At 39.4% G+C, this 72089-nt stretch overlaps 1 protein-coding gene and 1 non-coding gene across 6 annotated transcripts; both read right to left on the bottom strand.

The window, feature by feature from the left end:
• Positions 1-20306: 20306 nt before the first annotated feature.
• On the bottom strand, positions 20307-68496 carry NFKBIZ (NFKB inhibitor zeta). 5 transcript variants are annotated; one of them, XM_020999910.2, is made up of 12 exons: positions 30426-30821; positions 27631-27770; positions 26943-26973; positions 26728-26837; positions 25842-26629; positions 25219-25324; positions 24653-24799; positions 24341-24404; positions 23286-23455; positions 22560-22670; positions 22259-22426; positions 20307-21703 (listed from the first exon to the last, which is right to left on the bottom strand). In XM_020999910.2, exons 1-12 carry the CDS (start codon positions 30727-30729, stop codon positions 21650-21652), a joined length of 2193 nt encoding a protein of 730 aa, XP_020855569.1. In that variant the 5' UTR covers positions 30730-30821; the 3' UTR covers positions 20307-21649. The 5 variants fall into 5 exon arrangements, with proteins under 5 accessions (XP_020855569.1, XP_020855570.1, XP_078002794.1 ...); XM_020999911.2 differs by having other exon boundaries at positions 26728-26834; XM_078146668.1 differs by lacking the exons at positions 20307-21703; positions 30426-30821 and adding an exon at positions 68360-68496 and having other exon boundaries at positions 21710-22426.
• On the bottom strand, positions 27940-28075 carry LOC144454669 (small nucleolar RNA SNORA2/SNORA34 family). Its single transcript, XR_013483179.1, has one exon. It is a non-coding gene; the product is annotated as a small nucleolar RNA SNORA2/SNORA34 family (small nucleolar RNA).
• Positions 68497-72089: the final 3593 nt, after the last annotated feature.

Raw genomic sequence — 72089 nt, 5'->3', positions numbered from 1 at the left:
ACCCTGGGCAAGTCACTTAACTTCTGTCTCAGTTCAGATTAAATGAGATAATAATTATAAGGCACTTAGCAAGGTGCCTGTCACATAGTAGGTACTATATAAGTACTTCTTCCCTTTCCCTTTCCTCTTTAGGTTTCCTCAGCTGTAAAATTGGAATAATAATAGCACCTAACTCACAGGTTTGTTGGGAGGATCAAATGAAATAATATTTGTAAAAGTGCTTAGCATAATAGATCCTTAGCAAAAGTTTATTTCCTTGTTCTCTTGTCTGAACCAAAAAGGGGAAAAAAAGGTTCTACTCCTTAAAGTGAGCCAATAGAGACATGAAAGCACTAAGCACCTATTTAGTGATATCTCTTTGGAATTCTAATATTTTGTAGTTCTCTTGTGGAGTTACCGTGATCTTTTCGGCCCTTATTTTTCTTGAGATTATTATAGTGATCTATGTACTAGAAAGGATAAGCAAAAGTAGCTAATGAGGACTTTAAACTAAAGATAAATGAGTAGATGATAAGAGTGCACAGCACTGTTTTAAGACTTCAAATCAGGAACACTAGAAGATCCAAAGTCAATGGAATAATATGCAGTTGAGCTGGCTTACCTTGGACAGAACCTGAAGAACACAGAATCAAAAAGTCTCAGAATGGAAAGGGACTGCAGAGACAGGCCAACTTATAACTAAACAACAAGAGTCTATATGTCATACCTAATGAGTGGTCAAACAGTCCATTAACAAGCAAGCATTCCTTATATGCTTGCTACATACCATGGAGAAGCAAGGTGGTGCAGTAGATGGAGTACTGGGCCTAGAGTCAGGAAGACTCCTCTTCGTGAGTTCAAATCTGACTTCAGACACTTACTAGCTATGTGATCATAGGCAAGTCACTTAACCCTGTTTGCCTTAGTTCCTCAATCTGTAAAATGAGCTGGAGAAGGAAATGGCAAACCACTCCAGTGTCTTTGCCAAGAAAACCCCAAATGGAATCACGAAGAGTTGGACATGACTGAAAAACGACTGAACAACAACATATCAGGCCCTGCCTTGAGTCTACCTCATGTGAGGATTGATGAAGGATCTGAGAATGTGTAACCTAGAGCAAAGAAGGATGACGATGGACATAATAATTGTTTTCAAGTATCTGAGGTGCTCTGACACAGAAGAGAGATTGGGGCCTAGAGGACAGAGCTAGAAGCAAGGGGTAGAAGCTGGCAAGAAGCAAACATAGGCTTGATATCAGGAAAACCTTCCTAACAATTAGAGCCATCTGAAAGTGGAATGGACTGCCTCAGCAGGTGTGAAGCTCCCCATCCTTGGAGGTCATCAAGCAGAGCCAGATAATCCAGTTGTTGGATATGTTATAGTGGAGATTGAGTTGGACTCAGTGGCTCTTGAGGTCTCTTCCAGCTCTCAAATTCTGTGATCCTAGGAGTAATGAAGTGGCAAATGGTGAGACTAACTAACCTGTATCACATTATCAATGATGACTTAAGCATAAGGACTGGTTAAAAGATATTATCCAGATGATGGTGGATAAGGAAAAAGAGACAAGAAGATCATAGCATGAGATAAAGGGATGACAGGATAGTTTAAAACTAATACCTCTCATGGAACGTTAGAAGACCTAGTGAAAAGGTCTCCAGCACTTTGGGTGGACCCCCAATACAGAATATATGAAAGGACATGGACAAGACTTGCAAAGAATGAAAAGAAGGCATAGAAGAAAATATCCACATTGAGGAAATTATGAAGTACTGAAGTCTCTAGGAAGTAGACAAGAAGAGTTCTCTAAACAGAGTAAAAACTTAAATGTCAGCAAAGCATTTAACAAAGACTCTCATTCTCCTCTTTCAGAAAAGTTAGCTGGGTAAAGTTTAAGTGGATTCCAAACTGGTTGAATGACTGTACCCAAACTATGTTGATTATCATTAGTGTGTTGATGTCAAAATGAAAGAAGGTCTCCAGTGAAGTGTCCCAGGGGACTCTTTTTTTTTTTGCCTTCTTCTGTTCAACACTTTTATCAACAAATCAGATGAAATCATAGAAGATTTACTTTTCAAAATTGCAGATGATAGGAAAGTAAGAGGAGAGGCAACACACAGAATGACAATCCACATCCACAAAGATTTTGGCAGGCTGGAATGAAGAGCAGAATTGAATGAGTAAATTTAATAGGATAAATATAAAGTTTTCTATTTGAATTTTTATTTTATTTTTAATTTATGGAATAAAACAAGCATTTCTATAACATAGTACAATAAAAAGATGATTATACATGAAACTGCAAATCTACTATGCATGACTTGCTATTCCTTTCAAATAATCAATATAATCGTCACAATATTTTTCTTTTTTTCTTCTCTCCCCAACCCTCCCTCTAGAAATAGTCACCATTAGACATAAATAAGCGTATATATGTAAAATTATCCTATACATACATCTGTTTATCAGTTCTTTCTCTGAATGCAGATATTGTCTTTCTTCATTTGTCCTTTGTAGTTAATTTGGATATTTATGCTAGACAAAATAACTTATTCACTCAACGTTGTTTTAAAACAACATTGCTGTTAATGCATATGATACTCTCTTGGTTCTGGTCATTTTGCTCTTCATTATTTCATGCAAGTCTTTCCATATTTTTCTAAAGTCATTGAGCTTATCATTTCTTACAGTGCAATAGTATTCCATCACAATCATATACCACAACTTTTTTAGCCATCCCCCAATTGATGAGCATCCCTGCAACTTCCAGTTCTTTGCCACCACAAATATTTTAGAACATACAGGTTCTTTTCCTTTTCCCCTAATCATACTTGGAAATAGATCAAGTAGTGGTATTGCTGGGTCAAAGGGTGTAGGTAGTTTAATAACCCTTTGGGCATAATTCCAGATTGCTCTCCATTTTAATCTTTAAAAACCACACACCTTGCAGTCTACTGTATTTGAATTTTTTTAAATTAACTTCACAAGTACAGGATCAAATATAAAATCTTCCATTTGGCTTTTAAAGCACTTCACAGTCTGGCCACTTCCTACCTTTCACTTTATTCCCCTCTCTGCCCTCTATAGTCAAGCAACGCTAGCCTTGCTGCCTTTTCCTGGACACGAGGCTCTATCTCCTGACACTCTCTCCAAACTCTCTGCCTTTTCCCTGGCTTTCTCCCTCTCTCCCTCTTCACCTCTGCCTTCTGGCTTCCTTCTAGACTCATCACTTTCTTCAAGAAGCCTCTCATGGTCCTTCCCTCTCCACCCAGCCACTTCTAGTGCCTGGCTTCTGAAATTACCTCCTCTTTACACTGCAAATATCTTGTATAAATATCATTGCTTAAATTTTGTCTCCCCCTGATAAAATGAGCTCCCTGAGGACAGGAACTGTAATTTGGTTTTTCTTTTTAATCCTTGACTCTCAGTATGGCTCCTGATACATAATAGGAATATAGTAAATACTTGTTGGCTAACTGAGGATGAGTGCAATTCTTGTTGGAAAAAAAAGGAGGGGAAGTCTGGGTGGGGGGGAAGGGGTGATAAGAGTCAATTGGAAAACAAATTCAAAACTACTAGCTTCAAGTCCAGCTGGCTCCCCATACCCTATGCTGCCTCTTTGGCAAATGTAGCATTAAGGCTTCGGTTATGTCATAAACTATTAAGAAATCATATTATGACCCTTTCCTAGTCCAAAATCCTTGGACTCACTTGCATCAAAGACCTAATCATTCTTCCTTGAAGAGATGACTTAATTCCAAGAAGGCAGCCTAAGAGACATGGAATTACTTATGTAAATAAATTGAGAGTGGAAATGTCATTGATTAATTCAATCATGAAAAAGTGTCTCTTCATTTACCTTTGTCCAGATTGAAATTCTAGAATAGTTAAAGAGGGAGAGATTGGTTTCCAGGAAGCTATTTTCTCCAGAGGTGAGAGCATGTGATAGTATTGTTACAATTCTACTTGGTAAATTTAAAAAAAAATTTCTAACTAAATTTAAACTGTGTGCTTTTGTTTCACTTTGCAGTGGGATTTTGTCTTTTATTTTAAGGATTGCTATAAAATGTAAGAAGAACTTGCTTGAGGGAGAGAGAATTCCAGTTATCCGGGAAACTTTGCCCATTCAGATCTCTGAGGAAATGCTTGTATAATAAATTGTCTCAGACTGTCTTTGGTTGAAACACCAAGTGCAGAATTTTTCTTCCACATTAACAATGAGAGTGAATGGGCTGCCTCAGGAACTAATGGGCTCCCTTTTCTGTTTATCTTCAGCAAAATATAAGTTAAAACATAGAGCTTAAGGAAACCTCACACATCAAATCTACTCCTCACTTTACAGATAAGACTGAAGGCCAGAAAATTAAATACCTCAGCCAAGATCAGGCAACTAATAAATGTCTTAAATGGGATTTGAACCCAAGTCTTCCTGACTCTAAGTCCAGAGCTCAATCCACATCACCAGAGGCCTCAAACTTTTTGGCCTTAGGATCCCTTTAAACTCTTAAAAATTATTGAAGAACCTTCCAAAGAGGTTTTGTTAGCATGCATTATTTCCATCGATACTTACCATAATGGAAATGAATGCATCTTAGTATTATTATAAAAATAGTTTGACCTCAAGAAAGCACTGAAAGAGTCTCCAGGACCCCCAGGAGTCCTCGGACCACACTTTGAGAATGCCTCCATTGCACTGTACTTCTTAGTTGTCAGCAGTATTGTAGAGGGAATTCATATTCAGAGAGATTTGAACTAGATAACCCCCAGTGTCCTATCCTACTTTAAAGTCCGTGATTCTATGCATAATTTCCCTAATAAGTGACAAGACACTTAAAGGCAATATTTGAGTCTTTTAAAAACTCAGAGAAATTATATGATTTAGAATAATTGATTTAGAATTAGAAGATACCTCAGAAGTCATGTCCTGGGGCAGCTAGGTGGTGCAGTGGATAAAGCACCAGCCCTGGAGTCAAGAGGACCTGAGTTGAAATCTGTCCTCAGACACTTGCTAGCTGTGTGATTCTGGGTAAGTCGCTTAACCCCAATTGCCACAAAAAAAAAAAGTCATGTCCTAAAATCTTATGAACTGATGCAAAATGAAGTGAGCAGAACCAGGAGAACATTGGACACAAAAACAGCAATATCACATGATGATCAACTATGAAGGATTTGGCTATTCTCAGCAATACAATGATCCAAGATGGTTCCAAGGGACTCTTGATGAAAAATGCTATCCATATCCAGAGAAAGAATTGTTGGTGTCTGAATGCAGATTGAAGCATACTAATTTTTTGTGGTTTGTTGTTTTGTTTTTGTTTGTGTTGTTTTGTTTTTTCTTTTTTCTTTTTCTTTTTTTTTTTTGCTAAGCAATGGGATTAAGTGACTTGCCCAGGGTCACACAGCTAGTAAGCATCAAGTGTCTGAGGCTAGATTTGAACTCAGGTCCTCCTGACTCCAGGATCAGTGCTCTATCCAGTGCACCACCTAGTTGCCCCTGGTTTGTTTGTTTGTTTGTTTTTAATTTTTGCTTTCTTTCACAACACAACTAATATGGAAATGTTTTGCACAATTGCACATGTTTAATTATATCAAATTGCTTGACTTCTTAGGGAGGGGAGAAGGGTGGAAGGGAGAGAGAGAATTTGGAACTCAAAAAAATGTTAAAAATTGTTCTTACATGTAATTGTGAAAAAATAATTTTTTAAAAACCCTCATTTTACATATGAGGAAACTGAGATCCAGGGAATTAAGCGACTTGCCCAAGGTCACTTGCCTAAAAAGTAGCAGAGCCAAGTTTTGAAATCAAACCATAGGATCATTCATCTAGAGCTAGAAGGGACCTCAGAGGTCATCTAGTCTAACCTTTTTTTTATATATGAGGAAACTGAGTCCCAGAGAGACTGTGACTTGCCTCCAGGTCACACAGGGTGACCAGCCTGTTGCCCTGCTATACAGCCAACATTTCAACACAAGTCTTTGACTCCGGAGCCAAAGCTCTTTCCTCTGTCTGCCTTCTTGTTTAGTGTCCAATCCAAAACTAGAACCCACATTTCCTGATTCCTGATCCTGCACTTTATCATGGTATCACACTGCCTCCTATAAGCAAGTCCACTGAATAACCAGAAAAAAGCAGAAACAAATGGAAAGTCCATTGTACTAGCAAAAACTTCATTGAATTTTCTAAGGTTTCTAGTGCAGGTACAGAAATCGTCATGGTCATGGTCATTAGAAATGGCCTTTAGAGGAAAAACAGAAGATTTGGGAATCCTATATGCTAAATCCATTCCTAGTTACCCAATTCAGTCCCTTGTAAATATTTCTACATGAAAAAAGTCATTTTTGGGGCAGCTAGGTGGCACAGTGAATAGACCTCTGGCCTTGGAGTCAAGAGGACCTGAGTTCAGATCCAGCCTCAGACACTTAACACTTACTAGCTGTGTGACCCTGGGCAAGTCACTTAACTCCAATTGCCTCACCAAAAAAAGGAAAGGAAAGGGAAGGGAAGGGAAGGAAGGGAAGGAAGGGAAGGGAAGGAAGGGAAGGGAAGGGAAGGGAAGGGAAGGGAAGGGAAGGGAAGGGAAGGGAAGGGAAGGGAAGGGAAGGGAAGGGAAGGGAAGGAAGGAAGGAAGGGAAGGGAAGGGAAGGGAAGGGAAGGGAGGAGGGAAGGAAGGGAAGGGAAGGGAAGGAAGGAAGGGAAGGGAAGGGAAGGGAAGGGAAAGGGAAGGGAAGGGAAGGGAAGGGAAGGGAAGGGAAGGAAGGGAAGGGAAGGAAGGGAAGGGGAAGGAAGGGAAGGAAGGAAGGGAAGGGAAGGAAGGGAAGGGAAGGGAAGGAAGGAAGGGGAAGGGAAGGAAGGAAGGGAAGGGAAGGGAAGGGAAGGGAAGGAAAGGAAAGGAAAGGTCACTTTTCACCCCCATCTTACAAAGAGGCATTTAGTCTTTTTAAAGTGAGTGTTCTCTATGAACACAGGCTTATCCACTGGCATATACCTAATGATTAAAAAATTTTATAAGTAGGTTTGGTCAAAAAATTTAAAACATGCCCATTAAACTAGTAAAGACTTGGCCCAACCTCTTCATTTTTTTGCCCAATCTTGCATTGGGGGTTTTAGTTCCAGTCTCTAAGCATGATGCTCTAACCCATGTAGACACTCAATTAACATTTAAAGAGTAACTCCTGAAATAGGGATGAGTCTATATTTTGCCACAAAAATAAGGTATCTGAAATCTTGTCTCTGTTGCGGATCCCAAATATTAGCTCCTAAATATGTATTTAAATGTTGAATACCATGCTACTTAATATATAAATATTTTGATAAAATAATAAATAAAATATCAAATGTCTAAAATGTGTAATGCCATAGCATGTAATAATAATTACATAAAATAATATCTAATATCTAAAATGTTTAATATCATAGTACCTAATATCTAAAATATTTATATAAATATTTTCAACAAAATAATATTTAATATCTAAAATCTCTAATACTATAATATTTAATAATATCAAAATAAATTTTTAGATAAATGACATCTAAAATGTTTGATAACATGGTATCTAATAATATCTAAATAAATATTTAGATAAAATAATACTATATTATAAAATCCTTTTGGCAGAGTTGACATTGACTTGCCAAAAGATCACATAGCATATGTGTTTCAGGGCAGCTAGACGGTTGTATGGATAGAATCCCATGCCTGAAGTCAGGAAGACTCATCTTCATCAGTTCAATTCTGGCCTCAAATACTTACTAACTGTGTGACCCTGGTCAAGCCACTTAACCCTGTTTGCCTCAATTTCCTCATCTGCAAAACAAGCTGAAGAAGGAAATGGCAAACCACTATATTTGCCAAGAAAATCCCAAATCAACTCAGCACCCCTGAATTCCAGGCATCAGTGTCCCAAGGAGCAAGGAATAGTTTTCTGTATCCATACCACGGAAAGCTAAGATGAGAATTTATCCAGAAGAAATGTAGTCTTTGGACGTGAATTTGGTGGAACACATGCTATATGCTAACTGAGCTAAGACGTGAGCTTATTCCATTCTCCCAGAGACCAAGGTGTTGTAGGGGAGAGTGTGCTCCGAAAGTGCTGGGGAGAAATGTGTGCATTTCTGTTCTTTCTATATCTTTGAAATACACATTACTTCATGAAAGCTCATCAATGTTAAGTGGGTAAGTGGAATTGGGGGGTTTCGGTCCCTAACAACAAGGTAATGACAGGGGCTCAAGCTGATGCCAGTGGAAAAGAGACGTTCTAATCCCCATAGGGTTATCCCCTGGAACCAAGAGGGACAGATATGCACTGTCCTGGCCCTGAGAGAGTGGGGCTAGGGTATCATGTTGCAAAACTGAAGACTCTAATCACAATACTCTCTTCTTCAATCCCACCCTTTAAGACTCTGTTTCCATATACAATAGGTGGCCCATCCTTTACACACTCAACAAATATGGTGTAAGCCCTCCACTATTTTTCCCCAACCTATCTTTCCAGCTTTCTCTCACTGTTCACCTTCAGATCATCCATACCATGGACTCCCCAAAGATAAGTGAGGTAAGCCATAATATCTGCTGGTATCTGTGGCTAACACTGTCCTTGCCTCTTTCTTATAGTCCATCTCGTGTGATAGCTATTTGTATGCCTTGTCTCCCTTGCTATACTATCCATTTGAAGGCAAGGATTAGCTCTTATTTATTTTTTCTCATGCTCAGCATTTAGCTCAGTGTCTGACACTTGGTAAATGTTTAATAAATGTTTGCTGAAGGCTGAGTGTTATATTCCAGATACGCCTTTCTAAAGACGCTGCAGAAGATCAATATCTATATCCCCTTGAGTGAATCATAGAATCTCACAGATGGAAGAGGCTTCAGAGGTCATGCAATCTACTTTGAACCTGAACAGAAACCCCTTCTGTGACATCCCCAACAACTGATCATGTAACTTCTATGTGGAAAATCCCAGTGCTGGAACAACTCAATACCTTGGACAAATTCACTGGGGTTATTTCCACATATTGTTAGTTAGGCTTGTCACCTCACTGCTTCCCATTGGTTAGTATAGCATCCACTCTGGGGGTACTCTGCAGATTCCCACTAGCACTGGTGAGTCACATCTCCAGAGGGTGGCTGACTACTTCTCCCCCCAGGGGTTTAGGATAATTGGGGCCAGTCATCTTGGCCTTTGTCATGCCGCTGGACTCGATGACTCTGGAGGAGAGAGTGAGACTGATGACTTTGCCCAGCCCTATCTCATTGAAATCCAATTCACGCATATGTCAAGACATCACCCTCATGACACCACTGGTCCTCTTGAGAACTGAAAGGTGAACAACAAAAACAACAATCTAGGATAATTATGAAGAGCTGGAGGAAGAAAGAGGATTTCCGGTACTGTTGCTCATGAGCCCCATTTTCTGTGCTCCCAACTGATTATCAGTTAGCCAGTCAGAGTTCATTAGCTTTTAATTAGAGTTATTTATTAAACTATTACACTCCCCCCCAATTTTCCCACAATTACACACAGGGTCTGTTGGGGAAAGTGGGCTCAACCTGAGAGGAAACATATGACAAAGGGGTAAGTCACATCACTAGCTATCCTTTTCTCCCTTTTGTGAAGCCCTCATGAAGTAACCCTCAGGTATAACTCTTTGCTGGGTTCTGGGAATCAATGCTTTTGTATTATTCACAGCTGTACTTTTCTCCACCCTAAAAAAAGGCATGATGATGTTAAGTTCTCTGAAACCATCTTTCCTCAGTATATCGAGTTTGTCTAACTCCCAGATGGATGCATTATTTATTGCTGGCTCAGTCACTCTAATGGCATGTCCAAAGGTGGAAGGGGCACTCTGACACTCATTCTTCCATTGGAATGGAAGCTCTTCCAGGATAGACTTTTTTTTTGGGGGGGGTGAAGCAATTGAGGTTAAGTGACTTACCCAGAGTCACACAGCTAATGAGTGTTATATATCTGAGGTCGGATTTAAACTCAGGTCCTCCAGACTCCACGGCCGGTGCACTATCCAGTGCACCAACATGCTGCCCCAGACATTAACCTTTTTTTTGCATTAATTCAAATTCCCATGCTCACAGAGTGTCTAGTATATAATCAGTGTTTAAAAAATAATTTACCACTCTACTTTCAGAATACAGAGCATATTGTTAGTTATAATACTTGGGCTTGAGAGGTATGGAATACCCCTCTTTAGCAATTGCACTTAATATATAGGAGAGTTAAAAATATCTGAGTCTCTTAAGTATACAGAGGAAACAATTGTTTGCTGAATGTCAATTATACATTTAAGCTTAAGACTTAAAGATACAGAGCCAGTAAGTAAAGCACTGTCCAGAGAAGATAACCAACAAACTAAACAGAACTTTATCAATCACTTGGAATACTTGTAAAGAACAGATAACTTTTGTCCTTAAGGAGTCTGTCCTTTCCAATTGTGAGAACCTTTGATATATAATAGAGTAGAGGAAATGTATGAACTCAAGAAATATAAAATCACTTTGTCTATCATTATAGTATCAGAAGACAGACTTTTAAGTCTATGATTACACCGAGTAAAAGGCATGCTGTGACTTGTAGAATGGGTTGCATTCGTTATGGACACCTTCTTGGAGGAGTAGGAAATTCAACTGTGGTTTTTTTATAATGTTTTATTAAAAGATTAACATCAAATATAAATACAGCCAACCAAACTTGCTTAGTAACTTTACATTTGTATTAATTGATTTCAAGGCAGAAAGTGTCTTAATCACTGTTCAATCACTTCCTCCAGCTCCTTACCCAGCTTCTTTGTCCATTTCAGGCTTGTTCACTTCTATTCTTGTTGTGGAGAACAGTATGAATCCCATTCTTCTGATGCTGAATTTTCTGCTTGGCTTAATTTCATTCAGTTCTTTCTTTGGAAACCTTTTTCCTGTCCACTTTATTTATACTAAAGTTTCATTGTATGTATGTTTTACAGTTTATTTAACCACTGCCTCCCACCTCCATTGGACACTTATTTTTTTGCAATTACATATGATGCTATAAAAATCTTTTTTATGGCTTGCTCTTCTTTTTGTCATCTGTTAATTCAAAATAACGAATTTGGGGATCAAAGGGTATGATTCTGTTCATAACATTTGTTGTGTCCTGTCATATTTAAGCTATGATATGTAGTCAAAGAGGAGGGTCAGGGAAGTTCTACATCCAAAGTAGGTGTTTAACAAATAATTGTGATTCAATGAATGTTAAAGAAAGGTGAGGAAATAGGGCCATATTGTTGTCATCCTCCCTTCTCTTTAGTAGAGAGTAACACTTTTCTCACACGGGAGTATTATATGCATTAATACACAAAGAATCTATGACTTCATCAGCAAAGGGAAATCCCTCCACCAACACACATTTCAACCTACCTACGACTTAACAGATAAGCCCTTGGCAGTTTTCTGAGGCACACAGAGGTTAAGGGACTTGTGCAGGGTCATATTGCTAGTAAGCCTCAGAGGCAGAATTTAAACCCCACTCCTACCCTGTTTGTCTCAGTTCCTCATCTATAAAATGAGCTAAAGAAGAATGGCAAAACACTCCAGTACCTTTGCCAAGAAAACCCTAAGTAGGATCACAAAGAGTTGTACATGACTAAAACAACCCAACAACAAAAAAATCTTCCTCCTTTCTAGCCCTACATTTTAATTATATGCTCACTGACCTTACCATAAATGGTATTACCTCTATTTTACAGATGAGGTAACTAAGGCTTAGAGAGGCTAAGAGAAAAAAAATTAGTAAGCATAGGATCCAAGATCCAAACCCAGGCTTCCTACCTCCAGTGAGGCTTTTCCTCCTACACCATTATGCCCCTGACCTACATAAAACAAAAAGATAATTAAGTTTCCACTCGCAAGAGTACCTCAGTTCAGAAAAGATAGAAAACAACGTGATTTAGACTTCGAAAAGGTTTCATGAAGAGGTGAGACTTGAGCTGGACTCTGAAAGACGTTGCCAGGAGAAGAAAGAGAACACGAGTAAAAGAATCACTTGTCTGGAGGCAAGTGAGGAGGTCTGCCTGAGGACAATGGAGAATATATGTTGGGAGATAGTGGAAGATATTAAGTTGGATGAGATCATAGAGGACCTTGAAAGTCATGCAGGTAAATTATTTATTTTAAGAAATGGATTTCTGGGAGGAGAAGGGAGAGGAAGGGAAGGAAATACAATGTGAATTTTAGGCTATTTAAAAACAGAAAGTAGTATTTTAAATTTTTTAAAGAAAGTCAAGGAGGGACAATAAAGTTGATTTGGTGGGAAATAAAAAGCTTCAGGGGAGTGACACAATGACAGTTGTATTTTAGGAAGATTAGCCAGGGAGTAACATAAATTGGAGGGGGTGGGCTTGGACCAAGGAGACCAGCTAGAAAAGAATTATAGTCATCTAATTCTCCTGGATGAAAGTAGTAACCATGGGATCTGGAGAGAAAAGAGTGAATTCAACAAATATTTTAATGGAAGAAACTAGAGGACTTGGCAACAGATTGATTATAATGGATGAATAAAAGAGAAGAGTTGATCAAAGATGGCTCCAAGACTTCTAGACTAAAAGATTAACAATGGGAGAGTTGGGGAAAGAAGCCATGTTTGGAGGGGAAATTATTATTTCTACTTTGAACATGTTAGGTTTGAGGTAAGATGTCCTGTAGGCTATTGGAAATATAGGACTGAAGCACTGATAAAAGGCCTAGACGTTGAGATTTGAGTCATCAGCATAGAATTGATCATTGGAGCCTCAGATATAGATGAAATCACTGAGAGAAGGAATATGCAAAGAAGGAAACAGAGAGCCAAGGAGAAACTGGTAGGCCACAAGAAAACTAAGAAAATGAAATGTCATGAAAGTCAAAGCAGGAAAGTTTCAAAAAGGAGGGACTTTTTTTCTGACAATCTATTTAAATGCTGTAAGCACCGTACTTGGGCTTTTAAAGGGGGACCATTGAGGAAAAAATCCAGAGGCAACTAGTTCTCTTCGTTTCTCTCCAACTCCGTTATCTTACTACACACAAGTACCACAGTAACAACAAATCTCAAAGTTGGACAAGCACCAACGGGTTTAATCTATCCCCTATTGTTGGATAAGATACCTGACAAGTGGTCATTCCAGATCAATTGAAGACCAATATTGACAGGAAACCCACTGCCTTCCCTTGAACACTTTTAGTATTCCATCTTGGGATCATGAATTGGCCTATCAATCACTTCACCTTCAGATATTTTGTGAGGTAGAAAGGTAAAGCCACTACACAAAAATACTGACTTTTTCATATATATAAATACCTAGACTTGCCAGGAATTCAGACACCATGTTAGGAAACATACATATTAAACTAGAGGAACTCTGAAGTCATTCATAAAAATCAAGTCAAATCACCTAATAATATTGCTTATATGTATTTGGAATTTCAGTGTCTCAGAAGAGGAAAAAAAAAGAACCTCAGAGTGTATCATTATGAGAAGCTTTATAAAAGATTGTACCTCTCATATTTTATAGGAACAAGGCTATACATGACATTATTTAACAAACTCAGTGCTAATTGCAAAGATGTCTATCAAAGGATGCTTCTAGACATTGACAATATGCTCTAAAAATGTGCAGGACAAAGCAACCTCTCAATGGCTTTGCAAGTGGTATCATGGTAGCTATAGCTGACAGAAAAGCATAAAATCTCCTTTTCTAAGAAATGCTTCTTCAGAAGTGGTGGCTTGCCTGCTATTAAATCAATAGATGTAGAGAAAGCCTTTGACAAAGTATATCACTTTTTTATGCTAAAAGCCCTGGAAAGCACAGAAGGATCTTTTTTAATATGATAAAAAAAAATTATCTAAAACCAAGAAACTATCATGAGGAAACACTAGCATATTTCCCCACAGTGCATTCAAGATATGCAATGGGAAAACACTAGAAACTTTCCCAATGAAAGAAGTAAAGCTAGAGTGCCTCCTCTCCACATTATTATTTGATATAGCTCTAGAAATGCTAGCAATAGCAAAAAGAGAAAGAAATTAAAAGCATAAATACAGGCAGAGGGAAAAACTGTCCGTATTTGCTGGTGACATAATGGTTTACTTAGAAAATCCTTAGGAATCATCAAAGAAACAATAGCTTCAATAAAGTAGTGAGTTACAAAACAAATCCACAAAAATCAGTAGCATCAGGGAAGCTAGGTGGCTCAATGGATAGAGCACCGGCCTAGGAGTCACGAGGACCTGAGTTCAAATCCGATCTCAGACCAAACACTTGATGTTGACACTTGTTAGCTGTGTGACCATGGGCAAGTCACCTAACTCCAACTGCCTCACCAAAAAAAAAAAATCAGCAGCATTTATATAAAGCAATATCAAAATCCAGAAAGGGATAATAGCAAGGGAAATCCCATTCAAACTATTACAAAAATGCATAAAGCATCTGAGAGTCCATCTACTGAAGTATACTAAATACTTGCAGAGATAGAATTACAAAATACTTAAAGTATAAATAAAAACAAATAATTGGTGACATAGTCAATGTTCCTGACTGGATCATGTTAATATGATAAAAATAATAATGCAAGCAAAATTAATTTATAGATTTTGTTATAGCAATCAAATTATCAAAGGAAAGAGAGCTAAAACCTGCCCTCCAAAAAAGTAATTAAATTAATTTGAAAGAACAACAATCTAGAACATCAAAGGAATAATGAAAAAAAAAGATAGGAATTGATGGGGTGGGGGCAGTTTATAAAACAACTGATACTATAAAGCAGGAATCATCAGGAATATTGGGACTGGTTTTTAAAAAAGCAGGAAGGTAGCAGGAAGGTAGAGCAATGGAATAGCCTAGATAAGGAAGAATAAAAAAGTAATTGAACTTAATAATCCATTGTTTGATAAACCTGGAAATATAAAGTACAGGAGAAAAACTCCATATTTAATGAGATTTCTTGGGAAAACTAGAAAGTAGCCCGGAAACAATTATGCCTTTACTAACATTTTATACCATATGCCACAGTAAACTCAGAAGAGCACCATAATGACATCACTATGTTGGGGTCAAGGTACAGTGTGTCCAACTGTGGCTGATCAGATCAATATGAACTCAGAAGACTCTACCACAGGTTGGGCACAAATAGTTCATATGAACATTTGAGAAGATGGCTCAAATTTACACATCTCACGTTTCTTTTGAGTCACTGCAATTCTGCTTTGCTCATAAAGTGCAGTGCCTTCCTTGATGCAGGCATGCCATACTAGGTGGTCCTGTGCTAATGTCTCCCATGTCTCACAATTAATTCCAAAGTTCTTCAGGGAGACCTTGAAAATGTCCTTGTACTGCTTCTTTTGATCTCCATGTAAGTGTTTGCCTTGGGTGAGTTCTAGATAAAATAGCCTTTTGGGCAAACATATTTCTGGCATTCAAACAATGTGACCAGCCAGTCCAAGTTTCACTCTCTACAGTAGGATTTGAATGCTTGGCAGTTTAGCTGGAGAAAGAACCTCAGGGGGCAGCTAGATGGCACAGTGGATAGAGCTCTAGAGTCAGGAGGACTTGAGTTCAAATCTGGTCTCAGATTAGACACTTGACACTAACTATGTGACCCTAGCAAAGTCACTTAACTTCAATCACCTTACCAAAAGAGAAAAAAAAAAAGAGAAAGAACCTTGGTGACCAGTACCTTATCTTGCCAGGTGATCTTCAGAATTTTCCTAAGACAATTCAAATGAAAGCGATTCAGCTTCCTGGCATGGTTCTGGTATACTGTCCAGGTTTCACAGGCCTAAAACAATGAGGTCAGTATAATGGCTTTTTAGACCTTCAGTTTGGTAAGCAGCCTAATACGTCTTCTCTCCCACATTTTTCTTCAGAGCCTCCCAAACACTGAGCTGTGGCAATGCATGTGCCAACCTCATCATCTGTGTGTATATACCTGGAAAGTATACTGTCAGGGTAGGCGAACTTATCCACAGCTTTTGAACAAATAGTATATTGAATACTCAAAATGGACATGAAATTTGAATGTTAAAGATCATACCAAAAAAATTAGAAGAGAACTAGATAAGGTACCTTTTACAGCTATGGGCATGAGTGAATTGTTAAAGCAAACAAGGGGTAGAAGCAATTACAAAAGATAAAATAAATAATTTTGAATTGGAATTGAAAAACTTTTGTATGTGTAACAGCACTAATGAGAGTTGTGGGTTTCTGTCAAAAGAGGAGAATTAGCTACTCCTTCTATCCCACTCCTGCCACAAACCCAGAAATTCCTTTCTTTAGGCCTGATTCTCTCTAGCTGGGCCCTTGACTCACCCTGGGGGGAGGGGTTTCCGTGACCTCCACAGAATGGAAAGAAAAATTGCCTGAGGCTACCGTGGAGCTTCTTTGGGGAAAAAAAAAAAGGCATCCTTAACTTACCAAGTGTCCTTCCTCCAACCCCATTGCTAGCTAGTTTGTACTCTAGGGAACCCAAGACAGTCCAGATTCACCTTATTTTTTTTTGTCTGATTTGGGGGAGTTAGAATAAAATTTAACAATAAAATCATTTTTGGTTTATTTCAAGCCCCAGTCTGGGGAAATTCCAGGGCTTTAGAGTTTCCTTCTGTGTGTGTGTGTGTGTGTGTGTGTGTGTGTGTGTGTGTGCGCGCGTGTGTGTCACACTCAACTGCCTTTTAACAAACAAAATACCTACAGGTTTATAACGCATTGCCTACATTGCCCACTGCAAAATTTTAGCTTTCCCCCTTCCTTCTAAAATAGAGAGAAGAGAGAGTCACAGTAACACAGTTCTTAGGGGATCTAATAGCCTAGTGATGGGAACTTTATCCATTGACAAAGTCCTGCTGATGAGGTAGATACAGTACTCCAGGCAGATGGAGCCAGCAGGATGCAGGATGTGAGATATGAGATAAGATGCAGGATGTGACCAGCCAGAAAAGTGGTCAAAGACTATGCATTGAAGCTCCCCCCACCATGGACTTACCTATGTGCTTTCAGAAAGTACTCCCTTACCTGACATTCCAGAACAACTCTTCCCCTCCCCCTTTCCTGTTCCCTTTGCTTGTCTGTACAGACCAAGTGACATCCAGGAGCAGTCCTCCCCTTCCCCCTGTCCTATTCTCTTTACGTATTTGTATGACAAAGGCACCTCGGGATTACCTGATATCCCAGGCTTTCCAAAGCAGTGCCTGCCCCTCCTCCCATTCCCCCATTCCATCTTGCTGTGTATAGACCAATAACCCCAATAATTTCTCTGCCTCTTAGGAGAAGTTGAGCCGGTCTGCCTCCCATTGTGGAGCAGGGCCCACTCTGCCTCCCTAAGAGGAGCAGGCCCCCCACCATGCTGTGCTTCCCTTAAGGAAAGCAGGGCTCACCACCTATGCTCTCTCCCATGTGGGAACGGGCCCTGTTGGGTGCATCACCCTAATAAATGCCTTTCTTTAACTTGGAGAACAGTCTGAGTGAATTTCTTTCAGGACAGTAGGATCCACACATCTATATTCCATCATTTCAGGTGCACCCTGCACTCATCACTGCTACACAAGAACACAATTAAGCAATTAAGAAAAGGTAGCAGCTGACTGGGAAAAACAGAACAACACAACTTCATATTAAATATTTCTAAATAAAGTCAGATATACGAGTAACAGAACTATGTAAGACCATAATCCATTTGCCAGTAAATAAGTTGTCAAAGGATATGGACAAAGTTTTCAAAAGAATTGCAAAAGATAAACAGTAGTATGGAAAAAGCATTGGTAGGTGTCATTGTTCAGTCATGTCCAACTCTTTGTGGCACCATTTGGGGTTTTCTTGACAAAGACATTGGAGTGGTTTGATATTTACTTCTACTTCTCTAGCTCATTTTTACAGATGAGGCAAACAGGGTTAAGTGACCTGCCCAGGGTCACACAGCTAGTAAACATCTGAGGCTAGATTTGAATTCAGGTCCTCCTTACTCCACACACTGCACTCTAACCACTGCACCACCGAGCTGCCCTAAATCATTACCAAGATAATGGCAAACCAAAACAACTCCAAAGTTTCACTTCACACTTAGCAAGTTGGAAAAGATGACAAAAGATGCCAATAGTTAATGTTAGGGAAATTAGCATTGTCTCCAGTCTACTCACCATCATGGTCACTCTCCACCAGACCCTCTGCAGCTCAGCAATGCTCTTCTGAAAATGCAAACTGCACCCTCAATATACCAGGGAAGTCCTGACAGCACAGAGGCCAGAAGAACTATCACCTCCCTCATTCCGAGCTGTTTGCAAGAGATACATTTTGCCTCTCTGGGTATGAAGACTTTGGGTTCTTGAATTAAATGAATTGATTCAACACTTACTAAAGGCCTGCTTTTCATTGGGACCTCTGCTTAGTACTAGAGATATATACAGATAAAAGATAGCACAGTCTCTGCCTCCAAGAAGCTTTTAATCTAATGGGAGAGTGAAATATGTTCATACCAAAAATATGTTTGAGGATAGTGTCCAGGGGGGATCCAAGTGGCCTGAGAGATCAGAGATATCTCTTCTAGCTTGAAGGATTGAGGGATCTTCCACACGCTAGAGGTCTCACTTGAGCTAAACTTTGAAAAAAAAGGAAAGGATTGAAACATGTAGACAATGTGGTAGTGCGTTCCAGGCTTGGGGCAATAACCTAAGCAAATATACAGAGGTGGGAGAGGACAGGATAGGACTGGGGAGAAGAACATGAACTAAGGAGGTGGGATAGTGAGTCACCCCCATCACCATGAAGCACACAATGCTGGATGTTGCCAAAGTACTGATTAGATTAAAAGTAGGATTAGCAGTAGTGACTCCACCTACCCTAAGGGCAGTTCATTTCTTCTGAAATAGAAATTGTACACCATTTGATTCAGCCTCTTTCCAGTTGTTTTGCCAAAATTCTGCGATGATTGTGTAGGTTGTATGGGTCAAGTCCAATTGTGTTTCTATTCATTAGCTCATTGTCAGGTCGTAGCATGAGATAAGAAAAGACTAGTGACTTGGCCACTTCCCCTGAATAACAGCACATATTCATGTAATTTATGGTTTGCAAAGACCTTTCCACAAACCAAGTTCTTGAGGTAGAGAACAAAAGTATTTTCATAGTATCCCCATTTTACAGACAAAGAAAGTAAAGTTGTCCAGGCTCACATTGAACTTAGACCTTTGACTCTTAAAGCCAATGTTCTTCCCATTATCCCAGGCTTCCTGCTTCCCCACCATTTTCCAGCCACAGCAGTGATACAAGTATGTTTATAAAGCATCTGCATGCCTTTGACCCATTATACACAAGACTTCAGTGGCTTTAATACATAACAGTAATGGATTTCCAAGTGAAAGTAAGAGAAATTAACAATGGCAGTTGTTGTTCCATTGTTTTCAATCATATCTGACTCTTTTGTGACCACATTTGGGATTTTCTTGGCAAAGATACTTTGCCATTTCCATCTCCAGCTCATTTTACAGGTAAGGAAACTGAGATAAACAGGGTCCTACAGCTAGTGCATCTGAGGCCAGATTTGAACTTAGGAAGATAAGTCTTCTTGACTCCAGTTCCAGCACTCTATCCACTGTACCATCTAGCCACCCTGAACATTGACAATACTATAATAGAGTCTCACTAATTTGCGGTAATGATTAGTATGGGAGTAGAAACAATCTATTACTGCCTTAATAAAGAATAGGGCCTGACCTGTGTGATTTCATTATTATAAGGATCTCATGAGTAAGAAAACTCCCACTGTCAATGCAGGTCAACACTTCTGTACTTCAGTCTTCTAGAGATGCCTTGCTAGGCAAAGTTTCGTCTTCTAGGTTGTGACTTGGTCAAGGCCAATTGGTATGTCAGAGGCAGGACTTCCATGCCAGTCCTCCTGGCTTCAAAACCAGCTCTCTAGCCACTACACCATGCTGCCTGTCATTGGCTCAATTACATATCCTTTCACCCTAGTGTATTGTCTCTCCATCCTATTTTTCCCTATTCTTTATCCCAACCCCCAAACCCAACAAAAATATCATGGGAACCAAAAACCTAAAAAGGTCCAAGGTCCCTCAAGATCTGATCTTGCTGTATTTAAGATGCTTTAATATATAAACTTCTAAAGGATGACTATCTGCCACAGATGATATTTAGCATCTGACAGTTCTGAAGAGGTGGATATAAGTGACAATTTACAATTTAATGTTTCATCTTCTCCAACGTCAATGATCTATGTTTAAATAAATCAAGTAGCAAGTTTTGCTATCGCTCCAAGATTTATTCAAGACAAGGGAAGAAGAAAACACTTTAAAGACAGTGGAATAACTGAATTAATAACTTTATTTAAAACCATACAAAGTTATTCAAAGTATACTTAACTGTACACATCACAACTACATTCGTTGACACCAAATGTTTACAACTAATTTTTGTCCACAAGACATACTTACTCAAACAATGTGATCAAACCAAAAGCTGTCTTTTTTAAAGGGATTTAAGTTAGTCACAAAGATCAGTCACATGTGATACTTTCCATCATTTAAGAAAATTTTTGTTTTGTTTTTTTAAAGGAATCAAATCCAGCAGAAGGAATTAGTGTGCAATCATAGCTGTACTAGTTAAATTGGGCACCCTGGAGATCGGGCAGTGTTAATAGAGTATATCAACAATTAGTTGAGAACTAAAAAATAAAGTAGGACATTTTTCACTATACAATAAATACAAAACACAACTATACATTATCATTAGTACACTTATTAAGGAGAGAACAAAATCTAGGTGATTGCTTTGATGGTGACTTTTTGCTATTCCTATGAGATAAGACAAAAAAACCCTGGAGGAAAGAAATGTTCTCCTCAAGAATACGTAATTCTTACAAACAGAATTATCAGAAGCTCACTGAATGAGAAGAAAATATCATCATATTCTAAATGAAGCTTTGTCTTTCACCAAAGTGCCCCAATTGCTCCATTCAGTTTCTCTACAGAAACTTTCTGGGTGGTTCAAAAACAGAAGCTTCTTTAGATATGTATCAGTAATAATAAATCATTACTTTTAAAAATCATTATTCACTTAAAATTTAGGATAGCCACTTGTCTAGCAGTGTATGTACATTGGAACTAGTTTTAAAACAGAAAAAGAGCAAATATATACACTCTGAAAATTTCAACCATCTTTGTGTTTGATCATTCATAAGGCTAAACACCTGTATAAACGTCACATGCTCAACTGCATGGTACCACATTAGGCAAAATGCAGCCACAATATTTTCAGATTCATTTTTTTTTCTAAATGCTTTGATTCCTCCCAAAAAAAAATTTTTTTGTGAATTGTCCACTCTTAAACTGGCACCAACAAACTGATAAATGCCTTATATAACAAATCAAAAAAATCTTCTCCTACCTAGTCAATTGAACCACTAAAAAATATAAGTGTTTAGATCCCAGCCACCTGGGAATGTAAAATTCCAATATATTAAGAGGAATTAAATGTTTAAAAATGTTTCTCTTTTAACATAACCCACTATATAATAGTGAACTAAATGCTTTTGTTTCACAGAAACAACTTACATTTGCCATTTACAAGGCAAATGGTCTATTTACAGATACATCAGGACTGCCTAACTGACAGTGAGTGTTGACTATAGACTTTCAGATCACATGGAGCTAATATGGTGGAGCTCTCTGCTGAACAGACTTCCCCTTCAGGATCCGTCTTATCTGAAAATAAATAAATAAATAAATAAATAAATAAGTGAATGAATGAATGAATGAATGAATGAATGAATAAGCTTCATCAGATCTCTTTGAGGAGACAATGCAACTAAATAACTGGCATTCCTTCCTCATATACCCTGTCTGAGACATGAAGAAGTTAATCTGTAAATTATAAGGGTCCTAGACAGACCTCTGTCCATCCTTTGTATAATAGGGCATTTTTTCTGGCTGTCCCCCATGCCTCAAATTCTCCCCCTAATCCACTCCAACTACTGACCTCCCTGGCTTCCTTTAAGTACCAACTAAAATCCCACCTTCTACAGGAAGCCTTTCCCAACCCCTCTTAATTCCAGTACTCTTTTTATTAATTCCCTCTTTTAATTATTTCCTATTTATCCCACATATAGCTTGCTTTGTATATGTGCAAGGACTGTCTTTTGCTTTTTTTTTTTTATCCCCAGCATTTAGCACAGTGCCTGGCATACAGCAGATACTTAATAAATGTTTATTAGATGAGTGAATGAAGGGTCTAAACCTATTCCCTCCCCATTTTGTTACCTGTTCTCCAACAGGGCCATCTGGAACCAAATGAACCGGCTGTTCATTCTCTAGGTTCCTAGTACTTGGATCAGCTCCCTTCCTCATCAGCAGACGGACTGCATCTAACTGGGTCACTCGATACTGCAGGCTGGCAGCCACATGGAGGGCAGTGTTACCATTATAAGCCTGGAGAAGGAGAAATGAAGTAATCCCTGTCCATCAGCGAGAGGGACTTTTCCCCAGTGCCAACAGCCTTAAGACTTTGACATCAGGCTTGTTCCTACTTGCCAGCTATGCTGAGGAAGCTTTAACAAGTTACCTTAGCGTTCACAAAAGACAGGCAACTGGGCAGCTCCAAAAAGAGGCGTATCAGTTCTAGGTTGGCTTCTTCAGCAGCCAAATGAAGAGCAGTGCGGCCACTTTTACGATCCTAGTCAAAGGGAAGAATGGAAAATCACCAACACATTCACACTGTGAGCCAATTAACAAAAAACCCAACAAACAAAAAAACAGCAACCCACTACTAATCATTCAGAGGAATCCCTTCCATGAAAAACACAACCTTCCCTAGTGGATGACAAAGAAAGACTAAATTTCCATCTCAATTTCAAGAGAAAGTGGGATTTTTGTCTTCCTTTCGATTAAGAATAATCTAATTCAGCACTAAGCAAGTTGGGAGGGAAAGGGAATAGAGAAGTAATGTAAGGTTAAGAGCTAATAAAAAATTTCATAAGGTATTTGTCTACAATTAAAGATACTTTACTGTTTCCCCAATTATTACACTCCTATTAAAAGGAACATTTCATAAGGCTTTGGAAAAATTCATGAAGTTTCGAGTGTTGTAACTAACCGCCTTCTTTTTTCTCTGTCGGAGGCCAAAGGATCATAGACGTTACAGTGGAAACAGAACATAATGAGGCCATAGAATCAAACTTCACACTTCTAACTGAAAAAGGAGGCAACTGAAGCACAACCAACTTGCCCAATCCCCATCCACTTCACCAGGCTGCCTGCCTCTAATCCTAGGCACCTTCCATAAATTTACCTTCGCTTCCACAGTGGCTCCCATCTGGATTAGGCATTTGATTGTGTCAACCAGACTCTTGTTCTTCAGGAGAAGGTCTTGGACTTCAGGTGAGTGATGCTGCTGGTTCCTCTGGAGCTCGTGAACCACAGCATTGTGAGCCACCACTGCACAGTGGAGAGCAGTGAGACCTAGAGAAAGAAATCACAAAATCATGAAGCAGCTATTCATCTGACTTGATATCCAAAATGAACATGGCTATTGGGAAAACATTTCTGGTGCCCAGATACCACGCAAGAGTCTGAAATCTCTCTAAGTACTCATGGTTTGGGGTTTTTTTTTGTCTCACTACAGTAATTAATGATATAAGCCTGGGTTTTAAGGGAATACAAAGTATAACTAGACTCATAGAACGATAAGAGTTGAAACTACAAGTGACCTTAAGCGTCACACAGTCCAGCCCTGTCCTTTTCCAGACTTAGAATTGAGATGTTCTATAAATTATTTGTAAAACTCAATTTCCACATCTGGAAAATAAGAAAGTTCAACTAGATGGCCTATGAATTCCCTTCTAGCTCTACTGTCTATGATGCCTCCTAATAAGTCTCTGGTTTAAAATAAAAAAGGCAACCATTCTGTTGTGGCGGTTCAGTTGTGTTCAACTCTCTGTGACCCCATTTTGGAGGCTTTTTTTGACAAAGATACTGGAGTGATTTGTCATTTCCTTCTCCAGCTAATTTTACCGATAAGGAACTAAGGCAAACAGGGTTAAGCGACTTTGCCAGTCACACAGCTAATAAGTGTCTGAAGCTGGATTTCAACCCTTGAAGATAAGTCTTACTGACTCCAAGCTCAGAATGCTATCACTGTGCCATCTAGTTGCCTCAACCATTCTGCTTAAACCCTAACAAACTGCAGTTGTGGTTACTGTACCTGGCATGCCTTGAAAAAAGGATTATCTGGCTTTCCACTTTCCATATCCTCAGTTATATAATATTTAATAAGCTTAAGGCTTGCCTAAGACTAGCTCCATAAGCCCTGGTCAGCTTTTAACAAGTTTGCAATCACTCACTCACCGTCATAGTTGGTAGCTTCCAGATCTATAAACTGATTGCTACAGATGGCCCCCTTCTGAATTGCCTGCAAAAAAGTTTAAAGAATAGAAGCAAACATTTAATAATGGGCTTTGAAGGGGGGAGGGAGAGTACAAATAAGTGTGTGCTGAACAGCTCAAGTTAACTCTCCAGGTCAACCAAATGACAGGGTCTGGACAGAGTCTGGTCAGGTCAAAAGGAGGGTCCCCAGCTGGGAGAGACGGTGCTAACACAAGTGCTTACACTTCTACCAATCAGGGAACCGTGCCTAGTCCAGACAGAGAGTTTCCTCACCTGAAGGACTTGTGAGTGGCCCTTTTCAGCACAGACATGGAGTGGTGTTCTTCCCCAGCAGTCCGTGGTGTTCACCTGGGCCCCCAGGTTCACCAGGTCTTGCACAATGAGATGCTGATTGGCAGCCACTGCTACCTGAAAGGCACTCTGTGGTCATTCAGAGAGGGAAAAAAAAAGTCAATGTTTGCTTTTCTCATGCAACTACTTTAACAGGAAATATGACTTGAAATAAGAAGCCTCTCCCCATTCCCCAGCCCCAGAAAGTTCTACTAACAGTTCCTGGAGGCAGGAGGGATTGCATTAAACACAGTAGGTGTTTAGTAGATGTTTGTTGATTAATGTATTTAAAGACTAGGAAGTGCTAGTTTTACTGCTCCACAGCTACTCTTTGGCCCAATTAACTTCAAGATAATTCTTATTACTCAAAACCTCAGCTAATGTCCTTGATTGATTTAGGGCTCGTAATGGTAACTGCTCAGAGACCATGTTCTGCATTTAAACCCTCCTTGCCCACCTAGAAGCCTAAGGTTTTCAATGTCTAATTCTAGACCTGACAAGAATCTCACCTGACCATTGTGTTCTTTAACATCCAACATCTGAAGAGCGCTCATCTTCCTTGCAAGAACATAAGACAGGGCCCTTCGTCCCTGGGCAACTGCAATGTGTAGTAACCTGGAGAACAGGAAGAGAAAAAAGATGGAGAATAAATTACTTTAGGTTTCTCAAATTTCTGCCCCTCTATTTTGTAACTGACAGACCTACTCAACTCATCTAAAGCACAACATAAATGGATGGTCCCTTCAGATCTTTTATTAATACCTCCATTAAAATAATGGGCTGGGACACCTAGACAGACTAAGGTAAAGCAAACAACACATGGGCTTTCACACACACACACACAACACACACACACACACTCTACTTAGCTTTTTGCTCTTTAGATGAAGCCTGCACTGGCCTTCCAAATACACATCTATTCAAAGAACACACCTATATTTTAACTATTTTAAAGTAGGCCATGTGATCTGCAGGGACAGCCATCTCTATGGTGGCAGTTTTCCTTTAAAGTAAGCATATTGGGGTAGTTAGCTAACTACTGAAGCAAGGGCATTGAAAGGAGCCCTGAGCTGCCTATTACAAACAATACCATTGCCCAAACTATATGTGTAAAATAAAAAGCTATACTTACGTGTCACCATCCGCATCTTTGGACACAAAGTGGTCCTGGGACAGGTTGGCAAGCTTGTTTTCTTCCTGTTCTACCTGCCACTGAAAGAAGGACTTTCCTAACTGTGTGGTGTTCATCGAATTTCCAGCCACATTCTGGAGTGGCAGGGAAACATTTAAAGGGGTTAAGCCTAGATCCTGCCTACTCACAACATCACAGGCATTGTTTGACCCCAGGTTAAAGTTCTGGATGTTGATCTCACTTGACTGCTGCTGCTGCTGCTGCTGCTGGGCACTGGGTGAAGTCTGAATGGGGACAGCAATATTCTCTGGTTCTCCAGGACCACTTAGGAGAGATGCAAAGCTTTGGGTTGGGCAGAACAGCAGGTCTTGCCCCTCAAATAAGTTTGGTTCATAGGTAGGAGAATGAGGTTTTCCAGAATATGGACTACATTCTGGGACTGAAATGTGACTAAAGGGCTGCTGCAGATCCTGGCTCTGTGGAGAAGAAAACTGATATATATGAGATTGATCCATCACTTGTGGTGAACTGCTGACTTGGAATGGCTGGTGCTTCTGTGGCGGAGTGAGAATCTGCCCTCCATGGAAATCCTGATACTGTTCCCTCGGAGAGCTCTGATTGATAACCCCCGGGCTCATCCAGCTAAACTGAACTGTATTCAGGGAAACGGGATTGGATTCATTTTTAATATTCATAATATTCTGAAGCAGATCAGAATTGTTCTGTTTGGGTTCATTAATATGAACATCTTCCATGCTATCCACAGGAGTTGGAGTTTGGGGTGGTGTCTGGAAAAAAAAAATTACCATATCTGAAATTGGCTCCCTTATCAAAGTATACAGCTAATGGGTAACTTGTCTTACAGGTGAAGATGTGAAATACTTACCAAAAACTGGCTGTGCAATGCTGTAGCTGGCCTTTTGCAAGATGGTCCATCAGAGACAGGATCAGCCCCCTTCCTTTTCCCACTATGTGCCAATATGTTCTTCAACTCTGCTGAGAAAAAGAATTCTAAATGAATTGTTTTAAAACTTTGCTGTGATATAGTCAAAGTCTTTTACTCTTAAGACCCTTCTAGACCATACTACAAAAATCTCTTACCTGTAAACTGCTCTGTAGTCACACTTCGTGCCTACAAGGGGAAATGAAAACACATTCAACTTCCTATCTCTTAAGTTTTAAAGAAATATTAGTGCAAACATTTTTCTCCACCAATGCAAATAACAGCCCCATTTAGGACTTGGTCTTTTTAAAGTTTCTATGACTAAAACATACAATCACATTAGGGCCAACCTGGTAACAAGCCTCTCTAAAACTTAGCTCAGACCAGCTGCTGGAGGACAGAAGATGTGGCAGGACGTGCTTGCTTTTCACTAGCGTGGCCTATAACAAGCCAGGGTCATCTCCACAACACAAGGGGGACTCTATGATGGAAGAGCTTTCAAGTACACTCAGGCACTTCTCAGTACAAATTACTAACCCAGTGCTATAGCATGTAAACATCAGTTCCATTAACACTCACTCTCTACTGCTTTCTCTCCCTTCAAAATAACCTTCTCCATCCCTCACCTTCATCTTAGCCTCAATTCAAGTTTAAAATGAATATGGTTCAATAGCATTTATTTCCAATTTCAAATTTTGCTAACTCACCACAATCCCATTCATCTCAGTACTAGTCTCTCCTCTTCCATGAAAATTCTCTCTAACATGCCACTGGGTGAATCCAGTTAGGAACACAATACGAGCCCAGAATCTATGTCAAAAGCAACAACAACAACCCAGGCATCACCTTGAAATCATCCACAGCTGCAGCAGAAGACTTCTGCTTACTATTTCTTATATGCAACAAGAGTTCCTTCACTGAATTTCTCACACGAACACCTTGAAAGGGTCCTCTCTGTTGCCTTCCACCAGCCATATGGTGTTCACCTGCTCATGAAAAAAAAAGAAACCATATTTGAGTTTATCCAACTTAAAAAACACAAATCTAAATAACTTCTAAGGTTATTAATAAATAACATCTAAGGGGGTACCTAACCAATAGATCAAGACCTACTGGTGTCCCATTTTTTTCTTTTTCTTTTTTTTTGGGGGGGGTAATTGTCTCTTCCAACTGAATTGGCCATTCCCCACTAGGGATTCAGAAAAGCCAACAGACCATGGGGAGACATTCTTCTGGGCTCCTGTGTGAAACCAATAGCTACGGCAAACCACTGGTCTTGATTCAGGGCCTGCCTACTGATTTATCTTGAAGCCATTGCCTGCCATTAAGCCCCCTGACTTCCCAAGGACGCCACAGACAACAAATATTTACTAGCTATGTGACCCTTGGCAAATCTACTGAACTTCTAGTAAGCCTCAGTACCCTCATCTATAAAATGGGAACAATAACAGTTGTCTATTTCACAAGTTTCTTTTGATTTAAAAATCAAATGAGCATTTATTTATATACACACACACACATATAGTATATGTACATGTATGTGTATATGTGTGTATATGTATGTATATGTGTACTATGTATATATACACATACACTTTAAGGCTTGCAAAGTATACACACACACATATACACATCCATATACGTGTGATGTGTATAAATGTTAGCTATTATTATTGTTGTTAGCTCCTGACTCCATACCATCACCATCACACACCACTTCCAAACACACACACACATAATCTCAAAGCTTTGAGGAATAAAAAAATTGCTTTTCTCTCACAAAAATGGGGGGTGATAACCCCAGACCTAAGTTATCTGAGAAACAGCACATCGTGGGTCTCTGCCTCTCAAATCCTAACTCTCTGTAAAACAGGAACAATAAAGTTGGTAAGGATTAAAGCTATTTTATTAGTTAACACTTTGTGGGTTCTTCAAACAAAGGCTATATGTTCTAAAGATTAAAAAGTCTGGCATTTCCACCCTACAAGTCAGGCAAAATAGACATTTTCCAGGGATCTCAATTTACAAAAACCTTAGATTTGTGTCCTAATAATTTTTTTAAAAACACTCTTGAGGATTTCCCCTCCTAAAAATTTTTTTCAGAATCATCTGTTGGTCTTCCTAGTAAAAAGGAAATAAGTTGTTGTTTTGGAACTTGAGCCAAAATGTTAGAAACAGAAGATGAGTTCAGTGTTCCACTTATGACCACTTGTGTCATAACCTCTTAGATCTGTTGTTCATTAAATAAACAAGCAAAAAAGACAGGAAGTGGAACATTTTAGGCACTTGATTTGAAGAAGGGAGAGGGAAAGGGAAAAAAAGAACAGAGGACTGGAAGTGGGTAAATGGAGTTCATGAGATTACTTTGTTAAGCTTTGAAATGCCACAGGAGGTTACACACAAAATCTGATATGAAAAGTTTTAGGGACTAAGGCACACCAAGGCATGGCAGCAGCCAAAATCGGAATAAGAAATAACCGAAAAAGGAAACTATGAAAATGGCTTGACCCAGACATAGTAATGAAAAAGACTCTAAATTCCATAATCCAAAGATTCTTACTCCTCCTATCAGTATTACACTAGCTGAGTAATAGAACTGTATTTGAAGATATCCCAATTTGGATACTGCTGGCCTTTCCACATTCTATTATGGGCCTCAGTTTTCTCATCTGTAAAATGAGGGCACTGAACTAGTTAATCTCCAAGATTCTGTCCTGATATAAATACTATGATCCTACTAGTTAACATAACCATAGTTTATTACAACAAAAATCAACTGAGTGGTTTTAAAGACAAGACTCTCAAACGAAAAATATGCCACATTCAAAAAAATGATAAAGCCAACCAAAAATTTCAATAGACCCAGTGGGGGAGGGAGAGATTGGGGGGGAGGGTAGAATGCCAAAACAAGTTTGTAAGAAACTGACCAGAAATTGTTTTTAAAAGGTTACAAACACTAAGACTGATATGACATCTTTAATTCTCCTAGAAGACATAATTGCCACCTCCTCCTTGCCTCCCTCCTCAAAAAAACCGAAAACTAGTTTCACTTAGAAAACAAAAAGAAAGCTGAACTGATTTATTACTACAGGACTGACAGATAGAGGAAAGCATTCTAGATCAAATTCATAATTAAAAGAAACAGAAGTGTTTAAATCACTGTAAGTCACTCTGTTACTAAGTAACTTAGTAAATCTCACCTTTCAACTGAGCTAGAATATCCCAAATCTGTCACAATTACATCATAAATGGAAATACATCACTGTATTACTTTATAATTTTGTTCTTTATAGTTTTCTAAATGTTGTACTTACATGTTTTTATGGCAATTTAGAAAAACACAAGACCTTCACTGCACAAACCAATCCAGTAAAATTCCTGATCCCTCTCCTATTCTCTCATTGCAGCATCCAAAAAACTGAAAATGACAACTCTGTTAGCTTGGCCAGTCACTTCCCCGCTCATTTCCTGGGCTCAGTTTCCCCCAACTTAGCTGAGGCTAAACTATTACTGATCTCTATCAAAGATGATGCCCACAGCGCACCCCTCCCCTCCACCCCCTCCGCCTCCTCGGCTCTCGGGCCACCCCCGCCCGCGGACGCCCCGCAGAGAAGGGATGCCATCCCAAGGACGCGGGCTACCTTGCACACGGTCCGCGCGGGGGCCCCCTCTGGCCCGGGACTCTCCAGGGGCGCTGCAGGAGGAGGCCGAGGAGACCGAGGAAGAGGAGGAGAAGTCGGAGGAGTCCGAGCCGGGGGAGCCCGGCGTCGAGTGGCTGGACGACAAGAAGCTGGCATCGCTCGGCCCCACGGCCGCGGACGGGGGCGACCCCCCGTAGAAATAGGCCAGGTTGAGGGGGCTGGTCATTAGGCCGCCCTCGCCGGCCGCGCAGTCTAGCAGGCCTTCCCCGCCTCGGCTGTCCTCCTGCAGCTTGTCCACGATCATGCTCGCTGGCAGACCACGCGTCGCTCTGGGTGTGTCCCCCCCACTCGCTCCCCTCCCACGCACTGCCCCCCGCACCAGTGGGCCGAAGGACACAGACTCGGGCTGCGCTGGGGCTGCGCTGGGAGCACGACGCGGCGCACGCTCTCGCACGGGTTAGTTCGGCTGGGCGCGGCGTACAATGCCCCCAGTATATAGACGGGCGGGGGACCCGGGAAGTGGGTGAGGGGCAGCCGGCCCGCCCGGACGAGCCTGCCCATTGGGCGGCCGCGGCGGGACGACAGCCCGGCGGCTCCTCCTCCGGATGCACAGCAGGTTTCCAGTAAAATGTACAGGATGAGGCAATGCTCCCCCTCCGCCCTCATCCCCGGCCCGCCCCGTCGGGGCCCCGCCCAGCCCGGCTCCGCCTGGCCTCGGACGGGTTCCAGCTCCAAGCAGACCTCGGCTTTGACCTCCACCTGGCCCCCGCAGTCCTACACACCGCCCCCTACCTTTACTGCCTATTCACTGCCCTCTCTCCTTTCCCCAGGCTGCAAATGCGCTCCCCTCCCCCAACTTGGCACGAACTCCCAAAGCGGGAACTGGGCAGGGCAGCTTACAGAAGGGTGGGGTGGGAGCCAGCCGGTCCCATTTTCCCTCCTGCAGCCCGGCGGCCCTTGGAGAGGGAAGTCGTGTTCCGCTCGGCCTCTCCCCGGAGTCTTTGGGGCGGGGAGCGAGTCCAACCCTGCCCTCCGCCCGGCGGCCAGAGCTGGGGCACGTTCACGGAGCTCCTGCCCTGCGCTGGGCACTCCCGTGGCCCAGGCTCGGAACAATGCTGCTCCCTCCTCTCCTCTGCCTCAAGTGTTAACTGCCTTCCTCCAAGTCTCAGCTCAAATCCCTCCTGCACCAGGACTCAGTTTCCCGGGTGCTGGGCCTTCCTCATGGAGAACCTTCCAAGCTCCCACCCTTCATCCCCACCCTGAGATTATCTACCAACTACTCAATAAATCTTGCACTTACCTAGTTATTTACTTGCTAACTCTCCCATTAGAAAGTGAATATCTTGGGAGCAGGGACTATTTTGTGTCATAACGCTCAGCCCTGAGTCTAGCACTCGGCAAGAACTTAATAAATGCTTTTTTGTTCAATTGATTGATTGGCATTAGCAACGTCCTTACTTTTGAGGAGTTGACAATCTACCAAGATACGTACAGAAGTGCATCCAATATCGGTATATTGTGTGACAAAGACAAGGAATACGTCCTGGAGGAACCAGAAAAGACAGTCATGGAGAATAAGGCACCTGAACTGGGCCATGGTTAAGAGAAAAAATGTCAGCACCTGGCAATGAAGAGGTAGTGTCCTCAGGCCATTAGAGACAGCATACAGCAATGCATGGAGGGAAAAGGGGACCGAATGAGGTGGAGACCAGCAGAGAAGCTGGCTGTGATGTACAGTGATTAAAGGAAAGAATAATTCAAAATAAAGACTGGAAAGACAAGTTGTTGCCAGATCAGGAAGGACCAGTAATGTCAGGATGAAGAGTTTATATTTGATCCTAGAAGGAATGGGGAGCCACTGACAGCTGTCTTTTTTGTTTTTATTTGTTTTGGGAGGTGGAGGGATGCCACGGTCACAATGTCTAGTACAATAGTCAAAGCCAGAGGTGATGAGGGCCTATGCTAAGGAGGAGGTAGTCCGAATCAAAAAGAAGAAGAAATGTTTGAAAAATGTGAAAATAGAATTAACAGGATTTAGTAATTGACAGGATGAAGAGAAAGGCAATGGAATAAGCCTTTTTAAAGCATCTATGTGTCAGGCACTGTACTAAGCACTTTACAAATATCTCATTTGAGAGGGGGTGGGAGTGGGGGTGGAAGATGGGGGTTGAAAAAGAAAACTTACAAGTTTTGATCCTGGATGACTAAATAAGGAAGATGAACAGGTTAGGGGGAGGGGGAAATGATCAGTTCAATTCTGAACCTACTGAAGTTAGGTTACCAGTAGAACACCCTGGTAGAGCTATCCAGCAACCATGTGGAAATTCAGATTCTAAGTTCCTAGAGGGAAGGGACAGTGTTTTTGATTTGTCTTTATATCCCCACTGACTAGCACAATATCTTGAAAATAGGAGGCATTCAGTAAATATATACCTGATTGGAATGAGAAAGATTGGGGCTGGATGGGAACCATCTTCATAGAAGTGATCACTGAAGTCTTGGGAGCTGATGGGATTATCAAAGGAGAGAGAGACAGAAAGAAAGAGATAAGCAGAAGGAAGGAGAGATGGACCTAAAGGGAAAAGCCAGAGAAAAAAATGAGAATATATACAACAGGGGTTCTGAACATTTTTTGTGTCCTGGACACCTTTGGCAGTCTGGTGAAGCTCTGGACCCCTTCTCAGAACAATTTTTTAAAATAAGTAACTCAAGTTCCCAAAGCCTGCTAGTTTGGGACTCTCTCCTCATTGATGGAGATCAATGCGCAAGCACCCGTGTGAAGGTCATGGTGGAGGTATAGATGGTGAGAGTGGGAGAGAGCGGAGTGAGCCTCTTCAGTCTCTTCCAATGTCTTGATTTTTGGGCTTGTTAGTTGCTTCCAGAACTTCTGGCTTCCAGCTTCAAGAGAGAAGATGGGCAATGCCAACCTGTACTTCTGCCCCACCCTTCATACAGGTGCAGGGCGCTGATCTGCACCAATAAAGAGAGCATCCCTTATTAATGGGCTTTGGGACTCGGCTTACATTCACATACAATCAAATGAATAGGAATATAATAAAAACTTACATTGAAATAGTTGTAAAAAAATTTAAGGTGCACGGACCCCAGTTTAAGAACCCTTATACAGAGAGACAAGGCCCAAGCCTTATGAAATCTTCGTGTTTAGTTTAGAAAAAGAAGGAAAGAGGCAGGAAGGAAGAAAGGAAGGGAGAAAGAAACGAAGGAAGAGAGAAAGGAAGAAGGAAAGGAGGAAGAAAGGAAGGAGGAAAGTGGGAAGGAAGGAAGAAAAGGAGAGAGGGAGTAGGAAACAAAAAAGCATTTATTAAGCACTTACCACGTGCCAAGAACTGGGCTAATCACTGGAGATACAATAGCAAAAAGAAAGTCTCTACCCTCAAAGAGCTAAATTCTAATGAACAGAAAACAACATGCAAAAGGAGGGAAGGAATAAACATTTATTAAGCTCCAACTGTACGCCAGACTTGTGTCCAACACTTTACAAATTCAGATGGAAGGGAAATGAAAGTACTATGGGCAGGACATGGTCTTGAAGTCCAGAAAGTCAGGAGCAAGCCTGGGAGGAGAATAAAGGCATTCAGGCCTAGGCCCTTCTACAAAATGGAGGCTCCAGAAGGAACTTACCAAAGGGAGAAAAAGGAGAGGAGAGACAGGGCAGGGATATTCCAGGGTGAGGTTGTAGGTTACTCCAGGGAAAAGAGGCCCCAGGAGGAGCCTGCAATAGAAGGGGCATGGTTTTCAACAAAGGAACAGGACTAGGAAGAGAATGAAATCCTTGTATTTAGAGAGTGGAAAGAGAATGAAATCAGCAATGTTGGCAGAGGAGGAGTGTCTAGAGATAGGATAAGGCCTAGGAGAGAAAATCTCACAGAAACCAAGAGAAGGGAGAGTATCCAGAAATAGAAAACAGAGTAAAATATAGCCATTAGGAGGTGATTGACAGCAGCTTCAATAGAGCGGTGGGTCAGACTGCAAGAGACTGAAGAGTAAGTCAGTGAATAATGATAAAGTGACAGCAATAATTTGTAAACTATAAAGCATCCTGAAAAAAAAAGTACTGGACTTAAAATCAAACATTCCTGGGTTTGAGTCCCAGTTCTAACATGAGCTAAGTGTATTGGTATGAAGAAATCATTTCACCCACTTCAGTTGCCATATCTGTAAAATGAGGATAAAAATACTTGCACCACAAATTTCTCAAAGTTATTGTGAGAAAAACCCCACATCATAGGACTTGGATGACCCTCATTCCAGCTGTCATGCTACATAACTGTATGGGAAGTGTCTCTTAAAAGAACAGAAGATGATTTTTGCAGGGTAAATATAGGATATCCCAAAAGTCTTACAGTAATTTCAAGCCTTAAAATTGCACTAAGACTTTTGGGACATCCTGTATTTCCTCATTTCTCATGCCCTGCGTCATCCTGCTTTCATGACCACTTCATACCTCCCTACCCCCCAATTCTTGTCCATCTTGGTAAAAATCTGAAATAGATACATGCAAAATACATGTAGTATTGCATAATTTTACTAAGGTACTACAGTAGACTTCAATTTAAATTTCAATAGCATTCATTAAACATATATATTTTGCATTCATCTACTCTTAGCCTAGGAAACAAAACAGGAATTAAAAACCCAGAAAGAAGCCAAATAAGACATACAGTACTTTCATTTTTAATTGTTTTCCCCATTAACACCTTGTATGTAATATAAAAGGCCAATTCAGTCAGTTAGGCTAACCTATTCCTGAACACGAATATTTTCTATAGCAGGGATCTGCTCATCCTCCTCAAAGACCTCCCCACTCCACCGTTAAACAATTCTAATTGTCAGCAAATTTGTCCTTTTATTAAATCTAAATTTGTCTCTTTGCAACCACTGTTCCTAGTTCTGCCTTCTGGGACTAAAGAGGATATGTGTATTCCTCCTCCCATGTGAGATCTCTTCATCTACAGGAAGAAAGCTGTCACATCCCCACTAAATCTCTTTACTCATAGTCAAAGATATTTTTGATATTTAAAATTAACTTCTAAAAAAAAAAAAGAAGATATTTCCCTCCCAAAGTACTAATTGGCTTATCAAAAGGTAGTATCTCAGAACTGTGGCATATGTTGAATTCAACAAAGAAAGAAGAATGTAATCAAAGAAAACTTCAACTTTTTAGCATAAACAGACAAATACATGATAAGAAAAAGAGGTACTTTTTGTTACTCAAAACATTCTAATCAAGGTCCCCTGAGCATTTATTTATGAATGTTAGTTGATATTGATTCAGCAAAGAAAAGCAAATTAGTAAAATATCTGACATCACAGTCTATGTCATGGTTAGCAAAAGATATTTGTACCTTGTAAAAGCTGACTAAATCATCTGTTTCTTTGCCACTGATAATGGTCATTATTATCCTAAACAAGAGACTGAAGAAAATCCTTTGGCAGTCAATTAGTTGTGTACTCTTTGCAGCAAAACATGAATGCCAACTGGTGGTCAGAGTCAATAGTACAGTTTTCTAGTACATTTTTCCAATCTAGTTCTTTCCCCCATAATAGCCTTTGAAGCCACTTACCATGCTTCATTACACAGCTGAATTAACAATAGGTTGGCCTATATCAGAACACTCCTCCCTAGTGTTGTCATTATAACGCTAAGGGATGCAATCCTACTCAGGCATATAAAGGTATATATACAGACACTTCTCACTTTATGTAAATTTGCATTATACAAATTCGACTTTAAAGAATTCTGAAAGAATGGATGGTTCCAAATACTTCAAGATTTTTAAAAGTCCAAAAGCTAGTTGAGGATAATATTGCTTGCTATCATCAGATACATAAGGGGAAAAAAGAAAGACACTGTCCAAACATCTCTCGATACCTTTGTAACCAACCACCAGTGACAAAGGCTAGGTGCAATGGGTGTGGAAGGGGCAGCATACTGCACACCCATGTTAACTTTACTATATAGTACTATGCACACTTTATCATTAACTTTACCTCTCATTTCACATCTACTTATTATCATAGTACAGTATTTAATGTCTGCATTTTAGTATATTTTATGACCTGCATAAAAGTATTATTTTTGTGTGTACCATTGTTATGGAAGCTAAGTGAAGTGGGCAGGTAGGGGCAAATTTGCATCATGTAAAAAATTACATAGAGGTCTGTGGAACAGTCCACTTATATAAAGCAAGAACTGTCTATAGGTGGTTTATTGGGTGCAGACTATGATGTACTAACCTTTCAAGGGTTCACAGAAATGTCTCAATAGCCCTTCCTTGTAGGAAAGCGTACAAAGAAGACCCAAACAAGGAAAGATTGCTCATTTTATAAGCTCATACGCTAGACAGTCCCTCCAACATCCCTTAAATTTCAACGTAGTAAGACCTGTCCACAAAGGACTAAAGATGTTCCCTTTTTCCTCATTTGGTTCCATGGCTACATGATCCAAATAAACTATGTGTCTGGTAGAGTTCAGTCCAAGAAGTAGTGCTACCTTTACTTCACAATCGCTTCACAATATTCCATCCTGCTAACACAGCAATAAATGAATCAGAGAATCTCAGAGTTGACAGAACCTCAGAGGTCAGTGAGCCTAACCTGTCCTAGAACATGAATCCCATCTATAGCACAATCTATAAAGGATCATCTGGCTCCTCCTCAAAGACCTCCAGTCATCGGGAACTTTCTGTCTTCCAAGAGGCAGCCCACTCCACTGTTAGGCAGATCCAATTGTCAGCAAATTTTTCCTTGTATTAAATCTCACTTTCTCTCTTTGCACCTATTGCTCCTAGTTCTGCTCTCTCAGATCAAGGAGGATATGCCTGTTCCTCCTCACATACAAGATCCCTTCGTCTATAGGAAGAAAGCTATCACATCCCCACTAAATCTCCTGTGATCCAGTTTAAATATCTCCATTTCACTCAACCAATCCTCATACTGCAAAATGGTACAATAAAAAAGGTGCTGGGTCCAGAGTCGGAAGACTTGGGTTCATTTTTTGGCTATGGCACTTACTGCCTATGTTATTAGGCAAGTGGCTGAACTCTCAGGGCTTCAATTTCCTCATCTATAAAAAGAAGAAGTTGGACTAGATAAGCTCCACACTCCATTCTAAACTCTAAACCAATGGCCCTATTATCTCAAGGACCTTTACTATCTTGATCACACTCCTCTGGACAGTCTCCAGCTTGTTAACATTCTTCCTAAAATACAATGCCCAGAACTGAACACACTCCAGCAATGCTCTGAATAGAGGAGAATGCACTGATCTTATTACCCCCCTAATTCTAGCTACTGTGGTTTGTTTGTTGCAACTCAAAATTAAACTCCAAATACACAGTTATCTACCTTATCCCTTTGTTTATGGAATTGCAACATTAAGACTTTCCTTAGTCAAATCAAGGTCTGTAAATAAGTGTTGATCAAACATCTACTATTTGCCAAATACTTTGTTAAGCTCAAGGGATACAAAGAAAGGCTAAAAACAGTCCCTGCTGCCAAGGATCTCACAATCTAAGTGGGGAGACAACATGCAAAAAACCAGGTACAAACAAGATATACATGGGATATATTGGAGATAATCAACAGACAGAAGACACTAAAATAAAGGGAGATGAGGAAAGGCTTCCCGTAGAAGGTACAATTTAAGCTAGGGCTTGAAGGAAGCTAGGAAAACCAAGAGGTGGCAATGAAGAAGGCAAAAATTCCAGTCATGGGAGACAGCCAGAGGGAATGCCTGGAGCTGAGAGATGGAGTCTTGTTCGTGGAAAAGCCAGAAGGCCAGAGTCCCTGGATTGAAGAGCATGTGAGAGGGAGGCATAATATATGAAAAGATTTGGGGGGAGGGGCAATGTTTGCAGGCAATAAAGAGTTTTGAATGGCAAACAGGATTTTCCATTTTATCCTGGAGGTGATAGGGAGCCACTGGAGTTTATTGAATAGGGAAGTGGAATGGTCATACCTTAAGGAAAATCACTTTGACAGCTGAATGGAAGATAAACTGGACTGGGGAGAGACTGAAGCAGGGAGACCAACCACCAACCTATTACAATAATTGTCCAGGCATGAGGTGAGGAGGACCCGGACCAATGTGACAGCAGTGTCAGAGGAGAGAAGGGGGCATATACAAGAAAGACTGTGGAGGTAAACTCAACAGGCTATGTTGTAATTAGAAAATATTAATACACTGAACATATATATGAGATGCATGTTGAAAATGAAAATTATGATTAGCCTTAGCCTGATGATCTAATGTTCAGAGTTCTATTATAAAATAAATAAAATTCCAAATTAAAGAACACACCTGCTTGAGGTATGACTAGATTTTTCTATTGCATCTTTCCTGAGATTGTATATAAAGCAGTGTAGCAAACTCTTTACTCTTCAATTGGGTGCTTCCTGGCCTTTAGTTTACAAAAATGAAGCTTAGGCATAATAGTGGTCACTGTGTCCAAGAGCCTTGATTTTATCTGTGTGCATGTTCCCTCCACTGATGCAGATTACATCCCCTTCTTGTGCCCCTCCCCACCCATCCCCCCATGGGAAAACAAAAGAGGCTATGTGACTTAGTGGATGATGTGCTGGGCTTGGGTCAAGAAGCCCCGGTTTCAAACTGTGCCTCCTACACTTACCTGCTGTGTGGACATGAGCCCCTAGTTTCCCTATCTATAAAATGGGGATAATATCATCTATTTCACATAGTCATTGTGAAGCTCAGTGAGATGATATATGAAAAAGCTTTGAAAGCTTTTAGGCACTATGTAAATAGCGATTATTACAGTTAGGTGGTCTCAGGAAAGTCAAGAAGCCTCCTTGAGCCTCAGTTTCTTTATCTTTAAGATGGGGATAATAATTACACTAAGTAGCTCACAGAGCTGTTTTGAAAATCAATGAAATAATCTATATAAAAGCACTTGGTAACTGGGAAGTGCCATACAAATGTCAAACTTTACTATTATTGTTACCTGTATTAAGAAGGTAAAGGTTAAGTTTGTCTTCAGGATCTCATCTTTCTGAAGTTCTCCATTTGTATCCTACATACACACACACATACACACACACACACACACACACACACACACACACACACACACACTTGCTACTGGCTGGCCCTTTTCTCATGCTGCTCACTACAACCTTCCCACCCTGCCAGCACCAGCTGATGTTCACCAACTCCGTGAGGAAGGCTTAGAGAGCAAATGATTCCATGAAGTCCTTGTGCAAACAAAGCATCACTTTGTGGCCTGGGAGCTCTATGGAATCCATGCCTGTCTTCCTTGCTTACTCATTGTTTCCTGGCTTGGCTAACTAGTTATGGTTCCTGTCCTAATGCTCTTAGCACTTTCTTCCTGGTGTTCCGTACTACACTGAATGGACTGGTCCCTAATCAAAGATCATGGTTGAGATTTGGTAAACATTCCCTGCTTTTGGATCATACAGTCATTTTAGAGACTTAGAAGGCTCTTAGAAGGCATATAGAGCCCATTTGATATATAAAGAAACTAAGGGGGGCAGCTAGGTGGCGCAGTGGATACAGAACCCACCTTGGAGTCAGGAGGACCTGAGTTTAAATCTGACCTCAGATCAAACACTTGACACTTACTAGCTGTGTGACCCTGGGCAAGTCACTTAACCCCAAACTGCCTAAAAATTAAAACAATAAAAATTTTAAAAAAGAACTGATTGTTAAATTTAAAAAAAAAAGAAACTAAGGCATGGAAAGATTGGGTGACTAACCTAGAGTCCAGAGCTAGAAAAGGTCTGAGACAGGATTTAAGCTCAGGTCTCTCTGACTCCAAGTCTAACTAATACCTTATTCCTTCTTTGGTATTTCTTACCCTTCCCTACTCATTCAGACTCAGACTCTTAATGCCCTTTAGATCTTGACAATATTATTTGTACTTCTTCTGTGCCACCTTCCTTATATCTCAATTCTATTTCTCTCTTTCTAGTCCCTCCTTACCAACAAGATGGTGGGAATTATGCTTTTCTTTCTGGAGCTGCCAGTAAAGGATGGCTAATTACCTGATAAAATAGCAAAAGTTCAGCCTCAAATATCAGCCTGGAGACAACAAGAGGTAACCTGATAAGCTATGCTGTGCTTACCATGGCTGGAGGATGCAAGCCTTCATGGACAAGTAGTAATTGTTAAAGAAGAAATTAACTGAATTAAAATAAGTCTGAGATTCTACTTCATGCCTATCAGATTGGCAAAGATGACAAAAAGGGAAAATGATAAATGTTAGAGAAGTTATAGGAAGACAGGCATACTGGTGTATTGTTCATAGAACTATAAATTGGTCCAGATATTCTAGGAAGCAATTTGGAACTATGTTCAAAAAGTCATTCAACTGCGCATATCATTTGGCCTGGCAATACCACCACTGGGTCTATACCCAAAGAAGATTCAAAAGAAGGGGAAAAGAACCACATGTACACAAATATTTACAGTAGCTCTTTTTATTATAGCAAAGAACCTGAAACCAATGGGGTGCCCATCAATTGAGGAATGGCTGAAGAAATGGCATGTGAATGTAAATGGAACACTTGTTACACTGTGAGAAAGGAACCTGGAAAGATTTGTATTTATTAATGGTGAGTGAAGTGAGCAGACACAGGAGAACAACTTACACCATAACAACAGCATTATAAAGAAAATCACCTTGGAATAACTTAAGAACTCTGACCAATACAGTGACCAGAGCTCCAGAGGACCCCTGATAAAGCATGCTCTCTACATCCTGGCGGAGGGGTGATATTCCCTAGGTGCAGAATGAGACATACATTTTTGGATATGGCAAATGTGTAGATTTGTTTTGTTTGGCTCTGCTGAAAGAAAAGAAGAAAGAGAGACAGAGAGAGAGAAATGGAGGGAGAGAATGAGGGAGGGATGAAAAAAGAAAGAGAGAAACAGAGAGAGAGGAAGAAAGAAAGAAGGGAAGGAGGAAGGAAGAAAGGAAGGAAGGAAGGAAGGAAGGAAGGAAGGAAGGAAGGAAGGAAGGAAGGAAGGAAGGAAGGAAGGAAGGAAGGAAGGAAAGGGATGCTTAAGTTCTCAAGGGAAGAAATCCAAACTAGAAATACCATATGAAAACATCCTCCATCACTAATAATTAGAGAAACAAAATTAAAACAACTCCAAGGCTCTATCTCACGCCATCAGATTAGCAAAAGTGATTTTTAAAAAAGAGTGACAAATGCTGGAAGAACTGTAGGAAAGCAAGCATATTGTGCATTGTTGGCAGGATTATAAATTGCTTTAGCCATTGGAAAGCAATCTGAAACTGTGTCACTAAACTGTGCACATTCCTTGACCTAGCTCTACTAGGACCAGGACTATATTTGAAAGAGATCAAAGGAAAAGGATCCATATACACAAAAAATATCTGTAGCTACATTTTTTGTGACAACAAAAAACTGGAAACTAAGGGAGTGCCCATCAATTGGGAAATGGAATACTGTTTGCCATAAGAAATGATGAAACAGATGATTTCAGAGAAACTGAGAAGAGTGGTACGAACTAATAGAGAGTAAAGTAAGCAGAGCTAGTAGAACAATTTATACTATAACAATATTATAGAAAAAACAACTTTATAGACTTAAGAACTTTGGCCAATGCAATGACCAACCATGATTCCAGAGGACTGAAGAACTGTGCTATTCACCCCCTGAAACAAATGTGATGGATCCAAGAGAAAGTAAGAGACACAAATTTTTGCACACGGACAATGGGAAATTTGTTTTGCTAAGGCTATGCATATTTGTTGAAAGGGCCTTTTTTTTCTTCTTTTTTTATTCAGTTGTGGGGAGAGGTAGGCAGGAAAAAAAAACAAAAAAAAGAAAGAAAGTGATTGTATTTTCATACAGCGGATTTGATGACCCTCATCTGTGCAAGGCCCAGTAAGTCTCCCAAGGAAAGTTTCAGGGTGCCTACAAGCTATCAAGGAATGGGGTGCCTGGGAAGAAGGCCTCCCAGGGTTCCTGAAATCACACTCCCTAGCAACCTTCTAGTCTTCCTGTGTACAACTCCCTGGCCTGCACTTGTATTAGCAAAGTATAATTTTTTTGGTTTGGTTCTGACCCATCGTTGATGTATGGAATTACTAGTAAAGACACTTCTTTTACCAATATAAATCTGCAACTGCTCTGTAATTTATATTATTAGAAAATTACCCGGGACAATGATCACCTCAGCAAAGTCACACCCAGTATCTATCAGAGACAGCAGCTGAACATAGCTTTCTGACTTCCAAGATGAACCCTCTAGGCACTATAATAGTTCAGACTAAAAAAATATCCTAAAATAATTTCTATTTTCTCTTAGATATCATGTCAAACTCCTTCAGTTATGGCTTCAAACCTCCTCTCAACCGAGGAGAAAATTTTAAATTAGGAAATCAGGCTAATTTGTGTTAAATACATTTAATAACAACTTGCATTCATAAATGATGGGTACATGAGTTTGTGTTCAGTCGTGTTTGACTCTTCCTGACACCAACTGCGGTTTTCATGGCAAAGATACTGGAGTGGTTTGCCATTTCCTTCTCCAGTTCATTTTATAAATGAGGAACCGAGGCAAACTGGGTTAAGTGACTTGCCCAGTGTCACTCAGTAAGTGTCCAAGGCTGGACTGGAACTTGTGAAGATGAGTCTTCCTGAATGGAAGCCCAGTGCTCCATCCACTGCACGCTTAGCTATGTATAAGTACCTACATATAGTAGGTACCTAATAAGTTCTTATTGATTGACTGGTTGAGATATAATATACATATATGTCTGTGCATACATACATACATACATAACAATTTATGCTTTTCAAAGAATGTCCTTGTTATTACTTTCTCCTTTATTTTTTGCATTTGCTCCAACTCCCAGCAATAAGATAAAGATCTGTGAAATTGAATAAGAAGCCCAGCAGTTAATCACCCCCTATCTTGAGTTAACTAGGATAAAATAGTCTAGTTCTTTATCTTTAAAATAAAATCATAATGTTTGAGAGATTATGATGGATTTCTTTCTCCAGTTTACTCACTGACTCTACCTGCCTGAAACCGTTTCCTCATCTCGGAAAAGGGAAGTTGGATTAGGATAACAGGTTCAATGCTGGAAGGAATTTTGGACATTATCTAATCCAACACCTTTATTTTACAAAGGAGGAAAGGAGGCCCAGAAAGGGAAAGAAAATTGCCCAAGGTCACACAAGCAGTTAAGTAGCAGAGTTGGGACTGAAAACCAGCAGCTCTTCTGACTGCAAATCCAATAATCTCACCACCAATCACATTATAATACCTGAGGGGATCTCTAAGGTCACATTCCAAACTAACATTCTATGATATGAATATAAAGATATTTATTTTAGTTTTCAGCTATTATAGAAGTAGATTACCTGTTTCATAACTGACTCTGGAGTCAGAGGAGCTAAATTCAATCCCACTTGTGACTTCATGGGCTAGAATAAATCATTTAACTGTCATAGGCCTCTGCTGCCTTATCTGTAAAAATGAGGACATGGAACTAGATGTGTTCTGAGGTCCCTTCCATTTCTATATCTCTGAGCCAATATGGGTCAGGCCACTGGTAAAGAGAGTTGATGGTTGAAATGCTTTGGAAAAAAAATCTCTGCTTTGGGATAAGAGGGTACAAGGTTTGCTTGCACTAGGCCGTCTCTGGTAAAACTATGCTGCATTACTTTTGTGAAATCTTCCTTCAACGTTCCATGATTGCTAATCAGGTACCATTTCCTGACCACGCCCCAGTATAATTTGACTTCTGACATCAGAGATGGGAAAGCAATAAACCTGAGACACTGCGCCTCCCTATAAAACCCTTGGGCCTCACCTGTTCCACAGCTGACCCAGAGGCAAGCTGCTCTGGTTTGCCCAAGGGTGTCTACATGGGTGGATGAGCTTTGTACCCATGCAGAGCCAGTGTTCAGGTTAACTGTGCTGCCTAATTTGGGAGGTGTCACCTCCTAATCCCAGTGTAAGGGTTTGGCAAGCCTCCCTAGTGGAGAAGGTGAAGTTCAAGCGATCTTCCATGCAAATGGAAGGAATCACCACAGATTGGAAACTGAGCATGCCAAAGGTAGACTAGAAGCCTCTCTTCAGGATTATCATTAAATCTTCTGTTCCTCTTACTGTAAACCCAGAGACTACAAATTACTGCAATGGATTAGGACACCAGGTTGGAGATAAAAATCCATCACAAGCATCCGTTCATTCTTAAAAGTCAACTGTTGAATCTGGTATGACTATTGAATCTGAGGTGAATTGGGAGTCAAAGCAAAAAAAAAAAGCAAGTAAATCAACAACAACAAAAAAAAACCAACAAAACAGGGACTGCAGCTTGTTATCTTTGCCTTCTGACCCCCAGGACCCAGCACAGTGACTTACTCAAAGTAACTGTTGAATAAAATACATTTTTTTCTCTCCCTTTAAGGTATGCTGAGTGCTTGCTTTATAATAAATATGAAGTAGGTGGGGAAATTTACTATCATACCCATTTTATAGATGAGGAGACTGAGGCTCTGAGCTTAAGTAATTTTCCTATCATCACCCAGAAATCCCTCCTCTTAGATTGTAATCTGCACAAAATGAGGTACCATCTCTGTGTTTTGTGCAAAATAAGCACTTACTAAAATAAAAAAGAGAGAGAGAGAAGAAAGAAAAAAGGCCATTGAAGCATTTTATTAAAAATAGACAGAAGGGAATAGAAGGAATCTCACAGGACAGCTTTGAAAATTACATGTTGAATTTAATATAGTTGTAAAAGGAAAAGCAAGTTCTGCATAACAGAGTTTCAGTTTCCTGTACAAGCAATCCTCTTTTTCTACTTTACCTTTTATATGGAAATGTTCGTTTTATTTTGGTGTTTGTTAAATTCAGATTAAAAAACAAATTTAAAAGTAAGTAGAAATTTAAAAGTTTGTATTTTAATTAAATTTAAGGGTAATTTAATATTGGAATGGGTTAACAGAGGAACATGGAATCTCTTAGTTTTAAAACTGTGTGTTTTTTTATTTGCAAATAGGAATCTCAAAATAAACAGGGTCAGTGACAGAAATGTGAAAAGATGATAATGAAAAGGGGCAGAGGGCATATAGTCTATCTAAATCATCCTGATTCTATCTCAACCATGAGCTTCAGATCTATAGCAGAGAGAAGCATATTATTATATTTTATAAACTTCTCAAAACGTGGTAAAAATGGATCTAGTCCTTTGGTTTTCCCCTAGCTAAAGGAAGTTTTTATTGTTGTTTGGGTGTTTTTCAGTCATGTCTGATTTTTCACGGCCACTTTTCTGGGATTTTCTTGGCAAAGATCCTAGAGTAGTTTGCCATTGCCTTCTCCAGCCCATTTTACAGATGAGGAAACTAAGTCGAACAGGGCTAAGTGACTTGCCCAGGGTCACACAGCTAGTAAGTATCTGAGGTCAGATCTGAATTCAGGTATTCCTGGTCCCGGTGCAGTGCACTATCCACTGCACCACCTGCCTGCCCAAAGGAAGTACAAGCTCTGTTAGCAATCAGCAGTCTATCATGAGATAACTGTCAGTTCATACTGCCTTCCCTACTACGGGAATTGCTGGATAAAACTGATGATGCTCACATTCCAAGGGGGAGGCCAAAGAAAGCTGAATGTATAACCATTTCCGACTATGCTCTAGACCAGTAGTATCTAACTCAGATAGAAACAGAAAACCACATATTTGGAATAGAGTCAAGATGGCAGATTGAGAACAGGTTTCTTTCCAAGCTCTCCCAACATACCTCTCTATAACAACTTTAAAAAAATGCATCTAATCAAATTCTGTGCAGAAAAGCCAACAAAAAGTGATAGTCAATCATTTTTCCATCCCAGAGCTGCTTAGTAAGACAGAAAAAAAGGTCTACAGACATTGTGGTGGAGGCTGCTCAGATATCTGGTATGGTGGAAGTGGCACCATCTATGTGGGCCTTGAAGGTGGTAGCAACAACAGCAGGGGTGGCACTGGAAGACAGTAAGGGGACTGAACACCTGATCAGAAAGAGGTTCCAGGGGATGCCTGTGTTAGCACTGAGTGCAGGTTCAGGCATCATTTGGGGGTTCTGTCACCCATTACCCAGTCCTAGGTTACAGTCCCAGCTCAGAGAGGAGCAGTTTTAGTCATGAAGGAGCAAGGACCCTACCTAGGTAAGAAACAAAGCGCAGACCAGGAGGGCAATGCCAGACCTCTCCCCAGATCATACCACTTTAAAAGCCTAAATTATACAGGCCTCCAGACCTAGCTGTGAAAGCAACATAAAGGGCATAAAAGTCTAAAGCTCAGGTCAGTCTTCTCCCCCAGGATAAGCAGACCCCAACTCTGATATAAAGTCCAAAGAATTAGGCTGAAGAAAAAAAAAAGAGCAAACAAAACCAAAAAAGAACCTAACCATAAAAATCTACTATGGCAACTTGGAAGCTCAAGACACAAACTTAGAAGAAGTGAATGACTTGAAAACCACAAGCAAAGCTTGAAAGCAAAATGCAGATTAGATACAAGCTCAACAAAAAAATCCAAGAAGAACTAAAGGAAGAATTTGTCTTTTTTTTTTTACTAACAGCACAGAAATTATTTTAAAAATCAAATAAGAATAGTAGAGGAAAATTGGTTTAAAAAAGAAAAGAAAAAGAAATTAGACTTATGCAAGAAAATTATGAAAAGATAATTAACAACTTGGTAAAAGAGGCACAAAAAATATTGAAGAAAATAACTCCTTAAAAAGCAAAATTGGCCAAAATGGTAAAAGAGTTACAAAACCTTACCAAAGAAAAAACTCCTTAAAAATTAGAATTGGTCAAGTGGAAGCTAATGACTCCATGAGACATCAAGAAATAATAAAAGAAAGCCAAAAGACTGAAAAAAAAATGGAATAAAATGTGAAATACCTCAGGAAAAAATAACTTCCCTAGAAAATAGAGAAGAAATAATTTTAAGAATTGTAGGGCATAAAAATCTCACAAACAAATGCAAAAAACAGATATATTAAATGTTCCCTTTCAGACCATAATGCAATAAAAATTACATTCAATAAAGGGCCTTGGAAACAGATTAAAATATTATTGGAAATTAAATAATCCAATCCTAATAATGAGTCCAAGAACAAATCATAGAAACAATCAATGATTCAATTAAAGATAATGACAATAATTAGACAACATACCAAAATTGTGTGGTACAACCAAAGCAATACTCAGGGAAATTTTATGTTCTAAATGCTTACATCAATAAAACAGAAAAAGAGCAGATCAACCAATTGGACACTGAACAACAACAACAACAACAACAAACTAGAAAAACAACGAATTTGAAATCTCCAGTTAAACACCAAAATAAAAATCCTGAAAATCAAAGGAGAGAGGAATAAAATTAAAGCAAAAAAAAAATCAGCTATTAAGTAAAACTAGGAGCTGATTTTATGAAAAAAGCAATAAAATGATATACCATGGCCGATCTGATTTTAAAAAGAGTATCAAATTGCCAGCAGCAAAAATGAAAAGGGTAAGTGCATAACCAATGAAGATTAAATTAAAGTAATTACCAGGAGCTATTTTGCTCAGCTACATACCACACACAAAAAAATCTTTACAATCTAAATGACTGAATAATTATAAAAATATAAATTGCCCAGATTAACAGAAGAGGAAATAGAATACTTAAATAACTATTTAAGAAAAAGAAATTGAACAAGCCATACATAAACTTCCTAAGGGGGAAAAAAAAAACTTGGGATCAGATAGATTTACAAGTGGATACTACCAAACATTTAAAGAGCAATTAATTTCAATACTATCTGAACTGTTTGAAAAATAGGTAAAGAGGGAGTCCTACCACATTCCTTCTATGACACAAATATGGTTTTGATGTTTAAACAAGGGAGAGCAACAATAGAGAAAAAAACTATAGTCCAATTTTCCTAATGAATATTAATGTAAAATTTTTAAACAAAATACTAGCAAGAAGATTATAGCAGTTTATCAAAAAGTAATACATTATGAAGGCTAGATTTATACCAGGAATGCAGGGCTGGTCCAATATTAGGAAAACTATAAGTATAATTGACCATATCAATAATAAAACTAACAAAAATCATGTGATTATATCAACAGAAAAAGTTTTTGACAAATAAAACTCCCTTTTCCATTAAAAACATTAGAAAGAATAGGAATAAATGGAGCTTTTCTTAAAATGATAAGTAATATCTATCTACAACTAAGAGCAAGCATTGTCTTTAATGGGATTAAACTAGAAGTCTTTCCAGTAAGATGAAGGGTGAATCAAAGATGTTCATTATCATTATTATTATTTTAAATTGTACTAGAAATGCTAGAATATATGCAACAAGGAAACAAAACTATCTCTCTTTGCAGATGATATAAAGGTTTACTTAGAGAACCCCATAGAGTCAACTAAAAAATAGTTAAAATAATTAATGCCTTTAGCAAAGTTGCAGCATACAAAATAAATCCATACAAATCATTAGCATTTTTATATATTACCAACAAAGCCCAGGGGGAAAAATGACAAAAAGAGAAATTCCATGTAAAATAACTTCAGACAATGTAAAATAATGGGAATCTACCCGCCAAGGCACACACAGAAACTATATGAATACAATTACAAAATACTTCACACAAATGAAAATAGATCTAAATAATTGGAGAAATATTAATTGCTCATGGGTAGGCCAAGCGAATATGATAAAAATGATAATGGTACCTAAATTAATTTACTTATTCAGTCCCATACCAGTTAACTACCAAAGAATTACTTCACCTGGAGGAAAAAAAGGGAATTTATTCAAGGGAACAAATGAAAAGAAAAATGTAAGGGAAGGGGGCATGGCAATACAAGATTTCAAAGTATACTACAAAGTGATAATCACCAAAACAATTTGGTACTAGATAAGAAAAAGAGTGGCTGATCAATGGAATAGATTAAGCACACAACATCCAGAAGCAAATGAACACAGTTACTTAGTGTTTGATAAACTCAAAGATCCCAGTTATTGGGGCAAGAATTCATTATTTAACAAAAACTGTGGGAAAACTGGAAAGTGGTCTAACAACAAAATGGGCATTTGAAAGCGGAAGAGTTACTTATATTGCTGAAAAGAAGATCAAAGACTACTGTTTGGGGTGGATGGGGCAATGACAACTAACAACAGAAAGGGGGTGCTAATCAATGTTTATTTTGCTTGTGTTCTTTGCTAAGAAGAATAACCCTTGGATTTGAAAGGAAAGGATAAATATGACTAATAGGTACTTGAAACCAAAAAATAAGTAGAGAGATAGGAAAACAGCACTAAAAGGACTGAGATGAGCTAGATAACCTGATACGGAAACAATTGACAGCTATGATTATTAGACCATCATTGGTTATTTTTGAAAGATCCTGAAGAATGGGAAAGGTTGTACAGGATTGGAGAAGGACAAATATTCTGATGTTTTTAAACTGAGATTGGTGTGCTTATTATAGGCTGTAGAGCTTGACTTCAATTCCTGGAAAAATTCTGGAACAACTATTATTAAGAAATGACTAATGCAGATCTAGGAAAGGATCAACATGGCTTTATCTTTCCCTCCAAATGCCCTCTTCCAAGATACTCCTTTATTAAGCTTTCCTATTTCTGTCATCTACCACCATTCCTCAGTTATTAATGCCAACATTATCCTCAAATCCTCCCTTTCTTGCATCCCACATATCCAAACAGTTGCTAAATCTTGCTCTTTCTGCTTCTTCTACATATTTCACATCCAATTCCTTCTTTCCATTTACCCTAGTTTCTGGACCTCGTCAACCCTTGCCTAGATTATTGGGACAGCCTATCTGCCTCAAGTTTCTCCCCATTCCAGTCCATCCTGTACATTGCTGCCAAAGTGATCTTCTTCCAGCGTAGCTCTAATATGACACCCCTACTCAACTTGAGTGGCTCTAGAGTAAAACATATTCTCCTCTATTTAGTTTTTTTAAGCCTTTCTCCTGCTAGCCCCAACTATCTTTCCAGCCTCAATCTTTATTTTTCCCTCTCCCACACTTTGCAATCCAGCCAAACTGGCTGTCTTTCTGTTCCTCACATATGACACTCCATTTCCCATCTCTGTGACTGTGTACTGGCTGTTCTCCCATGTCTGGAATGTGCTTCCTCCTCATTTCAGCCTCATAGAACGCCTGCCTTCCTGCAAGACTCAGTTCAAGCATCATCTTCTACAGAAATAGCTCTCAAAGTGTGGTCCAGGGATGCTTGGGGTCCTTGAGATCCTTTCAGGGGATCCACAAGATCAAAATGATTTTTCAAAATATTAAGACATTTTAATTTATAGTATAGTAAATGTCAACAGATATAACCCACATAAACAAAAATTCTTGGGGGGGGGACTCTTCAATAATTTTTAAGAGTATAAAAGGGGTACTGAGACCAAAAAGTTTGAGTATTGCTGATGTAAATCATCCCCTTTCTGGTTACTTTATTCTCCTTCAGCTTTCATAACATTGCTATCTCCTGATCTCCCTACCTATTCGACCATTCTTTTTTCTGTCTCCACAGGGATAACAAAGAGATTCCACTTCTGAACATGGGTAACTAAGTGACATAGTGGAGGGTTGTACCTGCAGTCAAAAAGATGTGAATTCAAATACAGCCTTCTGACACTTGCTACCTGTGTGACCCTGGGCAAGTCTCAACTTCTCTGCCTCGGTTTCCTCATCTGGAAAATGAGGATAATAACAGTACCAATCTTCCAGCTTAAAACTGCACTGAGACTTTTGGGACAATTCGCATAATCACATTTATATACGAAGCCCTGTTAAGAGTATTTTTCCCCTTATCTGATATATCTAAGTCTTCTGTTTGAGCAGAAGCTCTGGTTCCTACCTATCTCTTGGTCATTAGCTTAGCTGGGTTTTATGAAAAATAAAATTTATATTCAATTGTTTCCATAGCAAGATTCATCTGCTTTTCAATAGATTGTCTTCTTTTAATTCTCACCTTATCCTCTTGCTTTAGAAACCAACTCTCGATGAAGATAAGGTACAACTACACTGCATCTCCAATCCAGCATCATAAACTGCGCGCTAGACATTTCCACCCAGATTCCCCGTGAGCATCTCAGACCCAATGTGTCCATTATGGGTCTCAGCATCTTCTCCACCAAAACCACCTTTCCCCTAAACTAGAGGTACCATCATCTGTCCATTCACTCCAGGTCAAAACCTCAGAGTCATCTGAAAATCTTCCCTCTCACTCATCATCCCACTAACTCACTCACGCATCACTCCTGTCAACTCTTCCTCCATACCTCCATGTATCTATCTCCTCTACCTCTCACATGGCCCCCACTTCTTACCTGGACTGTTGCAAGGCTATTCCCTCTCCAGTTCATCCTCCACACAGCTGCTAAAATAATCTTCCTATAGCTCAAGTTAGAAAATGTCAGTTCCCTGCTCAAAAATTTTCAGTGGTTCCCTATTGCCCCTAGGAGAAAATATAAACGCCACAGTTTGGCATATAAAGCCCTTTGCATCTGGATTCAGTCTATCTTTCTAGTGTTATTTCATTTTAATCCCCTTCATATATTCCCTTTCCTACCAAACTGACCTATTTCCTGCTCCCCTTACAAGGTACAACTGATTCTTTTCACAAAATATTTCCTATGTAGTGTCATCTGCTTACATACAATGACCAACATACTCCAGCTCCTTTCATATTGATTAAGGACTTGTTTTGTATTGTTTTATACCTTTGATTGATTCAAATGCTTTGAAAATTGGGCCTTCTCCAAACTTAACCCTTCTCAGCATTACAAGGATCTAAGACATGTCCAGAGGCTTTGTGATGGAAAATGCTATCCACAGCCAAAGAAAGAACTACCGAAGTTGAATCGCTATCATTTTTTTTTTCTCTTCTGTTGAGTTTTGTTTCCCCTTTCTGATGGTTCCTCCTATTGGTTTTAATTTTTACTTACAGCTTCACTAATGTGAAAATGTTTAATAGGAATGTAAATGTATAGCCTATATCAGATTGTGTGCCATCTCAGGGAGGGTGGTAGGGAGGAAGGGGGAGAAAAATTTTAAACTCAAAAACATATGGAAGTGATTGTTGATAAATCAAAATAAATTAATAAAATTTAAAAAAAAAATAAAGAAAATTGGGCCTTCTGTGTTTACATTATTTGTGGCAAGGTTTCTATCCCTACCTTTTCATCAGTTTTCACCACTCAATTATATTCCATTGCATTTACATACTATATTTTGTTCAGCTGTTTCCCAGTTAGTTTCCAGGTATTTGACACAAGTACAGTTATTAATATTTTTATAGATATGAATTTTCTTTAATTTCTTTCATTTCTTCCAGTTAAAAATCTAATAGATATATTGTGGGAATGAAGGATATGTAGATTACTGACTTTTCAAGTAGAGTTCCAAATTGCTATCCAGAATGGCTATATAAATCCATAGCTACACCAACAGACCATTAGTGAAAAATTTATACATAATCTCAATTTACACATAATTAAAATAAATATTGAGATCAAAATTATTAAAGTCAAGTTATTGACTTTACAATTATAGGTACATTAATCATTTTCCTATATAGTTTTGATAGTAGAACTTTATCAGAGAACTTGCTGCAAACAGCTTTTCCCTCCTAGGCAATTTTTTTCTTGCTTATTTTAGCTGTACTGATTTTGTTTGTGCAAAACTTTTCCAATTATATGTAATCAGAATTGACAATTTTATCTCCTGTGATCATCCCTATCCCTTATTTAATCAGGAACTATATATACCCTTCTTCATAATTGTTAAAAGTATATTCTTTCCTGTTCCTCTAATTTGTTTATGATATGACCTTTTTTATCTAGGTTATGTACACATTTGGAGCCTAACTACTTTTTAGTCTGCTCAGAAGCTTTTGTATAACAGTGAACTCTTACCCAGCATTTGGGATCTTTGAATTTATCAACTCAAACACTACCTTCTACCAGAGGCCTTTTGGGTTCCTTCCTCCACGACAGTTCCTATAGCCTTCCCTTCTCACATTATCTTCAATCTACTCTGCATGTATCTTGTATATAATTAATTATTTACATTTTCTCCCCTACTAGAACGTGCACTCCTTTGAGGCAGAGACTGTTTTTGTCTTGCTTTGCTTATCAGCACTGAGTGCATTGTCTGGTATATACTAAGTACTTAACAAATTCATTCTGATTGGCTAATTATTGACCACAATGCTACTATGTTTGTTCATTTCTGGATATTGCGTTCCTAATCTGTTCCAGTCATCAATTTTTTATTTTTTTATACAATGAGGGTCTGGATTTGATGGCCACTGTGGTCCCTTCCAGCTCGAAATCTATGATCCTATGAATTGAGTCAAAATTGGCCATTTCTTACTTTGAAATATCTTTCATATTATCTCACCCTTCCCTTTGCCAAAGAATAAAATCATTCTATTTGGTTGTATATTGTACTTTTTTAATCCTGAAAATTAATTATACTTTCCCCTTTCCACTTCTATTTAAAAAGAGTTTATAAAAAACTTCTTGATTTGTTCTCTGTAAATCAGACATCTATAAGTTTCAAGTATGTAGTTTTATGCTTTAATAACTTTTAAAGCTTAAAACTGCACTAAGACCTTTGGAACACCGTGTATAAACATTATGGGGGAGGTTAAGAACAAACAAAATGTGTTGGACCAGAGCTTTTAGAGATTATTGTTTTCTGCAGATCTAACTATAAATATTGTACCATATTAGCAAGAGGATGATAGGAATCTCCTCTTCAGGTACTCTCATCACCACTGAAGATTACACTCCATCCACGCTTTCTCTGACATGATTCTCATCCATGACCTTCTATAAATCTCCAGAAAGGATCTACCCAATATATCTGAGTCTTTGTCTAGATTCTTGAATGTTTTGTAGATATAAGTGCAATACTCAGCCTGTCTAAAGGTGAATTCTCACTCTTACTACATGACATTCTTTTCTGGTCACACATGAATTCTATTATGTCTTTTATACTACTGATTGCCTACACATCATCATTGCTAATTTGTTGCAGCCTACCCCCATCATGTGCCTTCCCATCGACATTTGGGACTCCCACAGTTTTGACTCTTGTGTAAGATTATGGTTTTCCAGGATAGAATCATATAGCATCCCTTGGGGAATGTTCATATTTGATGTTTTGGTGGCAGTCCTGAAGTCTCATAGAGCTCCAGGCCCTAATGTCCTTCCAGCTGCTCACAGGACGGCTCAACGTCATTTCAAAAATAAATTCCTAAATCAAATCATCTCCAGATATCCTTTTACAATTACTAAATAATCTCTAAAAATGACAAATAATTATAGATATTTAATCCTCTCTCATGAATTTTAAGAAAAGAGCTCTAAAATGAGAAAGCTCTCCATTCTGATTATACTTAATATACATAAAATAAATTCCAATCTTTTTTTTCTTTTTGATTCCCCAAAATATTATAAAATGCTAGTACTGCATACTATCATGTAATCTTATCATTAGCATTACATACACACACACATAATTTTGCAGTGGAGTTAAGGAACACTTGTGGCCCACTCAAAAACAATTTTGCACTGTTGTTTATTTATAATTTATAAAAATTTGAGGCTTAATTAACATCAATACTCAAGTTTTTCTATTACGGTAATTCTAGCCTCAAGTGAAAATGTGAGGTAAGCTAAATATCTTTGACCACCCTTAGTCTTCACATTCTCACTATAAGAGCACTAGACATGGAATTAGAAGACTCGATTTTGAGTCCTGGTTCCAACATTTGCTTAGATATGTAACCCTGGACATGTCATTTATCCTTTCTAAGCTTCAGATTCCTTATAGGAAAAATGGGTGTAATAATATTTATACTAAGTTGAAGTTGTGAAGATGAAAAAAGATAGCACTTATAGAAGCACCTTCTTACCATAAAGCACTATGTAAATGTAAGTGATCGTTATTAATATCATCATCATTATGTGGTACCACTTCCTTTTTCTAGATTATAGTCTTGTTCTATCTGGCCTTGAACACTGTCCAATATCTTTATATCTTTTTATATGGTTTACATATATAAACCTTTTTATATTGTTTATATACATAAACCATATATATCCCTATATATGGATATATATGGCTTAAGTCTTTATGTTAATGTTGAAAGCCTTTCAATAGGAGCTCAGATTAAAGTCCCTTCTTTCTGAAATTTAAAAAAAAAAATCATAGGAATGAAAAAGTCCCTAAAAAGTTATTTAGTACAATGGTGTCAAATTTATATAGAAACAGATCCCTAAAAATTGTAGATTGGCTTTTAAAACCACAAGTTAATATTATCTATGTTGTACTGTGTTTTTACTTCTTTTGTTACACAATTCCCAATTGCCTGACACCCCCGATCTAGTATAATCACCTCCATCTTTAAGCAAGGCCTCAAATACAAGAACTAGTGGTGTTTCCAAAGACCCCAGAGAAGTCAGAAGTGTGGTAGGAAAAGATTCATATTTCAAGTAGGAGTTGGAGTAGATAACATCCACGATCTCTTCCAGCCCTTGAATTGTCTGCTCTTGACAACCTTTATTATTGAGAATCACAGAACGATAGAATCTCAGAGGTGGAAAGAACATCATAGTCATCTAGCCCGACCTATTCTGGAGGCGTGGAAAGTGGCATCAAGCCTCTACTTGAAAACCCTTCATGAAAGGAAAGCAATTCTCTCCCAAGGAAATTCATTCCATTCTTGGAGAGTTCTGATTATTAAGAACTTTTTTTCCTTGCATCAAGCCTAAATCTGTGTTTCTGGAACTTGCATCCATTGTTGCTAGCTCTGCCCTCTGGGGCTAAACACAACAAATCTAATAATCCGAATTTCACACCTCGGCCTTTCAAATGCTTAAAGCTTACAATCATGCCTCTCTCCACCACCACACCCCCTACCTCTGCCAAGCCTTCTCTTCTGCAGGTCTGAATCTTTCTATTCTAAGGACTCTAATGCCCTCACCATTCTGGTGAAATTCTTCTGGACATGCCCAGGCTTGTCAATGTCTCTCCTAAAATGTAGCTCCCAGAACAGATCAAAATGACTCCAGATGTGCCCTGACCAGAATAGGCTGCAGCATGACCACAAGCTCCCTAATTCTGAACCTCATGCAGGCTGGGACTGCTCAGCTTTTAGCTGCCATGTTACACTGTTGATTCATAATGAATTTGCAGGACACTCAAATACCAAGATATTTTTCACACAAAGAAAACCACAAGACTTTGACAAAAGCTTTGCTAAAAACCTAGCATTCTATGTATATGTCATTCAACAACCATTTATTATAGCAACCCTGCCTAACCTAAAAGGAAATGAAGTCAGTCTACCATGACCTCTTCTTGATTTTAAAAGCTTTTTTCCAATTAAAAAAACATTTATTTTTCTCTCCTTCCCATATCTCCCCATCTCCTGCTCAGGGAAAAATAAACACAAAACCCTTGTAACAAATATGCAGAGTCAAGCAAATTAAATTCCCACATTGACCACATCCCAAATGTATGTTTCATTCTGCATCTTGAGTCTATCACTTCTATGTCAGGAGGTGGGTAACATTGTTGGACCTTTTCTTGGTTTAGTCATCACCTCTTGCTTTTCTAGTCATAAATTCTTGTTAGACTAACCATAAGGACCTGCTTCTGGGCCCAAGGAGCTGGGGCATGATCCCATTTCCTCTCTCTAAAGGGGCCATCTGTTGTGGATACAGGCATGCAACTTGCCTGAGTTCAAAAATGGGGGAACCTAACCTTTAATGAGAGGGAGGATGAACTCTCTTTTCTCACACTTTTGGATTCATTAAGTCCCCTACACTGCAGGAAAAATTGCTTAAGATTCAAGTTTAGGTTCACATATAGGGTTTCCTCAAAAGGGGCGTTTAAAAGGTACGGTATGACTCAGGTACGGAACAAGAATTTATATACAGAAGGAATACTAAACACAGAACATTCACAGAGTGTTACATTTGGCAAAAAAATAAACCTAAAACAGGATTCAGTAACACCTCATAACTACTGGTAAAGTCCACTGGGAGGGTGAGTCTGTAGGACTGCTGGTTAAGCATTTTACTTTTCACCTCGGCTCTATACTCTTCATGGACTCCATTAGGTGAGCTTATACCTGGTCCCAAACTACTAGCAAAATGGCCAGGCTCTTGCTGATGGCCTACCTCTCCAATACAAAAGCTTTCCCTGCCATGACACCAACCAGTTCCACTCCTCTGATAACCAAACAATTAATAAACATGTATTAAATACCTACTATGTGCCAGGCACTGTGCTCAGCACTGGAATAACGTCTACTCAGTCACATTCAACAGTTCTGTGGGTGCCAACACCATTGGGTGTAGTTTGTCTTGGCCTGGTGACTTGAACTGATTGAGGACAGCTATGTGCTCTAATCCTGAGTTTCAATTCCCTGTTAATCATTGTTGTTTTATCCTTCCAAGGTAAAGATAATTTTCTTTGGCAGAGAAAAATTGAGTAGTTCTGCCATCATGCCATCCACTCTGAGCAACACCCCTTCTTCGATTTTTCCCCTTACCTCCAAAACAGCCACATACACAGACACACAGACACACAGACACACAGACACACACACACACACAAATTTATTTAAATCTCCCTTCTCTTTTTTTTTCCTTTGTGTATCTAGGCTCCATCCGATGAGTGAGACCTTGTGTCTAGACTTGTTAGAATCATATATAGTAAATGGCAGACAATGCAGAGTACAGTTACAAGTTCTAGCTGAAGATGAAGCAGTCCTTCAGAGGTTGTATGTGAAGACATTATTTTTTTCACTTCCCCATTCTCCTTTATAAATAGAAAACTGGGAATCAGGAGTGAGGGCTGGGTAAGCTGCCAACAGTTTATGCATAAGGAAGCTACTTTGGGTGGTGGCCCATTCAAACATGCTACCACAGGTATGGAATTCCCTGAAGAATCTCTCCCAAGCTCCTGGTTCCTCAGAGGAAAGCAAATGGATGGAAGGGTAGTGGAAGGTGTGCTCAGTAGAGCAAACATCTCTGTCTACAATTCTAGCAGTTATGCCCAAGCTTGTTCTTAAAAAAAAAAGTGGTCCCTGATCAAGTCAGTCAAACAATCAAGTAATCAATCACAAGCATTTATTGAGCTCTTCCTATGTGCCAGGCTGGAGGTACAAAGAAAAAGCAAAAACAATCCCTTCCCTCAAGCTTACATTCTAATAGAGGAGACAACGTGTACATAAGTTAGCACATAATAAATACAGTAGCTGAAGATCCAAAAACATCAAGCCACCATTATCATTATACCATCATAATTTCAATCATTTGGGTCTCAATGGCTTACTTATATTAAAAGTCCTCTTTAATCATGTGGACACTAATCTACCAAAAATCAATATACATATTTTGGGGAATAGAATTATCAATCAGTAAATAACAGTAGTTTGCAGTCATTTACAATTTCTTGGCGAGTATTTTTGCTTCCTCTCGCGTGCTTCTTTTTCTTACTTTTTTATGCTGTTTATACTACTAGAATCCTACTCCACTCCTTGATTGGGAAATGGAGTGACCCCAGATTTTTAAAGGCTTTGCCGGAGAAGCACAAGATATGACAGATCCTGCTACGCTAGAAAGACTTCGAATGTGGTCCCTGAACCTCCTCTTTCTAACTTTTCTTTTTACGTGGAAGGCATCTCCACATCCACATTCACAGTCAGAAAGGTATCTTCACTCTTTACTCCCTCGGGGTCCTCACCAATTGCCGTTGTCTGTCACTCGTGCCTGAAATGCACTTCTTCCTCTTTGCCTCATAGATCCTCTAGCTTCCTTCAAGGATTAGCTCATCCTGCCTACACAAGGCCTTTTCTGATTCCCCCAGCTGCTAGTTCCTCTCCTTGATCCACTGAAATATCCTATGTTTACTGAGTATAAATTTTGTATTTATTTGTACATACATACATTGTTTTCCCCATACCCTGAGGGCAGGAATTGTCTAGTTTTTATATTCGTATCCCCAGTACCTAGCACAATGCCTGATGCAAGGTAGGCATTTGATAAAGTAGGCTTGTTGATGGATTGATTAATTTACTTTGATCATCAGAACAGCTAAGTACAGAAAGGCTCAGCACCAGTAGGCCAGCCCCTAAATGACAAATTCTTAGGCCATGGCAGTTTTGCAACCAAGGAGTCATCCTGACTTTCACTTTCCCTCAGACTAAGCAGTTGCCTTGTCTTATGCATCCCACCACCATCACATTTTTATATCTGTACCCTTCTCTCCACTAACAGTCGCCATTCTGATTCAGGCCCTCATCACTTATCACCAAGACTACTGTAATAATATCCTAATTAGTCTCCTTGTTTTAGGCCTCTCCCATCTCCAGTCCACCCTCTACAATTGCCAAATCGATATTCCTAAAGCACAGGTTTGACCATGTCACTTCTCTCCTTAATAAGTTCCAATGTCTCACTACTGTTTCTAGGATAAAATATTACTCTGGCATTCAGAGCCTTTTATCACCTGCCTTCCTTTCCAGGCTTATGACAAATTACTCCCCTTTATATATGCTGTTCTAGTCAATCTGGTCTGCTCACTGTCCTTCAAACACAACATTCTATTTCCCATCTCTCAATGTCGTGTGTAGCTTTGCAAAGTCTGTCCTCCCATGGGGATGGTGCAGTGGAAAGTAAGATGGGTTCTGGAGTCAGAGGGCCTGGGTTCAAATCCATTTACTCCCTGTGTGATCTCAGGCAAGTTACTTCACTCTCTAGGGCTTGGTTTCCTCATCTGTAAAATGAGAATATTGAACTAGATGGCCTTTAAGATCCTTTCCAGCTCTAAATGTATCATCCTGTCCTTGAAATGCAGCCTTTCCTTTCTACTACCTCCTAGAATCCCTGTTGTTGTTGTGCAGTCATTCATTTGTGTCCTTTGTGACTCCATGAATTTGTCCATGGTGTTTTCTTGGCAAACATACTGGAGTGGTTTGCCATTTTCTTCTCCAAGGTGTCCTCATTTTTACAGATGAGGAACTGAGATAAATAGGGGTTAAGTGACTTGCCCAGGGTCCCACAGCTAGTCAGTGTGTGAATCTGGATTTGAACTCAGATCTTCCCGACCCCAGGCCCAGTGCTCTATCCACTGCACCATCTAGTTGCCCCCTTAGAATCCTTAGCTTCCTCCAAACCTGAGCTCAAGTGCCACCTCCAGCATGAGGCCTTCCCTGATCCCCTGTTGCCAGTTCCTTCCCTCCCAAAAAAATTACTTTGTGTACATACTATAAGTATGTAAACACATCACTTTTCCCAATAGAATGTAGGCTCCTTGAAAAGAGACTTGTTTTTGTTTCCATATCCCAAACACCCTTCACAATCTGGCTCCAACCTACCTTTCCAAGCTGATGCCTCCTCACATACTCTTTCTAGCCTAAGTGTCCTACCAGCTGTTCTGCTTACATGACATTCGACCTCTCATCTTTGTATTCTTTCAGGTTATCATTCCCCATGCCTGGAAGGTTCTCCCTCCTCACCACTGCCTCTTGGAACCCCTGGAACCTATCAAACCTTAATTCAAATACCATCTCTTAAAAGACAGCTTTCCTTATTCCTTAATCTCTCTAATCCCACATCCAGAAATTATTTCATATTTATTTAACTCTGTACATGTCATTTCCTCCAATAAAAAATAAGGTCTTTGAGAAAAGTGACTGTTCAGTTTTTATTTGTACACCTTCAGAGCTTGGCATAGTGCTTGACACACAGTAGATGTTTCCTGAATTGAATTCAACTGAACACCACAAATGTCAGTAACTCATATTAAATTAATGAGACAACCTGAGGTGGGATGAAATTCTTAGGGACAAAAAAGCATCAGAAGCGAAGATAGAGGGACAATTTATTAAGTACGCATGTGCCAGGCACTATACTAAGCACTTTATGAATATTGTTTCAATTGATTCTCACAACAATCCTCTGAGGGAGGTTGCTATTATTATCCCTATTTACAGTTGGAGAAACTGAGGCAGACAAGTTAAGTGGCTTGCCCAAGTCACACAGAGATATTGTGTTTCTGAGGCCACATTTGAATTCAGGTCTTCCTGACTCCAGTGCTTTATGCCCAGCTGTGTCCAAGAAGAGGTGCTGACAGGAAAGGTTTTTTAAAAGGTTTTAAAAGGTTTTAAAAACAGTTTTGCCTGAGGGCAGTCTTGGTTGTAGTATTGTGTAGTATTGTGAGTTGCATAACAACAGAAAGCATGGCTTCTCAAAAATTTTCATCTCCCATGGGAGCTAGCACAATGCTTTTTTTACACACTCAAAAACTCAACTGGATCTCATCAGTTCAGGACTTTCTTGCAATCATGCAGGCAGCAATCCATCCTTGTCTGCCCTTTCTACATAATTCTTTTCCATTTCCTCTCATAAGTTCTCCAGAAGGAGTCCATCCAATACTCTGGAGGCCTTCTTCTGACATTTTGAGAGTACCAATGGAACACTCAGGCTGTCCAACTGACATCGCTTGTTCTTGATATGAACAGCCTGTCTTCTATTCCTATTACACAATTCCCTGATGAAATATTTTTTTTTGATGATATCTTTTACTCCTCTTCTTTGGAGCTCCCATTTAATATTTCAGCCTTTGTTTGACCCAGTAGGGTCATTCATGCCATTAGCTGTAGCTTCCATGATTCTTGGATTTTTTATAAACTTATGTTTCAACAATCACACAATACCAGCACCAAAGAACAGGAAATTAGTTCATCAGAAACAAGATCAGTGAGGAAGACTGGTATATGACAAGCATTAGTAGAAATAAAAGTGTCATCTTCATCTCACTCCCACAAAAGAGCAGGCTGGTTTAACAACCTGCTCTCTGGAAGATAGACTTTCCAATCTAAGTTGCGTTATTAATATTGGCTCCACACTTTAAGCCCAGACAATCAGCAAAACAATAAATCAAGTCCTGATTTGTAGCATTTGTGCCTGTTTCCCAAGTGCAAATGCTCACACTGAAATTTTAACAATCGGCTCTCCTACATCTCCAAAGGCTTCATGATGGAAAATGTTTTCCACATCCAAAGAAACAACTATGGAGTTGGAATACAGATCGAAACACACTATTTGCTATTTTTTCTCTTCTGTTGAGTTTTGTTGCCTCTTTCTGGTGGTTCCTCCTATTGGTCTTAATTCTTACTTACAACATCACTAATGTGAAAATATGTTTAATAGGAATGTTTACGTATAGCCTATATCAGATTGCACACCATCTAGAGGAGGGAGGTTGGGAGAGAGGAGGAGAAAAATTTAAAACTCAAAAGCTTATGGAAGTGATTGTTGATAATTCAAAATAAATTAAATAAAAATTAAAAAAATAAAAAACAATCGGCTCTCCTGCATCAGTTTAAGCTGACTCTAGCTGCCTCCCCACTCCCCACATACAATCAGTTGCCAGACCTGGATGATTCTACAGTCCCCTTTTCTCTTCTGACACTGCCACTACTCTGGTACAGGCCCTCATCATGTCAGGCCTGGAGTATTACAATGGCCCACTGGTACCCACTGGTACTCCCTGTCACAAGTCTCTCCCTGCTCCTGTTCATCTTTTACTCAGCTAGCAAAGAAACCTTCCTAAAGCACAGGGTAGACCATGTCATTTTCTTCCTGATAAACTCCAGTGGCTCCCTATCACCTGCAGGATCAAATACAAAATCCTCTGTTTGGCATTCAAAGCCCTTCATGATCCAGCCCCCTCCTACCTTTCCAGTCATCTTACATCTTACACTCCACATTGCATCACTCTGTAATCCACTGACTGCCTTCCGTGCAGTTCTACCAACAAGACACAACATTTCTCAACTCTGGGTATTTTCTCTGACTGTCCTCCATGCCTCGAAAGCTCTCTCTCCTCATCTCTGCCTCCTACCTTCCCTGGCTTCCTTTCAATCCCAACTAAAAGTGCCACCTTCTAAAGGAAGCCTTCCCCAACCCTTCTTAATTGCTTCCCCCCCTTAATGATTTCCCATTTATCCTGTATATAGCTTTCTGTACATATCCGTTTGCTTGATGTCTCCCCCATTAGATTGTGAGTTCCCTGAGGGCAGGAACTATCTTTTGCCTCTTTTTTGTACCTTCAGTCCTTAGCATAGGGCCCCATCTATAGTAGGTGCTTAATAAATGCTTGACTGGCTGACTGACATGTAGTAAGCACTTTCTAAATCAAGCTGGGTGGTTCAGTGGATAGAGTGCAAGCCTTGGAACCAAGAAGGTCTAACATTGAATCTTCCCTATATATTTAATAGCTGTGTGACCCTGAGCCAGTCACTTTACTCTGTGCCTCAGTTTCCTCATCTACAAAAAGAATAATAATAGCACTTATCTCAGAGAGGTTATGAGGGCCAAATGAATTAATAGGTGCCACATGTTTGCCAATCCTAAAAGAGCTCTATAAATGCTAGTTATTAGTATTGCTGACTTCATACAACATCTATAGAAGATACTGAATTCCACTTCTACATATACATATATATGCACTGCTCCCACTGAGAAGAGTAACTAAGGATATACATCCCAGAGTAAAAACTTAACCAGTGTTAAATGCAAGAACAAAGTCATATTAAGTTAATTTACGCCTTGTTGATAATTTTTACTTTCCAGAAAATACAGAGTTTTGGAGCTAGAAGGGACCTCAGCAGACATCTAGTCCAACCCAGGCCCCAGAGAAATCCCTGTTATAACATTTTGGATGAGTGATCATTCAGTTTCTGCTTAAAGATCTCCAAGAAGAAAGAATCTGCCTCCTCTCAAGGCATCTCGTTCCACCTTTGAGCAACTCTAATTATTCAGAAGTCTTTCATGGGATCAAACCAAAATCCTTCTTGTTTCAATTTCCATCAGCTAATACTGGTTCCACCTTCTGAAGGAGGGAAGGGGAAAGGGTATAAGCATTTATGTAGCACCTACTACATGCCAGGCATCTCCAATAATGCAGAGAGCAACCCATCCCTGCCTGCCCTTTCTCTATGACACTTTTCTATGTCTTCCCATAAATTATCCAGAAGGGGTCCATCCAATATGCTGGAAGTCTTACTTTCTTCTGACATTTTGAGAGTACCAATGGAACACTCAGGCTGTCCAACTGACATCCCTTGTTCTTAATAGGAACAGTCTATCTTCAATTCCTATCATATAGCTCCCTGATGTACTTTTTACAAATATTATCCTACTTGATCCTCACAGGAACCTGCAAGGTAGGCACTATTATCATCTCCATTTTACAGTTGAGGAATCTGAGGTGAAATGACTTGCCTAGAGTCACACTGTAAGTGTCTGAGGCCAGATTTTGAATCAGGCCTTCCTGACAGAATGTCCTGTGCCCCTATCTACTACATCATCAGTTGCCTAAATCTCTCTAGGGCTAAACAGACCAAGTTTAATATCTCTCCCATCTGTATCTGTATCTGAAGATAGCTATCATAATCCCCCCACCCTGCCTCACCCTCTTATCAATACTTCTTTGGACTGATCCTCACATGACATGGATTTAGGGCCTTTCATCATTCTGGATGTTCTCCAGCTTCTCAATGTTATCTTAAACTGTGGCGCCCAGAACTGAACACAGTACCCCAGATATGGTCTGACCAGGGCAGTGTGCAGAAGAGTAACCACATCTTTATTCTTGAAAGTTAAGCCTCCCTTTAATGCAGTCTAAGATCATGTCAGGGTTTTTTTGTTTTTGCTACCATATCACATGCTAGCTCAGACTGAGTTTTCAGTCCACCAAAACCCCAGAGTATTTTTTTTTTCAAATTGCCATCTATTTCTTGCCTATCTCCTTACCAAGGTAGCTTCTAGGTCTAGGATGGCTAAGGGAAGATGGTGCTGGTGGGGGGGGGGGGGTGAGACCAAGAAAGCTCCCTCCCTCTCCATATCCCTTCTTCCCCCTCCTTTCTACTACTGCTCAACCTTCATGCCAACACCACACTTTCAGCTTTCACCCTCCTGAACGGATGCCAACCCCCACCCTCACCCTCGTGGGAGGGAGCCTAGAGTAGGTGCTGACCCTCCATCCTTCTCCCCCTTCCCAACAGTCACAGGTCTAGACTCCTTTAGTCCCTTGACTCAGGGTGGATATAGATACATACAAGCTGACAAAATGGGAACTAGCCACAGTGAACCTTTTTGTTGAGGAAGGAGCCACCAACTATAATTACTTATCCATAACGGTTACCCTTCAGACCCCTGGGTCTTACCATCCACCGTGCAGCTTTGTCCTAGAAACCCAGGTTGCCATCTGACCAATTACTCTGCTCCCCAAACGCCAAGCCTTTCCCCTCTGTCTTGAAGTAGAACCCTCTGGACCCAGGCCTTGACATTGTGCCCTCTACACTGTGGTGATTTGCCATCCATGCTAACCATTCATACTAAGTACCTGTGAACCTTGCCATCTACCCAGTAACTGTACCCTCCTAAGTGTATTGTCTTTCCCTATTAGAATATAAGATCCTTGCGGGCAGGGACTATCTTACTTTTGCATCTGTATACCCAGGACACAAAATAATATAGTAAGCATTTAATAAACGCTTTCTCATTCATTCGTTCATCCTATACATCTGAAGCTGATTTTTTTTAACCCAAATGTAAAACTGTATGTACATTTATCTCTGTTGAAATTCATCTGATTATATTCAGTCAAATGCTCCAACTTATCAAGATGTTTTGGGATCCAGTGTGTGGTTACCTATCCATCCCAGCTTTGTGTCACACGCAAATTTGATGAGCATGTCATCCATGCCTTTATCCAAGTCGTTGATTAAAGTGTTAAATGGCACAAGGCCAAGCACAGATCTTTGGGGCACTCCACTAGAGACCTTCTGGTAAGCTGACATTGAACGACTGATGAGTACTCTTTGGGCCCAAGCCATTCAACCAGTACTGAATCCATCTACTTGTATTATTGTCTGATCTATAGCTCTTCGTTGTTTTTAAAAGAGTAGTATGAGATATTTTACCAAATGCTTTGCTAAAACCTACAGCATGCCCTTGATTGATTGCTTAGTTTAGTAAACAAACCTATTAGAAAAGAAAATAAGGTTACTCTAGCATGGCCTATCATGACAAAGCCGCGTCATGTTGCCTTTTGGTAATCACTGCTTCCTTTTCTAGGTGCTCACGAACCATTTCTCAGTAAGGTATTTTTAAACATTCACAGTAAAGTTTATAACTGTGACTTAAAAAATTAATCCATGATGTTTATTAAAAACTATTTCTAGTATTCATCTTGAGGAATAGACCAACAGATACCCAGGAAGTGACCTACTCTGGCCTGACAGAAACCATCCACTGCTTTCACCCTCAGGAGTTCAGCCACAGGCCAATCAAGCCGCAAGATGAAGATCTACTACTGCCTCCTGAGCTTCCTGTAAACCCGGGAGGGAAACCACCATGTGAAACGCCGTAGCCAGCTGGTGACCCAAGGGAAATAGCTCTTATTTCTCAGAAACAATCAGTGTCGGGTCTAGGAACTGTACCAAGTCAGGAAACTTCTCATTAGATGCCGGTTTTAACATTAGCTTGTGTCTGTTGGTAGTGCTGGAAGCTGTAGTTGCTGCCGCCATGGCAGCCAGGTGGCACAGTCAGCGCAGCACTGGGAGTGGAATCAGGAAATCTGATTTCAAATCTGTCCTCATCCACCATATAACCTTGGGCAAATCTCTTAACCGCTGTCTGCCTCAGTTTTCTTAACTGTGAAGTGGGGATAATAACAGCACCTACCTCCCAGGGTTGTTGTGAGGATTCAGTCAGTTAATATTTATAAAGTGCTTTGCACAGTGCCTAGCACATAGTAGGTACTCATTAAATGTTTATTCCCCACCTTGTTGGTTTTTCTTTCTTTTTTTTTTTTAACCTTGTTGTTTAAATAAACAATTTTCATTTCTTGGGCAAGAATCTTCAAAGTTGGTTCCATCTAGGAAATTCTTCCTTATTTTATGTCCTTATTATAAAGGCATCTAAGTGATCCAGTGGATAGAGTACTTAACTTGGAAATAGGAAGACCTGAGTTCAAATCCAGCTTCAGAGGCTTATTGGCTGAGTGATCCTTAGCAAATTACTTAACTTCTACCTTCCTCAGTTTCCACATCTGTAAAATGGGGTTAATAAAGTACATATCTCCCAGGGTTGTTGTCAGGATGAGATAATATTTGTAAAGCACTTTGCAAACCCCAAAGTACTATATAAATACTGGCTATTATTTTTTTTTCAAAGGATAATTTAATGGTGAATATTTTTATATAGATTATTGTTATGAGTCTGTGAACTGGTAAGCTACAATCTCTCTCATTTATGAAATAATCAGAGACACACTTGTCTCTAACTCCACAGGATTATAAGATTTATGTAATAATGCCTACAAAGAAAGCACTCTGAACTACTCAATTTTTTAAAAAATCTTCTAAAAATGCACACTTTTTCAAATTAATACACACTGTATAATAACCAGATATCTTCCTGTATGGCTGTATCTAAAGACATTAATTATATCACTGATTATAAACAAACTGTTACATTAGAGATATTGCACAATCACCACTTTTTCTTTCAATCAGCTACCACCAGTCCCCTCAGCCTTTCCTTAGCCAATCGGAGCAGACACAATTCACAACAGAATCCAAAATGTGAACTCATTCATTAATTATTTCCTACAAGTCTGCCTCCTGTAAGTCTTCTTTCCATAATTACACATACACACACACACACACACAAAATAATATAGTTGCTCCCTACAAGTAACCATTGTCATGATAGGAAAAGGTAGAAAAACATTAGCATTTAAGACACTTTTAAATACTCACTTTATATAAAAAGAAAACAATACCTTCATGTCTGAAGAGTCAAGTCATACATATACCTAAAAACAAAGAATTTGTTTCCAGGTATAATCAGCAATAATAAACCACATTTGTGCCAATGTAAGATGATCTGAATTTCCTTTTGAGGTTACATGCCCAGCGCTTTCTGCTAGCTTGCTCCGCAGCCTGACCTTGTGACAAGTAGAAAGCGATCTCTCTGTGTCTCTTTGTATTATAAAACTATCTTAATTCACCAGTTGTAAAAAAGGGTGGGGGTGGGGGAAGCTCAGGGTTAATCCGTACAACAGGGGGCATCCACTTATGTATATGTTACTGCGTGGGCAACCAGGAGGGTAGGGAAGGGGGAGGGGATGTGATATACTCTTGGACTTTTTCTGCTAAGTGGAAATTCCCAAGCTGGTACTGAATGAGTCTTGGACATTCCCCAGTGGGGCTTTCTAGAAAACCTGGACTGGAACGAAGCTACAAGGGAGTCAAAGAAGCTATTTTTTAAAAAATATATTTTAAACTGTCAAAATTTGATGGTATTAATTCATCACTACTTCTTTGGGATTCACGTTCATTTTGAGTTTCATTATTCTGTACATAATTTTGAGACAGCCTCTTAAAGTCTCTGGGAGGTTACCACCTTTTGCATTGCATTACCAAAAAAAAAAAAATCTAACTGTGAGGAAATGTGAATGACAAGCAAATAGGACCTCCTTGTATGCCTTAATGGATAATAAAAATAGTTAGCCTTTATACAGAGCTTTAAGGTTTGGAAAGCATTTTTCACGTTATTTTCACATATACTATAGGTGGTGCATATAGGATAGAGCATTGGGCCTGGAGTCAGGAAGATCTGAGCTCAAATCCAGGCTCAGACACTAGCTGTGTGACCCTGGCCAAGTCACTTAACCTGTTTGCCTCAGCTTACTCAACTGTAAAATGCAGATCAGAATAAAACTCACAGTTGTAAAGATCAATATTTGTAAGTGTTTTGCACAGCATCTGGCATATAATAGGTGCTATAGAAATACTTACTCCCTTCCCTTCCCCTTATCCCATTTGTTTTTCATGACAGCACTGTGAAGTAGGTGCTATTATTACTATTCCCATTTTACAGATAGGAAACGGAGGCTAAGGGGGATTAAAGAGCAGACGACCAAGAACTTTTTAAGCAAGTTATTCATAATTCAGTCATCCTGTTCTGTGATACATAATAAAAATCATGCTCTTCAACAGAACCCATTTTTCAAAATAACATCAAATATCAACTGGAGCTTGATTTTGTGATCACATAAGACCTTGGAAGGGACTTCTTGCTAAATTTGTTTCAGGGCTGTCTCTTTTTCCTTTTGGAGAGGGAAGGGGGGAGGGGGTTGATACTGTAATATATTTTGTATTTCCCCCTTTTTCTTAAGGATAGAAGTAGGGTCCTTTTCATGTTGCAATCAGGCTTTGCAACCACACAGGAAATGACGCTGTGTCCTTGTACAGGAACGGTCATCAGGGGCTGCTTACTGAGGCTTCCTTTGTACTTGAAATGGGCCAGCTTCCTCTTATTTAGCCCAGGAATTTTAAGGCAAAAATGGATTAAACTGTTCCCATTCTCTAAATAAAAAATATTTCAGTTGCGCTCTTGGTTAACAGGTTAAATTGTCCAGTATGTAAAGTCTGTCTTTGCTGCTCTCCACAATTCTTTTATGTGTCCCTCCCTACCACATCCCGCTCCCTTCTTATACCCTCCCACTATTGTCCCTCTTATGACAAGGCGGAAAAAGTAAAAACTAATTTATACTAAGGTGCTGATAACTACGTGTTACCTCTACCAGGAGTACACCCACTTTAAAATAATAGGGACAGACCAATGTTTAGCACAATTCCTCAGGGTAGAATTTCAAGTATCAGATATAAGATAATAGACGGGATGCTTTATAACTGGGGTCTGTCTGTCCTGGTATCCCTCTCAGTTCTAATCTTGTCTCTGTCACACCCTAGCTGGTCATTCCATACCTCAATATATGATTTAAAGGACACAAAAATAGATTTTTTTTCAAAATGTGGTTTGAGAAAGATAGTATCCTTGAAAAAATTCTTATATTTTCAATGTTTAGAGGACAGTTTAAACAATATTCTTTGGACTTGTAGTTTTTTTTTCTTTTCATAGTTTCCCTTTCAAAGGAGAAAAAAATTAAAGACATAAAATGTTAGAACTGGAAGGGCCTTTAAAATTCTTCTAGTCCAACCCCTTTATCTGATAGAAGAGAAAACTGAGTCCTAGAGAGGAAATTTAAATGACATACCCAAGGATACACAGTTAGGTAGTGGTAAGGCTAGGCTCCGAATTCAGAGCTTTTAATGATTGGAGAATATCTAACAAAAATTGGAAGTAGTCAGATCTCTGTGGCCTGATTTCACAGAGGCTATACTGAGTTTAAAAAAAAAAATCTTGAAGTTGCATCTGGAGGAGCAAGTGAATGTCTAAATGATCCCAGAGAGACAGTACAAAGTCTACTTTCATCTTAAATCTCTTCAAGAAAAGATGGCAAATCCATTCCAATGTTATTTTTCACTAAATCAAGAAGTTCTTAAGTCAAAATAAATCTCTCAAATCACAATTTAAGTCCATTTTAAAGATGTACATAAATTGATACAGAATGAAGTGAATAGAACCAAGAAAACCATATGTACAATGATCATACAGTGATATGAGACATTCCATCTCTTGACTCCAAGCATTCTCACTAGCCGTTCCCCATTCTTGGGATTCTCTCCCTCCTCATCTCTGTCTCCTGGTTTCTTATAAATTCCAGATAAAATCCCACCTTTTACAGGAAGCCTTTCTCCATCCCCTTTAATTCTAGTGTCTTCCCCCGTTGATTATTTCCATTTATCCTGAACATAGCTTATTTGTACATAGCTGTTCCTATGTTGAATCTCCATTAGCTATGTGCTCCTTGAGAACAGAGACTGTCTTTTGCCTTTGTTTGTACACATTTCCCTCCCCCCCCCCCGTTCTTAGCACAGTACCTAGCACATAGTGGCAGCTTAATAAATGTTTATTGATTGAGTGACTGACTACCATGTAAATAGAAAGAACAAACAAAAAAGTGAAAATTACTTCTGTGTAATTATAAGGACCAAGATTATCCCCAAAGAAGTGATGAGAAAACACTCCTCTCTCTTCTTTGCTGAGGTGGCTGACCTGCAAAGGTGTGCAACAGTTCATATTGCCAAAATGTGCTGATTAGTTTTGCTAAACTGTTTTCCCCCTCTTTCTTTTTTATTCATTACAAGGAATGGATCACTGGATAGGCAAGGGAAAAATATATTTGGAAATAAAGGTAATGTAAAAACAGAATATATATATCAATTTTTTCATTTTAAAAATAAAATGTTGATTCTTTAAAATAATGTTAGTTTAAGTCCATGCCAACTGAACATTTTTGACTTAAATACTTTTGATTAGTGCTCAGCAGGTAGGGTGATCAGTAGCACCCTCTTCATATGCTCTAATAATTAACTTTTTTTTACTCTAACAAGCCCCATTCCTCCCACCTGTCTTCATAAGACCTATTCAGAATAATAAATCATTTTGCAAACCTGAAAGCACTATACAAAAGTCAGTTATTATTATACATGTTTTAATTTAATTAACCATTTTATGCACTCTCTCTAGTTTCTCCATATCCTTTACATGAAAGGGTATAAGCAGTATTATAATGAAGGTCAGAGATTATTTCCTAATCTTTA

This window comes from Phascolarctos cinereus, unplaced genomic scaffold, assembly GCF_003287225.1.
Source record: "Phascolarctos cinereus isolate Bilbo 61053 unplaced genomic scaffold, phaCin_HiC Scaffold_726;HRSCAF=1367, whole genome shotgun sequence".
Classification (NCBI taxonomy): domain Eukaryota; kingdom Metazoa; phylum Chordata; class Mammalia; order Diprotodontia; family Phascolarctidae; genus Phascolarctos; species Phascolarctos cinereus.
Note: the sequence above shows the minus strand (reverse complement) of the source record. Positions and strands in the feature narration are given on the sequence as shown.

Coding starts and splice junctions, on each gene's coding strand:
- NFKBIZ (XM_078146666.1), bottom strand. CDS start 30,729: ATGATCGTGGACAAGCTGCAGGAGGACAGCCGAGGCGGGGAAGGCCTG. Junction 25,325..25,841: donor AAAGATGCGGATGGTGACAC/GTAAGTATAGCT, acceptor CCTGTTCTCCAG/GTTACTACACATTGCAGTTG. Junction 22,427..22,559: donor TGTCTTTTGTGAACGCTAAG/GTAACTTGTTAA, acceptor CTCCTTCTCCAG/GCTTATAATGGTAACACTGC.